Source organism: Heptranchias perlo, chromosome 3 (genome assembly GCF_035084215.1).
Source record: "Heptranchias perlo isolate sHepPer1 chromosome 3, sHepPer1.hap1, whole genome shotgun sequence".
Lineage (NCBI taxonomy): Eukaryota > Metazoa > Chordata > Chondrichthyes > Hexanchiformes > Hexanchidae > Heptranchias > Heptranchias perlo.
Genome location: NC_090327.1, coordinates 2,168,282 through 2,233,287, shown reverse-complemented (window position 1 = coordinate 2,233,287; position 65,006 = coordinate 2,168,282). Strand labels below are relative to the sequence as shown.

Below are 65,006 nucleotides of genomic sequence, written 5' to 3'. Positions count from 1 at the left end.
TGAGATGGATCATCCACTCGGCACTTCTGGCTGAAGATGGAACTGTATAAAATGCTGGTAAGGCCACAGCTGGAGTATTGTGAGCAGTTCTGGTCACCACATTACGGGAAGGACGTAATTGCTATGGAGAGAGTGCAAAGAAGATTTACAAGAATGTTGCCAGGGCTTGAAAATTGCAGCTACGAGGAGAGATTGGATAGGCTGGGGTTGTTTTCCGTGGAGCAGAGGAGGCTGAGGGGTAACTTGAATGAGGTGTATAAAATTATGAGGGGCGTAGATAGAGTAGACAGGAAGTACCTGTTTCCCCTAGCGGAGAGTTCAAGAACTAGAGGACATAGATTTAAGCTGATTGGAGGAAAAACCTTTTTACCCAGAGGGTGGTGGGTGTATGGAATTTGCTGCCCGAATTGGTGGTAGAGGCAGGGACCCTCAACTCTTTCAAAAGTACCTGGACCTGCACCTAAAGTGCTGTAAGCTGCAGGGCTATGGACCGGGTACTGGAAGGTGGGATTAGAATGAGCACCTGGTTGTTCTTCGAGCCGGCGTGGACACGATGGGCCGAATGGCCCCCTTCTGTGCTGTATCTTTTCTATGGTTCTATGGCCTTGTCTTTTGCACTCACGTGCTGGACTCTGTTATCATTGAGGATGGGGATGTTCACGGAGCCTCCTCCTCCTCCTCCCATTACTTGTTTAATTGTCCACCACCATTCACGACTGGATGTGGCGACTGCAGAGCTTTGATCTGATCTGTTGGTTGTGGAATCGCTTAGCTCTGTCTATAGCATGTTGCTTCCACTGTTTAGCATGCATGTAGTCCTGAGTTGTAGCTTCACCAGGTTGGCACCTCATTTTTAGGTACGCCTGGTGCTACTCCTGGTATGCTGTTCTACACTCCTCATTGAACCATGGTTGATCCCCTGACTTGTTGGTAATGGGAGAGTGAGGAATATGCCGGGCCATGAGGTTACAGATTGTGCTGGAATACAATTCTGCTGCTGCTGATGGCCCACAGCGCCTCATGGATGCTAGATCTGTTCTGAATCGATCCCATTTGGCACGGTGATACAGTTGTACAATTTAGAGTCATTGAGTCATCGAGTTATACAGCACGGATAGAGGCCCTTCGGCCCATCGTGTCCGCGCTGGCCATCAAGCCCAGTCTAATCTAATCCCATATTCCAGCATTTGGTCCGTAGCCTTGTATGCTATGGCATTTCAAGTGCTCATCCAAATGCTTCTTGAATGTTGTGAGGGTTCCTGCCTCCACAACCCTCTCAGGCAGTGAGTTCCAGACTCCAACCACCCTCTGGGTGAAAAAGTTCTTTCTCAAATCCCCTCTAAACCTCCCACCTTTTACCTTGAATCTATGTCCCCTTGTTATAGAACCCTCAACGAAGGGAAAAAGCTCCTTAGTATCCATCCTATCTGTGCCCCTCATAATTTTGTACACCTCAATCATGTCCCCCCTCAGCCTCCTCTGCTCCAAGGAAAACAAACCCAATCTTCCCAGTCTCTCTTCATAGCTGAAGCGCTCCAGCCCTGGTAACATCCTGGTGAATCTCCTCTGCACCCTCTCCAAAGCGATCACATCCTTCCTGTAGTGCGGCGACCAGAACTGCACACAGTACTCCAGCTGTGGCCTAACCAGTGTTTTATACAGCTCCATCATAACCTCCTTGCTCTTATATTCTATGCCTCGGCTAATAAAGGCAAGTATCCCATATGCCTTCTTTACCACCTTACCTACCTGTTCCGCCGCCTTCAGGGATCTGTGAACTTGCACACCAAGATCCCTCTGACCCTCTGTCTTGCCTAGGGTCTTCCCATTCATTGTGTATTCCCTTGCCTTGTTAGTCCCTCCAAAGTGCATCACCTCGCACTTTTCCGGGTTAAATTCCATTTGCCACTGTTCCGCCCATCTGACCAACCCATCTATATCGTCCTGCAGACTGAGGCTATCCTCCTCGCTATTTACCACCCTACCAATTTTTGTATCATCAGCGAACTTACTGATCATACCTTTTACATTCATATCCAAGTTGTTAATGTAGACCACAAACATCAAGGGCCCCAGCACAGATCCCTGTGGTACCCCACTGGCCACAGGCTTCCAGTCACAAAAACAACCTTCGACCATCACCCTCTGTCTTCTGCCACTAAGCCAGTTTTGTATCCAAAGTGCCAAGGCACCCTGGACTCCATGGGCTCGTACCTTCTTGACCAGTCTCCTGTGCGGGACTTTATCGAAGGCCTTACTGAAATCCATGTATACCACATCCACTGCGTTACCCTCATCCACACGCCTAGTCACCCCCTCGAAAAATTCAATCAAATTAGTCAGACATGATCTTCCCTTGACAAAGCCATGTTGACTATCCCTGATTAATCCTTGCTTCTCCAAGTGGAGACTAATTTTGTCCTTCAGAATTTTTTCCAATAATTTTCCTACCACTGATGTTAGGCTCACTGGCCTGTAGTTCCCTGGTTTTTCCCTACTCCCCTTCTTGAATAATGGTATTACATTAGCGGTTCTCCAGTCCTCTGGCACATCCCCTGTGGCCAGAGAGGTTCTGAATATATGTGTCAGAGCCCCCGCAATCTCCTCCTTTGCCTCACACAGTAGCCTGGGATACATTTCGTCCGGGCCCGGGGATTTATCCATTTTTAGGCCTGCTAAAACCGCCAATACCTCCTCCCGCTCGATGTTAATATGTTCGAGTATATCACAGTCCCCCTGTCGTATTTCTATGTCTACGTCATCCTTCTCCATAGTGAAAACAGATGCAAAAAATTTATTTAGAACCCCTCCTACATCTGCCGGCTCCACACACAGATTGCCATTTTTGTCCCTAATGGGCCCTATTTTTTCCCTAGTCATCCTCTTACCCTTAATATACTTATAAAACATCTTAGGATTTTCCTTTATTTTGCTCGCCAGTGTTTTCTCATGGCCCCTCCTTGATCTCCTAATTTCCTTTTTAAGTATCCCCCTGCACTTTTTGTACTCCTCTAGGGCTTCCTCCGTCTTTAGCCTTTTGTATCTGCCAAAAGCCCTCCTTTTTTTCCTAATCCATTCTCGTATATCCCCTGACATCCAAGGTTCCCTGGAGTTCTTGGAACCACCCTTGACCTTTACGGGAACATGTTGCCATTGTATGGTCTCAATCTCCCTTCTGAAAGACTCCCATTGCTCCGATGCGGATTTTCCTACAAGCAGCTGATCCCAGTCCATTTTGGCCAGATCCTGCCTTATCCTATTAAAATCGGCCTTTCCCCAATTTAGAACCTTTATTTCCGGCCCCTCCCTGTCCTTTTCCATGACCACCTTAAATCTCACCGAATTATGGTCACTGTCACCAAAGTGCTCACCTACTAGCACTTCTTCCACTTGGCCGGCCACATTCCCTAGAATTAGGTCCAGTACCGCCCCCTCTCTTGTAGGACTTTCGACATGCTGGCTCAAAAAGCTCTCCTGGATGCACGTTAAGAATTTTGTACCCTCTAAGCCTTTTACACTCTGAGTATCCCAGTTAATATTGGGGAAGTTGAAATCCCCCACTATTATTACCCTATTATTTGCACAATTTTCTGAGATTTGCCTACATATCTGTTCCTCTATCTCCCCCTGATTGTTTGGGGGCCTATAGTACACTCCCATCAAAGTGCTTGCCCCCTTTTTGTTTTTAAGCTCCACCCATATGGCCTCATTTGAGGAACCTGCTAATATATCATCCCTCCTTATGGCAGTAATTGATTCTTTAATTAATATTGCGACCCCCCCTCCTCTTATACCTCCCCCTCTGTCTCGCCTGAAGATTCTGTACCCCGGAATATTGAGCTGCCAGTCTTGCCCCTCCCTCAACCATGTCTCTGTGACAGCAACAATATCATACTCCCATGTGTTTATCAACACCTTCAGTTCATCCACCTTATTCGCAAGACTCCTTGCATTAAAATAGATGCCATCCAGCCTTGCTCTTACATATTTGCCCTGTCTTCCAAGCTGACTTGTTTTTTTCTCAATATTTGGCTGCACATCACCCCCTATTGTAGCTCCACTCTGTATCCCATCCCCCTGCCAAATTAGTTTAAACCCCCTCCAACAGTGCTAGCAAACCTCCCCGCAAGGATGGTTCAGATGCAACCCGTCCGACTTGTGCAAGTCCCACCTTCCCCAGAAGCAGGCCCAGTGATCCAGGAAACTGAAACCCTCCCTCCTGCACCAACTCTTTAGCCACGCATTCATCTGTTCTATCCTCCTATTTCTATACTCACTAGCCCGTGGCACTGGGAGTAATCCAGAGATTACAACCTTTGAGGTCCTGCTCTTTAATCTGCTACCTAGCTCCCTAAATTCTTGATGCAGGACCTCATCTCCCTTCCTACCTATGTCGTTGGTCCCAATGTGGACCACGACCTCTGCCTGCTCACCCTCCCCCTTGAGAATGCCCTGAAGCTGCTCAGTGACATCCATGACCCTGGCACCAGGGAGGCAACAAACCATCCTGGAGTCACGTTTACGGCCACAGAAACGCCTGTCTGTTCCCCTTACGATAGAATCCCCTACCACTATAGCTCTTCCACTCTTTTTCCTCCCAGCCTGTGCAGCAGAGCTACCCCTGGTGCCAGGAAGTTGGCTGCTGCTGCCTTCCCCTGATAAGTCATCCCCCTCAACAATATCCAAAGCGGTATATTTGTTTGAGAGGGGGACGGCCACAGAGGACCCCTGCACTGCCTGCCTGCTCTTCTTACTCTGCCTGGTGGTCACCCAATTACTTCCTGCCTGTACAACCTTTACCTGCGGTGTGACCATCTCACTAAACGTGCTATCCACGACGTTCTCAGCATCGCGAATGCTCCTTAATGAATCCATCCGCAGCTCCAGTGCCGCAATGCGGTTTGTCAGTAGCTGCAGCTGGATACATTTCCCGCACACCTGGTCGTCAGGGACACCGGAAGGGTCCCTGATTTCCCACATAGAGCAGGAAGAGCATAACACGGGGCTGGGCTGTCCTGACATGACTTACCCTTTAACTAATTAATTCCAATTAAATGAATCCCACCAATTTCACTTCAATTAAAAGTGCATTAGGGTTAGGGTTAGGGTTAGGGTTGCAGTCCCCCACTACACAACAGAGACCAGAGAATCCACAAACTCTAACCTTAGACAAATTCAGCAGGAAAATACTCACCAGCCAATCACTTACCTCTTCCTTGGTGACGTCCCACTTTGGATTACTTTTTGCTTCTTATTTATCTTAGGTCCAGGAGTTAAGTCCCTGAAAAACAAAATATAAAAACGAACCTACCCTTTAAATTCCCTCTACCCCCCAAAAGGTTAGAGGAGGTGGGAGGGTGGGAGTCACTACTCGTGTAGTGTCTCGGGTTTAGCAACCGCTCCACCTATATACGGGTACCAATTAATTGGCCCCGCCCCCTGCCTTTGAAAAAGCCGCGAAGCTCCTTCCCCGCTGGGGAAAAAGACTCACGTCGGTGAGTTTAATCACTCACCTCAGGCCTCCGCTGCTCCCTTTATCGACTCGCCAATCACCTACCCGCTGTCCTGTGACGTCAATCCTTGTTTTTTTCACCGATTGCCTCTCTGCGGGTAGGCCCTCGAGCCTGGGCCTTTAGTAGTCTCCGAGTCCCGCGCTCTCTCCTAGGTCCGCTCCCGCCTGTAGCTCCGCTCCGAGTGCGGGTAGGCCCTCGAGCCTGGGCCTTTAGTAGTCTCCGAGTCCCGCGCTCTCTCCTAGGTCCGCTCCCGCCTGTAGCTCCGCTCCGAGTGCGGGTAGGCCCTCGAGCCTGGGCCTTTAGTAGTCTCCGAGTCCCGCGCTCTCTCCTAGGTCCGCTCCCGCCTGTAGCTCCGCTCCGAGCACGGTGGTATCCCATTTAGCACGGTGGTACAATTGTACAACAGTTGTACAATACAGTGGTACAATTTAGCACATGTTGGATGGTGTCCTCAGTGTGAAGACGGGACCTCGTCTCCACAAGGACTGTGTGGTGGTCACTCCTACCAATACTGTCATGGACAGATGCATTTGCGATAGGTAGATTGGTGAGGACGAGGTAAAGTAGGATTTACATAAGAACATAACAACATAAGAAATAGGAGCAGGAGTAGGCCAATCGGCCCCTCGAGCCTGCTCCGCCATTCAATAAGATCATGGCTGATCTGATCCGAACCTCAAATCTAAAATCATGTCCAATTTCCTGCCCCCTCCCCGTAACCTCTAATTCCCTTTACTTCTAGGAAACTGTCTATTTCTGTTTTAAATTTATCTAATGATGTAGCTTCCACAGCTTCCTGGGGCAGCAAATTCCACAGACCTACTACTCTCTGAGTGAAGAAGTTTCTCCTCATCTCAGTTTTGAAAGAGCAGCCCCTTATTCTAAGATTATGCCCCCTAGTTCTAGTTTCACCCATCTTTGGGAACATCCTTACCGCCTCCACCCGATCAAGCCCCTTCACAATCTTATATGTTTCAATAAGATCGCCTCTCATTCTTCTGAACTCCAATGAGTAGAGTCCCAATCTACTCAATCTCTCCTCATATGTCCACCCCCTCATCCCCGGGATTAACGGAGTGAACCTTCTTTGTACTGCCTCGAGAGCAAGTATGTCTTTTCTTAAGTATGGAGACCAAAACTGTATGCAGTATTCCAGGTGCGGTCTCACCAATACCTTATATAACTGCAGCAATACCTCCCTGTTTTTATATTCTATCCCGCGAGCAATAAAAGCCAACATTCCGTTGGCCTTCTTGATCACCTGCTGCACCTGCAAACTAACTTTTTGATCTTCTTGCACTAGGACCCCCAGATCCCTTTGTACTGCAGTACTTTCCAGTTTCTCGCCTTTAAGATAATAACTTGCTCTCTGATTTTTCCTGCCAAAGTGCATAACCTCACATTTTCCAATATTGTATTGCATCTGCCAAATCTCCGCCCACTCACCCAGCCTGTCTATATCCCCCTGCAGGTTTTTTATGTCCTCCTCACTCTCCACTTTCCGTCCCATCTTTGTATCATCTGCAAACTTTGATATGTTACACTCGGTCCCCTCCTCCAAATCGTTAATATAGATTGTAAAGAGTTGGGGACCCAGCACCGACCCCTGCGGAACACCACTGGCTACTGGTTGCCAGTCCGAGAATGAACCGTTTATCCCAACTCTCTGCTTCCTGTTAGATAACCAATCCTCCACCCATGCCAGAATATTACCCCCAATCCAGTGATTCTTTATCTTGAGCAATAATCTTTTATGTGGCACCTTGTCGAATGCCTTCTGGAAGTCTAAATACACTATGTCCACTGGTTCCCCTTTATCCACCCTGCGCGTTATGTCCTCAAAGAACTCAAGCAAATTTGTCAGACATGACTTCCCCTTCGTAAAGCCATGCTGACTTTGTCCTATTAAATTATGTTTATCCAAATGTTCCGCTACTGTCTCCTTGATAATAGATTCCAAAATTTTACCCACCACAGATGTTAGGCTAACTGGTCTATAATTTCCAGCCTTCTGCCCACTACCCTTTTTAAATAAGGGTGCTACATTAGCAGTTTTCCAATCTGCCGGGACCTTTGCCGAGTCGAGAGAATTTTGGAAAATTATTACCAAAGCATCCACAATCCCTACTGCCACTTCCCTCAAGACCCTCGGATGTAAGCCATCCGGTCCAGGGGATTTATCCGCCTTGAGTCCCATTATTTTACTGAGTACCAATTCCTTAGTGATTTTAATCGTATTTAGCTCCCCCCCCAGAGCCCCGTTTGTCCAGTGTTGGGATATTCTTAGTGTCCTCTACTGTAAAGACTGAAACAAAATATTTGTTCAGCATTTTTGCCATTTCCATGTTTCCCACCATTAATTTCCCGGTCTCATCCTCGAAGGGACCTACGTTTGCCTTAGCCACCCTTTTTCTTTTTATATAACTATAGAAACTCTTGCTATCTGTTTTTATATTTTTTGCTAATTTATTTTCATAATCTATCTTCCCTTTCTTAATCAATCCTTTCGTTACTTTTTGCTGTCTTTACCCTCGTGTTGGTTCGCTCACCACCTACTGCAAGCCCAGTCTGGCAGCTATCTCCTTCAGGACTAGCTGGATTGCTCTTGCAGAGAGCTGGCACAGTCTCGATGGGCTGAGAGGCCTCCTTCCTTGATGAAACCTTTCTATGATTCTATGTAAAACAGGCCTGAACCCGAGTCAGTGAGACGGGAAGGGCAAATTGTTGCACTGAGTGCGCCCCGGGGGATAGGAACTTGTCCCAATGTAAGCAGCAGGTAGACTGAGCATTCCATACCATAAAAGTGCAGGAGAGTACTGGGTGTGGGAGAGGCAGACGGAGGGAAATTAGTGAAGGGGGAGGGGACCGCTCAGGGTGAGAGATTTCATTCTGGGAGGCGGGGGGGGGGGTGGAAGGAGTGGGGGCCAATGTTCCTTCCAGAGGATGGGTCCAGTCGATTAGTGGTTTATGGTACTGGACTGGCAATCCTGAGGCAGTGGGTTTAAACCCCATCGTGGTGTGTTGGGGAATTGAATTCAATAAGTCTGGTAATCAAATGAAGCGACCATGAAGCTGTTGGATTGTCATAAAAAACCAACTGGTTTCACTAATGTCCTTCAGGGAAGGGACCCTGCCCAGACTGGGCCTGTACCTCATTCCAGATCCACTCTACGTGGTTAACTCTTACGGGCCAATTAGGGTTGGGCAATAAATGCAAAATTGCTCACTTTCTAGTTTCTTCAGGACCTAAGAACCCAGCCATTGTCATCTTTGCTTGACAGAAACTTGTAAAGGAATAAAGATTGCATTTGCTTGCAGTGGTAAAAATCAAGAGAAAGAAGGAAAGGAAGATTTGCATTTATATAGCGCCTTTCACGACCTCAGGACGTCCCAAAGGTTAAAAGAAAAAGCATACAACATGGCAAAGGTTACTGGTAAGCCCGAAGATTGGGAAAACTTTAAAAACCAGCAAAGGATGACTAAAGGAATAATAAAGAGGGAGAAAATAAATTATGAGAGTAAACTAGCAAGAAATATAAAAACTGACAGTAAAAGCTTCTACAAGTATATAAAAAGGAAGAGGGTAGCTAAAGTAAACATCGGTCCCTTAGAGGATGAGACTGAGGAAATAATAATGGAAAACAAGGAAATGACAGAGGAATTGAACAGATATTTTGTATCTGTCTTCACAGTAGGAGACACTAATAATATACCAATAATAGTAGAAAATCAAGGGGCAAAGGAGGAATGAACTAAAAACAATGACTCGAGAAAAAGTACTAGATAAATTAATGGGTCAAGTCCCCTGGACCTGATGGCTTGCCTCCGATGGTCTTAAAAGAAGTGGCTACAGAGATAGTGGATGCATTGGTTGTAATCTTCCAGAATTCACTAGATTCTGGAAAGGTCCCAGAGGATTGGAAAACCGCAAATGTAACGCCCCTATTCAAGAAGGGAGTGAGACAGAAAGCAGGTAACTCTAGACCAGTTAGCCTAACATCTGTCATTGGGAAAATGCTAGAATCCATAGTTAAGGAAGTAGTCGCAGGACATTTGGAGACTCATAATACAATCAAGGAGAGTCAACATGGTTTTATAAAGGGGAAATCATGTCTGACCAATTTATTAGAGTTCTTTGAGGAAATAACGGGCAGGGTGGATAAAGGGGAACCAATGGATGCGGTATATTTGGAGTGTAACATATCAAAGTTTGCAGATGATACAAAGATGGGAGGGAAAGTAGAGAGTGAGGAGGACATAAAAAACCTGCAGGGGGATATAGACAGGGTGGGTGAGAGGACAGAAATTTGGCAGATGCAATACAATATTGGAAAATGTGAGGTTATGCACTTTGGCAGGAAAAATCAGAGAGCAAGTTATTATCTTAAAGGCGAGAAACTGGAAAGTACTGCAGTACAAAGGGATCTGAGGGTCCTAGTGCAAGAAAATCAAAAAGTTAGCATGCAGGTGCAGCAGGTGATCAAGAAGGCCAACGGAATGTTGGCTTTTATTGCTAGGGGGATAGAATATAAAAACAGGGAGGTATTGCTGCAGTTATATAGGGTATTGGTGAGACCGCACCTGGAATACTGCATACAGTTTTGGTATCCATACTTAAGAAAAGACAAACTTGCTCTTGAGGCAGTACAAAGAAGGTGCACTCGGTTAATCCCGGGGATGAGGGGGCGGACATATGAGGAGAGATTGAGTAGATTGGGACTCTACTCATTGGAGTTCAGAAGAATGAGAGGCGATCTTATTGAAACATATAAGATTGTGAAGGGGCTTGATCGGGTGGATGCGGTAAGGATGTTCCCAAGGATGGGTGAAACTAGAACTAGGGGGCACAATCTTAGAATAAGGGGCTGCTCTTTCAAAACTGAGATGATGAGAAACTTCTTCACTCAGAGGGTGGTAGGTCTGTGGAATTTGCTGCCCCAGGAAGCTGTGGAAGCTACATCATTAAATAAATTTAGAACAGAAATAGACAGTTTCCTAGAAGTAAAGGGAATTAGGGGTTACGGGGAGCGGGGAGGAAATTGGACATGAATTTAAATTTGAGGTTCGGATCAGATCAGCCATGATCTTATTGAATGGCGGAGCAGGCTCGAGGGGCCGATTGGCCTACTCCTGCTCCTATTTCTTATGTTCTTATGTTCTTATAGAGGGTCTACAGTGTAGAGCCACCAGGATGACACCAGAGATGGAAAACTATGGTTTTGAGGAGAGACTTGAGATACTGGAACTGTTTCCACTGGAGCAGAGATGGCTGAGAAGAGTTTCAATAGAGGGTTTTGAAATAGTGAAGGGTTTTGATCGGGTGAAGAGGGAAAGACTGTCTCCCCTTGTCGGGAAGTCAGTGGCGATGACAATCTGGATTCTTTCCCCTCAGTCTGGTTCAGTAAAAACTGAAGTCGAATACATTTTAAAGTTCTTCACAACTTTAATAGCAGGTCTTAGTCTGTAGCTTCAATTCAGATTCCTGAGAGAATCCGAACGATTCTAACAGAATAAGGAGACAAAGACAAAGACAAAAACTCATACCTTTATACAGATCGATAGGGGTTGGAACATCATTAACACAAGAGTCAACACCAATCATAAGCCGGGCACAGGTTGCCATGCGAGGTTACATTATTTCCGGCCAATCATAGATCGTCCATGTGCTGATCATGCTGCTGTTAGACATCAAAGGGGATACTTCCTCACCTTCCAACTTGGAATGTTCTTCCCTGTTCCTTCTGTTCCTTATCTCCCAACCTGGAATGTCTTTCAACTTTGACTAAGCTTGTTACCTATATTGATCTGCCATAAACATGGAGACATTCAGACCAGTCCTTGAATCACATCAAAGACTCTACATTGCTAAGACCATGCAAACCTGCTGACTACGCAAACATATGGCCCAGCAGGAGGCCAGGCCACCTGTACCAATCTCAGTTACTAACTAATTAACCCTTTCTAACCATTTTGCATTCTGCTTCTTTGCCACGTAGGCATCTTAATATTTTACCGAAAACTGACCACGTAGGGATTCTCAGCGAGAGGTCATCAATTTAAAATTGTCCCTGAGAGTGAGGAGAGAGATTGGAAGAAATTTCTTTCCAGAGGGCTGTTGGAGCTCAGAAGGATTTACCACGGGGAGTGGTTGAGGGAAAATTGGATAAATATTTGAAGCAGAGGAAGATACAGGACTATGGGGAGAGAGCGGGGCAGTGGGATTAGTTTGAGGATTGATACAGGGCTATGGGGAGAGAGCGGGGCAGTGGGATTAGTTTGAGATTGATACAGGGCTATGGGGACAGAGCGGGGCAGTGGGATTAGTTTGGGATTGATACGGGGCTATGGGGAGAGAGTGGGGCAGTGGGATTAGTTTGAGATTGATTCAGGGCTATGGGGAGAGAGCGGGGCAGTGGGATTAGTTTGGGATTGATTCAGGGCTATGGGGAGAGAGCGGGGCAGTGGGATTAGTTTGAGATTGATTCAGGGCTATGGGGAGAGAGCGGGGCAGTGGGATTAGTTTGGGATTGATACAGGGCTATGGGGAGAGAGCGGGGCAGTGGGATTAGTTTGGGATTGATACAGGGCTATGGGGAGAGAGCGGGGCAGTGGGATTAGTTTGGGGATTGATACAGGGCTATGGGGAGAGAGTGGGGCAGTGGGATTAGTTTTAGATTGATTCAGGGCTATGGGGAGAGAGTGGGGCAGTGGGATTAGTTTGTGATTGATACAGGGCTATGGGGAGAGAGCGGGGCAGTGGGAATTGTTTGGGATTGATACAGGGCTATGGGGAGAGAGCGGGGCAGTGGGATTAGTTTGGGATTGATACGGGACTATGGGGAGAGAGTGGGGCAGTGGGATTAGTTTGGGATTGATACAGGGCTATGGGGAGAGAGTGGGGCAGTGGGATTAGTTTGGGATTGATACAGGGCTATGGGGAGAGAGTGGGGCAGTGGGATTAGTTTGGGATTGATACAGGACTATGGGGAGAGAGCGGGGCAGTGGGATTAGTTTGGGATTGATGCAGGGCTATGGGGAGAGAGTGGGGCAGTGGGAATTGTTTGGGATTGATACAGGGCCATGGGGAGAGAGCGGGGCAGTGGGAATAGTTTGGGATTGATACAGGGCTATGGGGAGAGAGCGGGGCAGTGGGAATAGTTTGGGATTGATACAGGGCTATGGGGAGAGAGCGGGGCAGTGGGAATAGTTTGGGATTGATACAGGGCCATGGGGAGAGCGCGGGGCAGTGGGATTAGTTTGGGATTGATACAGGGCTATGGGGAGAGAGTGGGGTAGTGGGATTAGTTTGGGATTGATCTTGCACAAAGCAGGGAACGGCTATGATGGGCCGAATAGCCTCCTGTGTTGTAAACTTCTATGGTTCTATGTAAAGCCAGGAACAAATGACTGAAAACTTGTTTGAAGACAAGGTGAGAGAGAGGTCGAGAGATATATTGGCCTTGGAGGGGGTGCAGTGCAGATTCACCAGAATGATACCGGGGCTAAAAGGGTTAAATTATGTGGACAGGTTGCACAGACTAGGCTTGAATTCCCTCGAGTATAGAAGATTAAGGGGTGATCTAATTGAGGTGTTTAAGATGATTGAAGGGTTTGATGGGGTAAAACAAGAGAAACTATTCCCTCTGGTGGGAGAGTCCAGAACAAGGGGGCATAACCTTAAAATTCGAGCCAGGCCGTTCAGGGTGATGTCAGGAAGCATTTCTTCACACAAAGGGGAGTGGGAATCTGGAACTCTCTCCCCCAAAAGCTGTTGAGGCCGGGGGTTGATTGATAATGCGGGCGGGGAGATGCCATTTGTGGAGATGCTCTGGCTGTGTTCAGGTGGGTTTGAATGGAACGATGTACAGAGGCACCTTCAGCTGGTTGTGAAGTGGTTATGTTACTGGACCAGTAATCCAGAAAACGTGAGTTCAAATCCCAATATGCCAGTTTGAGAATTTGAATTCAGTTTAAATAAAAAGCTGGTATTTTAAAAGTGACCATGAAACTGTCGGATTGTTGTAAAAACCCAACTGATTCACTAATGGACGGAAACCTGCCGTCCTTACCCGGTCTGGGCCTATAGGTGACTCCAGTCCCCACACCAACGTGGTTGACTCTCAACTGCCCTCTGAAGCAGCCGAGCAAGTCACTCATTTGTATCAAACCCGCTACCAGCGGTTCATGAAGGCGGCTCACCACCACCATCTCGGGGCAACTAGGGATGGGCAATAAAGGCCGGCCTGGCCAGCGACGCCCACATCCCGAAAAGAAAACCATACTGTAATGGCATGTTACACGTGGGCATAGCCGGCAAAAGGCAGTTTCTGCTGCATTTTAACATTACATGAGGTCATCCAAGGTTATTCCATTGGCAAGTTGGCCCACTCTGCTATCGTCTCAGAGGAGACTTAGTCTGCATTTGGATATGTCTTTTTGCTTTGGGAGAGGACCCAAACTGTACAATTCTGGTCTCCATATTATAAAAAGGATATAGAGGCATTGGAGAAGGTGCAAAAAAGATTTACAAGGATGATACCAGAACTGAGAAGTGATATCCATCAGGAGAGATTGAGCAGACTGGGGCTCTTTTCTCTGGAAAAGGGAAGACTGAGGGGTGACCTGATAGAGGTCTTTAAGATTATGAACGGGTTTGTTAGGGTAGACGTAGAGAAGATGTTTCCACTTGCGGAGGAGACCAGAACGAGAGGCCATAAATATAAGATCGTCACTGATAAATCCAATAGGGAATTCAGGAGAAACTTCTTTACCCAGAGAGTGGTGAGAATGTGGAACTCGCTCCCACAAGGAGTAGTTGAGGCGAATAGTGTAGATGGATTTAAGGGGAAGCTGGATAAACACATGAGGCTCGATTTTCAAAGTGAAAAACGGGTGGGTTGGGGGCTGGGGGGGCATTGAAAATTGCCACCATTTCAGACCCACCTCCAAACCTCCCATTTCCGGTTTTCATGGGGGGTGGGACGAGGGGCGGGCGACCAACCCGCTCCCAGGAGGCGGGTCGGGCCTTAAATCCTTTCAAGGAGGATTCAGGCCTCCATTTTTCACTAATTCCCGATTTCAACCCCGGGGGGCCGGGATTCCCGGGCCTTCTGTTTTATGCCTTGTGAAAGGAGGCGAGAGGCCCGAGACTAACAGAAAGGTTCCTAGAAAGGCACAGCTCGTGGGCCCGGAGGAGCAGGAGTGTTTCCCCCAGGCCCAACAAGCCCAGAGGACCCCCAACGATCGCGGACCCCCGACCCACGAGCCCGATCCTCCCCCTCTGACCCCGACCCCCGACCCACGAGCCCGATCCTCCCCCTCTGACCCCGACCCCCGACCCACGAGCCCGATCCTCCCCCTCTGACCCCCATCCCCCGACCCCATCCCCATCCACCGACCCCGATCCTTGCCCTATGACCCCATCCCCCGACGCCAATCCTCCAATCCCGATCCTCCGACCCCCATCCTCCGACCCTGACCCCTCCGACCCCGATCTGCGACCCTCCCCCTCAACGATCACAAACCCCCACGATGACCCCCAATTCCACCTCCCCGTGTCTGACCCCCGATCCCGTCCCCTCTGACTCACGACCCCCACCCGTGCCCCTTGCCCACCCGTGCTCCTCCCCCATTCCAGGCAAACAAAGATTTACCGGCCGACGTCCTCTCCCTGACTGGTCTCCCGTCCGACCGAGACCAGCCTGTCAATCAGCTGTGTGATTGACGGGCGGTGGGCGGGGTCCGTGTGATTGACGGGCGGTGGGCGGGGTCTGTGTGATTGACGGGCGGTGGGCGGGGTCCGTGTGATTGACGGGCGGTGGGCGGGGTCCGTGTGATTGACGGGCGGTGGGCGGGGTCCGTGTGATTGACGGGCGGTGGGCGGAGTCTGTGTGATTGACGGGCGGTGGGCGGGATCTGTGTGATTGACGGGAGGTGGGCGGGGTCTATGTGATTGACGGGCGGTGGGCGGGGTCTGTGTGATTGACGGGCGGTGGGCGGGGTCCGTGTGATTGACGGGCGGTGGGCGGGGTCTGTGTGATTGACGGGCGGTGGGCGGGGTCTGTGTGATTGACGGGCGGTGGGCGGGGACGGAGGGCCGCGGGCCTCGGATTCCAGGACCGAGCGGCGGCGATAGAGGATCGGCGCGATGGAGAGCGGCCCAGCGGTGAGTGTGTGAGGAGCCGCGGCTCTCGGGCTCGGAGGGTGGGCGGCGCGGAGTAGGCCGCAGGCGGATGGGGAATCCCCGTCAGAGGGGCAGGAACTGCCGGACAACCCGCTCACCCCGGGCCCGGGCCCCCCCCCACAGGCCGAACCCCGGGCCCGGGCCCCCCCCACAGGCCGAACCCCGGGCCCCGGCCCCGGCCCCCCCCACAGGCCGAACCCCGGGCCCCGGCCCCGGCCCCCCCCACAGGCCGAACCCCGGGCCCCGGCCCCGGCCCCCCCCACAGGCCGAACCCCGGGCCCCGGCCCCGGCCCCCCCCACAGGCCGAACCCCGGGCCCCGGCCCCGGCCCCCCCCACAGGCCGAACCCCGGGCCCGGGCCCCCCCCACAGGCCGAACCCCCGGCCCCGGGCCCCCCCCCCCACAGGCCGAACCCCGGGACAGGGCCCCCCCCACAGGCCGAACCCCGGGCCCCGGCCCCGGCCCCCCCCACAGGCCGAACCCCGGGCCCGGGCCCCCCCCACAGGCCGAACCCCCGGCCCCGGGCCCGGACCCCCCCACAGGCCGAACCCCGGGCCCGGGCCCCCCCCACAGGCCGAACCCCGGGCCCGGGCCCCCCCCACAGGCCGAACCCCGGCCCCCCCCTCACAGGCCGAACCCCGGGCCCGGGCCCCCTCACAGGCCGAACCCCGGGCCCGGGCCCCCTCACAGGCCGAACCCCGGCCCCGGCCCCGGGCCCCCCCCACAGGCCGAACCCCGGGCCCGAAACCTCTAAAATCTGACCCTTGCTGATTGGGAACCCCAGGGTTAGATACAGAGTAAAGCTCCCTCTACACTGTCCCATCAAACACTCCCAGGGCAGGTACAGGGTTAGATACAGAGTAAAGCTCCCTCTACACTGTCCCATCAAACACTCCCAGGACAGGTACAGGGTTAGATACAGAGTAAAGCTCCCTCTACACTGTCCCATCAAACACTCCCAGGGCAGGTACAGGGTTAGATACAGAGTAAAGTTCCCTCTACACTGTCCCATCAAACACTCCCAGGGCAGGTACAGCACGGGTTAGATACAGAGTAAAGCTCCCTCCACACTGTCCCATCAAACACTCCCAGGGCAGGTACAGGATTAGATACAGAGTAAAGCTCCCTCTACACTGTCCCATCAAACACTCCCAGGGCAGGTACAGGGTTAGATACAGAGTAAAGCTCCCTCTACACTGTCCCATCAAACACTCCCAGGGCAGGTACAGGGTTAGATACAGAGTAAAGCTCACTCTACACTGGCCCATCAAACACTCCCAGGGCAGGTACAGGGTTAGATACAGAGTAAAGCTCCCTCTACACTGTCCCATCAAACACTCCCAGGGCAGGTACAGGATTAGATACAGAGTAAAGCTCACTCTACACTGTCCCATCAAACACTCCCAGGGCAGGTACAGGATTAGATACAGAGTAAAGCTCACTCTACACTGGCCCATCAATCACTCCCAGGGCAGGTACAGACCGGGTTCGGAGAGTGTCGCGAGAACCTGGACAATAGTCAGTCGGTGAAACTTCGTTAATCAAAGTTTAAACCTTCAAAACCAGGGAATTGAGCAGCAAAGCAGGAGATTGACCAACTCTCTCGTGAAGTTTCTTCATAGAATCATAGAAAGGCTACAGCACGGAGAGAGGCCATTCAGCCCATCGAGTCCGTGCCGGCTCTCTGCAAGAGCAATCCAGCGAGTCCCACTCCCCCACCCTGTCCCCTTAGCCCTGCAAATGTTTTCCTTTCAAGTATTTATCCAGTTCCCTTTTGAAGGCCATGATTGAATCTGCCTCCACCACCCCCTCGGGCAGTGCATCCCAGATCCTAACCATTCACTGTGTACATACTTATATAAAACAAACACACTGACAAATAAAACAAGACAGACTGGTATAACCTTGGTTAATCTACACTGTGGAGCTACGCTTGGAGTAAGGATACACCCAGCAATTATGGCCCAGTCAGTTTAATCTCAGTTGTGGGGAAACTTTTTAGAAACGAAAATCCGGGTCAGAATTAACAGTCACTTGGACAAGTGTGGATTATCGTTTCTAAAAGCTTCCCCAACACTGAGGTTAAACTGATTTTTTTATTCGTTCAGGGGAATGTGGGCATCGCTGGCAAGGCCGGCATTTATTGCCCATCCCTAATTGCCCTTGAGAAGGTGGTGGTGAGTCGCCTTCTTGAACCGCTGCAGTCCGTGTGGTGAAGGTTCTCCCACAGTGCTGTTAGGAAGGGAGTTCCAGGATTTTGACCCAGGGACAATGAAGGAACGGCGATATATTTCCAAGTCGGGATGGTGTGTGACTTGGAGGGGAACGTGCAGGTGGTGTTGTTCCCATGTGCCTGCTGCTCTTGTCCTTCTAGGTGGGAGAGGTCGCGGGTTTGGGAAGTGCTGTCGAAGAAGCCTTGGCGAGTTGCTGCAGTGCATCCTATGGATGGTACACACTGCAGCCACAGTGCGCCGGTGGTGAAGGGAGTGAATGTTTAGGGTGGTGGATGGGGTGCAAATCAAGCGGGCTGCTTTATCTTGGATGGTGTCGAACTCCTTGAGTGTTGTTGGAGCTGCACTCGTCCAGGCAAGTGGAGAGTATTCCATCACACTCCTGACTTGTGCCTTGTAAATGGTGGAAAGGCTTTGGGGAGTCAGGAGGTGAGTCACTCGCCGCAGAATACCCAGCCTCTGACCTGCTCTCGTAGCCACAATATTTATATGGCTGGTCCAGTTAAGTTTCTGGTCAATGGTGACCCCCAGGATGTTGATAGTGGGGGATTCGGCGATGGTAATGCTGTTGAATGTCAAGGGGAGGTGGTTAGACTCTCTCTTGTTGGAGATGGTCATTGCCTGGCTCTTGTCTGACGCAAGTGTTACTTGCCAGTTATCAGCCCAAGCCTGGATGTTGTCCAGGTCTTGCTGCATGCGGGCACGGACTGCTTCATTATCTGAGGGGTTGTGAATGGAACTGAACACTGTGCAATCATCAGCGAACATCCCCCTTTCTGACCTTATGATGGAGGGAAGGTCATTGATGAAGCAGCTGAAGATGGTTGGGCCGAGGACACTGCCCTGAGGAACTCCTGCAGCAATGTCCTGGGGCTGAGATGATTGGCCTCCAACAACCACTACCATCTTCCTTTGTGCTAGGTATGACTCCAGCCAATGGAGAGTTTTCCCCCTGATTCCCATTGACTTCAATCTTACTCGGGCTCCTTGGTGCCACACTCGGTCAAATGCTGCCTTGATGTTAAGGGCAGTCACTCTCACCTCACCTCTGGAATTCAGCTTTTTTGTCCATGTTTGGACCAAGGCTGTAATGAAGTCTGGAGCCGAGTGGTCCTGGCGGAACCCAAACTGAGCATTGGTGAGCAGGTTATTGGTGAGTAAGTGCCGCTTGATAGTGCTGTCGACGACACCTTCCATCACTTTGTTGATGATTGAGAGTAGTCTGATGGGGCGGTAATTGGCCAGATTGGATTTATCCTGCTTTTTGTGGACAGGACATACCTGGGCAATTTTCCACATTGTCGGGTACATGTCAGTGTTGTAGCTGTACTGGAACAGCTTGGCGAGAGGCTCGGCTAGTTCTGGAACAGACACTTCCGTGATGGTGGGGATATCGGAAGGAGGCCGAGATGAATCATCCACTCGGCACTTCTGACTGAAGATGGTTGCAAACGCTTCAGCCTTGTCTTTTGCACTCACGTGCTGGACTCTGCCATCATTGAGGATGGGGATGTTTACAAAGCCTCCTCCTACCGTTAGTTGTTATAATTGTCCACCACCATTCACGACTGGATGTGGCAGGACTGCAGCGCTTTGATCTGATCCGTTGGTTGTGGAATCGCTTAGCTCTGTCTATAGCATGTTGCTTCCGCTGTTTAGCATGCATGTAGTCCTGAGTTGTAGCTTCACCAGGTTGGCACCTCATTTTTAGGTACGCCTGGTGCTGCTCATGGCATGCTCTTCTACACTCCTCATTGAACCAGGTTTGATCCCCTGGTTTGTTGGTAATGGTAGAGTGAGGAATATGCCGGGCCATGAGGTTACAGATTGTGCAGGAATACAATTCTGTTGCTGCTGATGGCCCACAGCGCCTCATGGATGCCCAGTTTTGAGCTGCTAGATCTGTTCTGAATCTATCCCATTTAGCACGGTGGTAGTGCCACACAACATGTTGGATGGTGTCCTCAGTGTGAAGACGGGACTTCGTCTCCACAAGGACTGTGCAGTGGTCACTCCAACCAATACTGTTGCGGACAGATGCATTTGCGACAGGCAGATTGACGAGGACGAGGTCAAGTAGGTTTTTCCCTCGTGTTGGTTCGTTTACCACCTGCCGCAGGCCCAGTCTGGCAGCTATGTCCTTCAGGACTCGGCCAGCTCAGTCAGTTGTGGTGCTACCGAGCCACTCTTGGTGATGGACATTGAAGTCCCCCACCCAGAGTATATTCTGTGCCCTTGCTGCCCTCAGTGCTTCCTCCAAGTGGTGTTCAACATGGAGGAGGACTGATTCATCAGCTGAGGGAGGACGGTTGGTGGTAATCAGCAGGAGGTTTCCTTGCCCGTGTTTGACCTGATTTCATGGGGTCCGGAGTCAATGTTAAGGACTCCCAGGGCCATTCCCTCCTGACTGTATATCACTGTACCGCCACCTCTGGTGGGTCTGTCCTGCCGGTGGGACAGGACATACCCAGGGATGGTGATGGAAGAGTCTGGGACATTGGCTGAAAGGTGTGATTCTGTGAGTTTGGCTATGTCAGGCTGTTGCTTGACTAGTCTGTGGGACAGCTGTCAGTGAGGGGGACTTTTCAGGGTCGACTGGGCTTGGTTTGCGACGATCCGGTAGTTTTATGATCACCATTACTGAAACTATTTTTTAAATTCCAGATTTCATTTAATTAATTGAATTTAAATTCCCCAGCTGCCGTGGCAGGATTTGAACTCATGACTCTGGATTATTAGTCCAGTAACATAACCACTATGCTACCGTACCCTGTGTACGGGCCTATAATTGCTGGGTTTATCCTTACACCTTTTTTTGAACAAGTGTGTGAGATTTGCAATTCTCCAGTCCTCTGGCACCACCCCCATATCTAAGGATGTTTGGAAGATTTTTGCCAGCAACTCTGCAATTTCTACCCTTACTTCCCTCAGTAACCTGGGATGCATCCCATCCGGACCGGGTGACTTATCTACTTTCAGTACAGCTAGCTTTTCTCGTACCTCTTTATACATTTTCACCCCATCCACTATCTCAACGACCTCCTCTTTTACTGAGACTTTGGCAGCATCTTCTTCCTTGGTAAAGACAGATGCAAAGTACTCATTTAGTACCTGTGCCCTCTGCCTCCATGAGTCGATCTCCTTTTTAGTCCCTAATCAGCCCCACCCCTCCTCTTATTACCCATTTACTATTTATATGCCTGTAGAAGACTGTTGGATTCCCTTTTATGTTGACCGCTAGTCTATTCTCATATTCTTTCTTTGCCCCTCTTATTTCCTTTTTCACTTCTCTGAACTTTCTATATTCTACCTGGTTCTCACTTGTGTTATCAACCTGACATCTGTCATACACCCCTTTTTTCTGCTTCATCTTACTCACTATCTCTTTTGTCATCCAGGGAGCTCTGGCTTTAGTTGCCCTCCCTTTCCCCCTCGTGGGAATGTACCCAGACTGTACCCGAACCATCTCCTCTTTAAAGGCCGCCCATTGTTCGATTATAGTTTTGCCTGCCAATCTTTGATTCCAATTTACCCAGACCAGATCTGTTCTCATCCCACTGAAATTGGCCCTCCTCCAATTAAGTATTTTTACTCCAGATTGCTCCTTGTCCTTTTCCACAACTAATCTAAACCTTATGATATTATGATCACTGTTCCCAAAATGCTCCCCCACTGCCACTTGCTCCATTTGACCCACCTCATTTCCCAGAACCAAGTCCAGCAATGCCTCCTTCCTCGTTGGGCAGGAACCGTACTGGTCAAGAAAGTTCTCCTGAACACACTTCAAAAATTCCTCCCCCTCTTTGCCCCTTATTATTACTGTCCCAGTCGATATTAGGATAGTTGAAGTCCCCCATTATCACTACTCTATGGCTTTTGCACCTCTCTGTAATTTCCCTGCAAATTTGCTCCTCTATCTCCTTCCCACTGGTTGGTGGTCTATCGAATACCCCCAGGAGTGTAATGGCACCTCGATTGTTTCTTAACTCTAACCAAATACATTCTGTCCTTGACTCCTCCAGGACATCCTCTCTCTCGAGCACTGCAATATTCTCCTTAATCAATACTGCCACCCTCCCCTCCTTTCTTTCCTTCCCTATCTTTCCTGAACACCTTGTATCCAGGAATATTTAGTACCCAATCCTGCCCTTTTTTGAGCCAGGTCTCCGTTATCACCATGACACCATATTCCCATGTGGCTATTTGCGCCTGCAGCTCACCAACCTTATTTACCACACTTTGTGTGTTTACACACATGCACTGTAAACCTATCTCAGACCTTCTCGTATTCTCTCAGTCTGATCCCATCTAATACTGTACTATTAGTTGCTCGAATGCTATCTTTCTCCCCCGATCCTTTGTGCCCCTTGTTACTCCTTTCCAATGCTACATCCTGGTGCCCATCCCCCTGCCAAATTAGTTTAAATCCTCCCCCAAGCACGAGTGAACCTCCACACGAGGACATTGGTCCCAGCTCTGTTGAGGTACAACCCGTCTGTCATGAACAGGTCCCTCCTGCCCCAGAACTGGTCCCAATGCCCCAAGAATCTGAAGCCCTCCCTCTTGCACCATGTCTGTAGCCACGCATAAACCTGCCATATCTTCCTATTCCTGTACTCACTAGCGCGTCGCACTGGGAGTAATCCCGAGGTAACTACCTTTGAGGTCCTGCTTTTTAACTTCCTCCCTCGCTCCTGAAACTCTGACCACAGGACCTCATTGCGAGTTTCTTTTCATGCTCTCTTTTTGTAGCTCTTACTATCTGTTTTGTGACCCTTTCTTGATCTTTGTATCTTTCCCATTCGTCAGGATCTGTGCCCTTTCCTTATGTCTTGTACTCTCCCTTACCTCTTTAGTTGTCCATGGCTGTTTTTGGCAAGTAGAGTTCTTGCCCCTCAGGGGTATAAACCGATTCTGTATCACGTTAAATGTTTCTTTAAACATTTCCCACTGATTATCAGTCATTTTACCCATTAACAGATTTGCCCAGTTTACTGTGGACAGTCTCTGTCTCATCCCATTGAAGTCGGCCTTGCCCAAGTCTAGAATCTTAGCAGCTGATTCACTTTTTTCCCTTTCAAACACTACATTGAACTCGATCGTTTTATGATCACTATTGGATAGATGTTCACGCACAGTTAAACTGTTAACTAAATCTGGTTCATTACTCATTACTAAATCTAGTATTGCTTGCCCCCTTGTTGCCTCTAGGACATACTGCTGTCGAAAACTATCCCGGACACACTCAAGAAATTCACTACCTTTCTGACAGTTGCTAGTCTGCTTTTCCCAATCTATGTGAAGGTTAAAGTCCCCCATTAAGACCACTATTACTTTCTTACACACTTGTCTAATCTCTGCATTTATACAATCTAGCACTTCAGAGCTGCTGCCAGGGCTCCTATATACAACTCCCACTATAGTCTTAGATCCTTTCCTATTTCTCAATTCAACCCATAAGGTCTCTGTTGGCTGCTTACCTCTCGTTATATCCCCCTTTATCATTGAAGTGATTTCATCTCTAATCATTAAGGCTACTCCTTCCCCTCTTCCATTTTCCCTATCTCTCCTGTAGACCTTATAACCCGGTATATTTAGTTCCCAATCCTGACCATCCTGCAGCCATGTCTCAGTAATAGCTATCATGTCATACCCTCCAATTTGAATTTGAACCTGTAATTCATTTAATTTATTCCTTATATTCCGTGCATTTGTATATAGAACTCTTAGTTGGGCCACACACCCTAGCCTGATCTTCAGCTTTGATGCTGGGTTAATCGCCTTACGCCTTCTAGTTTTCACTTTATCTGTCATGCCTAAAGTACACTTTCTTTCCGCTGCTCTACGCTTTTCCCTTTCACTTGTTCTTGAACAAATGTTTATACTATTTGTATTGTAACTTTCCTCTGGGTCTTCCCCTCTCTTGCTGCTCTCAACTTTACTCCCTTCTGACTCCTCGCTCAGGTTCCCATCCCCCTGCCACTCTAGTTTAAACCTTCCCCAACAGCACTAGCAAACACCCCCACGAGGACATTGGTCCCGGTCCTGCTCGGGTGTAACCCGTCCCGCTTGTACAGGCCCCACCTTCCTCAGAACCAGTCCCAATGTCCCAGGAATCTAAATCCCTCCCTCCGACACCATCCCTGCAGCCACGCATTCATCCGGTCTATTCTCCTGTTCCTATACTCACTAGCACGTGGCACTGGTCGTAATCCTGAGATCACTACCTTTGAAGTCCTGCATTTTAATTTATCATTCCTTTCCTTTCCCATGTCATTCGTTCCCACATGGACCATGACTTCTGGCTGTTCCCCTTCCCCCCCTCAGAATGTTCTGCACCCTCTCCCTGACGTTCTTTACCCTGGCACCAGGGAGGCAACACACCATGTGGGACTCAGGTCGACGGTCACAGAAACGCCTGTCTGCCCCCCTGACTATCGAATCCCCTTTAACGACTGCATTTCATCACTTCACTGTGCCCCCCTGTGCAGTCCTTTGCTCCACGGTGCCATGCTCAGGACTGCACTCCTTCGAGGTGTCGTCACCCTCACTGGTATTGAATACCGGTTTGAGAGTGCGACACACCCAGGAGATTCCTGCACTGCCTGCCTCTTCCTACCCTTTCCAATGGCCACCCACTTGTTATCCTGAACTCTGAGGCTGTGGGGTGACCACCTCCTGGAACGTATGATCCAGGAAACCTTCATCCCTCCCTTATGCTCTGCAGTGACTCCAGCCGCCCCTCAAGCTCAGAAACCCTCAGCTTGAGCTCGAGGAACTGGAGGCATTTCCTGCACATGTGGCCCTCCCGGACACATGAAACGTCCTGAAGTTCCCACATGGCGCAGGAATTGCAGGCAATGGGTATCAGCTGTCAGTCCATGAGAGTTAGAAACCTTTCTTTTTTCTAAGCTCCCTTTGGATACTCTGATTATTAATACTCTTCTCCTGCTTGTCGGGTGCCTTACCCTCGGTGTAGCCTGGTCATCTCTGACTGCACTAAAGAATCTTCACTGCAGTAACAATGTCCCATTTTGATATGATTTTTGCCAATCGGGATGTGAGAGAAAGTGAAGTCCCATTTTGGCCACTCACCCATTGCGCTACGATGGTCAGTTAGCTGGAACACTCAAAACCACGAGTGATCAGGTGCAGCCCTCCCACCGTGTGAGAGTTGCTGTAGTTTTTAGTCCGTGTGAACCCAGTTATCTTTCCCAAGGATTCCACTGGCTCAGCACTGTTTTTCCAAGTCAGTTGTTTTGAACCTGTTCGTGCCTCCTGATGCTTCTGTATATTGTTCCTTCGTTCTTATCAGTTGTTGAAAACCGAAGCTTGTTGAAGATTCTGCACATTGCTGCTTTTGCAGTTTCAAATTTCTAATGTCCGAATGTAATGTCGAAAGGGGCAAGTTAACCCTTTCCTTCATATGTAATGTCCAAAGGTTCAAAAGGTTTTAAATTCACAATGTTCAAGTGGTTTTAACCCCTGCCCTTAAATACAGAGTAAAGCTCCCTCTACACTGCCCCATCAAACACTCCCAGGGCAGGTACAGCACGGGTTAGATACAGAGTAAAGCTCCCTCTACACTGTCCCATCAAACACTCCCAGGCCAGGTACAGCACGGGTTAGATACAGAGTAAAGCTCCCTCTACACTGTCCCATCAAACACTCCCAGGGCAGGTACATCATGGGTTAGATACAGAGTAAAGCTCCCTCCCTGGTGACTGGTTACAAAGTGAGCCAGTGCATTCCTTGTTCATTCAGTATCTGGTGGATGTGGAGAAAGATGATCAATGTGAAAAATTACCAGCATTGCAATTTTAAAATGTGCTATTGTGGGATGTGTTTTGACAGACTCTCAGTGACCTTTTCCTTGCTCTGTATGAGATGGGCTTTGAGGAGAGACAGGTGCAGGCTGCACTTCAGGCTGGAATCTTCAATGTCCAGGAGGCCACAGAGTGGTAAGTAACCAGGCTCGGAAGCTGCCATGACGAGCTTGCTTCGCATTTATTGCAGTTCAGGTCATAAGACAGCATGAAATAAGAACAGGCCAGTGAGAAGAATAGTTTGCATTTATTTAGCACCTTCAACATTCAGAAATGTCCCAAGACATTATAATTAGCGAAATATGGACACTGAAACGGAGAAGGAGCGGTTCGGAGGAGTGAACACAGCTTGGACAGACAGGAGGGTTTTAAGGAGGTCTTTGCAGGTTGGAAGGGTTCAGTTCTACTCCTCCCACAGACCCTGTACACTCTCCCCTATCGTGGACACTCCCCACCCATTTAATCACCTCCCACAGACCCTGTACACTCTCCCCTATCATGGACTCTCCCCACCCATTTAATCTCCCCCCACAGACCCTGTACGCTCTCCCCTATCATGGACTCTCCCCACCCATTTAATCACCTCCCACAGACCCTGTACACTCTCCCCTATCATGGACTCCACCCACCCATTTAATCTCCCCCCACAGACCCTGTACACTCTCCCCTATCATGGACTCTCCCCACCCATTTAATCTCCCCCCACAGACCCTGTACGCTCTCCCCTATCATGGACTCTCCCCACCCATTTAATCTCCTCCCACAGACCCTGTACACTCTCCCCTATCATGGACTCCACCCACCCATTTAATCTCCCCCCACAGACCCTGTACACTCTCCCCTATCATGGACTCTCCCCACCCATTTAATCTCCTCCCACAGACCCTGTACGCTCTCCCCTATCATGGACTCTCCCCACCCAATTAATCTCCTCCCACAGACCCTGTACACTGTCCCCTATCATGGACTCCACCCACCCATTTAATCTCCCCCCACAGACCCTGTGCACTCTCCCCTATCATGAACTCCACCCACCCATTTAATCACCTCCCAGTAGACCAGGTATACACTCTCCTATCATGGATTCTTGCTCCCTCTGATTCCCACTCATTTAATCACCTGAGAATATTTGCAAAATTTCTTCCTCACTTTGAAAACCAGGCCGATGAAAACAGCCTCACCTTAGTGTTCAGGAGGATGGAGAGTTAAATGCACCGTGGCACTCTTTGAAGAAGAGTAGTGGAGTTCTCTCGTTGTCCCGGCCAACGTTTCTTCCTTAACCAACAGATCAACTTGCCATCCATCTCATTGCTGTTCATGGGATCTTGCTGTGTGCAAAATGGCTGCAGTGTTTGTCTACATAACAATTGTTGCACTTCAGAAATAGTTCATTGCAGGAAGCACTTTGAGATGTTTCTGGGAGAGGTGATGAGGTGCTGTATAAATACCAGTCTTTGAGTTCTTCACCTGAAACCCCCCCAATTACCAGACATTGTACAGTATGCTGCCTAGAAAGGTCAATGTGTTTTGCATTCCAAAGAAGCCTGTAATCTTTCTTTATCTGGTGGAGATAGAATTCATTCCTGGGTACGTGGAAATACTCATCTTCCAACCAATCAGTACACAAAACTGTGGGGGTGCGGTTCATATATATAGTTCTCAAAGAACGATATTACACCGAATTACATAGAATGTACAGCACAGAAACAGGCCATTCGGCCCAACAGGTCCATGCTGGTGTTTATGCTCCACACGAGCCTCCTCCCTCCCTACCTCATCTAACCCCCATATCCTTTTTCTTTCTCCCTCATGTGTTTATCCAGCTTCCCTTAAATGTATCTATTCTATTCACCTCATCTACTCCTTGTGGTAGTGAGTTCTGCATTCTCACCACTCTCTGGGTAAAGAAGTTTCTCCTGAATTCCCTATTGGATTTATTAGTGACTATCTTATATTTATGGACCCTAGTTCTGGCCTCCCCCACAAGAGGAAACATCTTCTGTACATCTACCCTGTCTCTACTGTAGGGGGGTGGTGGTGTGTGTCAGCTTCACCTCTGACTACTGAGCGGTCCGAATCGCTCCCACTCCCTGGGTTCTAGACCTTCTACTCCCTTCCTAACAGCACTGTGGGAGAACCGTCACCACACGGACTGCAGCGGTTCAAGAAGGCGGCTCACCACCACCTTCTCGAGGGCAATTAGGGATGGGCAATAAATGCTGGCCTCGCCAGCGACGCCCACATCCCGTGAACGAATAAAAAAAAAAACTTATTTGGGGGTTGTGACAAAAAAAATACAGCAGACAACTGGTTTTGGTACAAGAAAAGAAACTGGGTTTATTGAAGTCACAAATGAACTTATAACATTAGGATAATACTGAGATACAAAGTACACTTAGTTAAGAATGGGGAACACACGGCATAACGAGGGAAAATCACCCTCCTAATCCCCTTACCCTTGTCCCACCCCCAAAACCTAACTAAATTGAACTAGGAGAGGTCAGGAATCATGCTCACCAAACCAGGGTTCCTTGACAGTTCGAAATCCAGCCAGGTGAGCCAGTTGCAGTTTTGGGGTACGCTCTTTGTGTCCTCTGGGCCCTGCCGTCCCCACGTGGTCATGGTCTGTGGAATCAGCAAAGGTTCTTCAGTTGGATAGAGTCTGTTGGTACGGTGAGGCGCAGTTGTGGGTGGATGATCTTCGTGTAGGGCTGCGGCTGCCTTCTTGTTGCTTCAAAACTGCTGTTTAAAGCTGAACTGCTTAGAACCTGCTCCAAAACCAATCTTCCTGCTTCATAACTGGTCCCCCCCAGTTATACTGTTTTTCGAATTTCTTATCTGATTCCCAAAACAAGGTTAGTTCTTTGTCTGATTATGGTGGGCTTCTTCCGGTGATTGTTGGTTTCCTGTCCCCATAACTAGGCTTGAACTGAAAGCCATTGTATTGATGGGTTTGCATAATTGCATTGATTGATTTATGCAAGGTTTTGATGGGCTTTAGTTTCGTGTAAGCTGAAGTCTTTCTCTGGGTTGATTGTTTTAAAGGGAAGAATGCGTATTCTGTCTACTCTCATTGTCTGGTTTTCAGGAACAATCCACTCTGTCCCAACAAGCCCGGGCATGTCTTGCAGGGATCCATGTTTAAACCTAGCAGTTGGTTCGTCTTCAAATAAAATTCCAAAAGTCATATCCTCGTTGATGATATGAAAAATGTGGGAATTTTGAGAACCCTTCACTACAAGACCTCTATCAGGTCACCCCTCAGTCTTTTTTCTCACTGTTAGATGTCCTACCAATATTAAGTGTCTTGGGGTTTGTATTACCAGCGCCCTTAGGACTGGCCCCCGACATGGATCATTGGGAGAGACCACGGCTCTTGGAGAAATGACCGTCTGTGCCTTCCGTATTGGTGAATGAACCTTTAACAGTGATGGGGAACATAGGAGGAGGGAACAGCAGCTAGCCCTGTCCCTTCTTCACGGATCATCCCTCAATCTAGTCCCTCTGCAGAGACACATCCAATTATCTCTTGACCCCATTTGCACATTCCCCATCAATGTCCCTTGCTGGTGAACTTATTAAACAACTCGATTGCCCTCTGGGTGAAGAAGTTCCATTTCCCTCCCTCCCTTACCGTCGCTCAATGGGCCCCACTCTCGCCTCTGAGTCAGAAGGTCGTGGGTTCAAGTCCCACTCCAGGGATTGGAGCCCATAATCCAGGCCGACACTCCTGGTGCAGTACTGAGGGAGCGCTGCACTGTCGGAGGGTCAGTACTGAGGGAGTGCTGCACTGTCGGAGGGTCAGTACTGAGGGAGTGCTGCACTGTCGGAGGGTCAGTACTGAGGGAGTGCTGCACTGTCGGAGGGTCAGTACTGAGGGAGTGCTGCACTGTCGGAGGGTCAGTACTGAGGGAGTGCTGCACTGTCGGAGGGTCAGTACTGAGGGAGCGCTGCACTGTCGGAGGGTCAGTACTGAGGGAGTGCTGCACTGTCGGAGGTGCCGTCTTTCCGATGAGACTTTAAACCGAGGCCCTGCCTTCCCTCTCAGGTGGATGTAAAAAATCCCACGGCCACTATTTTGAAGAAGAGCAGGGGAGTTCTCCCCGGTGTCCTGGCCAATATTTATCCCTCAACCAATATCACTTTACATTAAAAAAAATGACCCGGTCATTACCTCATTGCTGTTCGTGGGATCTTGCTGTGCACAAATTGGCTGCCGTATTTCCTACATGACAACAGTGACTACACGTCAAAAGTATTTAATTGGCTGCAAAGCACTTTGGGTCGTCCTGAGGTCGTGTAAGGTGCTATAGAGATGCAAGTCTTTCTTTCCTCTTACAGTAGGAGCTTTTCCCATGTGTGGCTTCTGATCATTAAGAGACCGGTGAACATAAGAACATAAGAAATACGAGCAGGAGTAGGCCAATCGGCCCCTCGAGCCTGCTCCGCCATTCAATAAGATCATCGCTGATCTGATCCTAACCTCAAATCTAAATTCATGTCCAATTTCCTGCCCGCTCCCCGTAACCCCTAATTCCCTTTACTTCTAGGAAACTGTCTATTTCTGTTTTAAATTTATTTAATGATGTAGCTTCCTGGGGCAGCAAATTCCACAGATCTACTACCCTCTGAGTGAAGAAGTTTCTCCTCATCTCAGTTTTGAAAGAGCAGCCCCTTATTCTAAGATTATGCCCCCTAGTTCTAGTTTCACCCATCCTTGGGAACATCCTTACCACATCCACCCGATCAAGCCCCTTCACAATCTTATATGTTTCAATAAGATCGCCTCTCATTCTTCTGAACTCCAATGAGTAGAGTCCCAATCTACTCAACCTCTCCTCATATGTCCACCCCCTCATCTCCGGGATTAACCGAGTGAACGTTCTTTGTACTGCCTCGAGAGCAAGTATGTCTTTTCTTAAGTATGGAGACCAAAACTGTATGCAGTATTCCAGGTGCGGTCTCACCAATACCTTATATAACTGCGATGTGGAGATGCCGGTGATGGACTGGGGTTGACAATTGTAAACAATTTTACAACACCAAGTTATAGTCCAGCAATTTTATTTTAAATTCACAAGCTTTCGGAGGCTTCCTCCTTCCTCAGGTAAATGTTCAGGAGCTCCTCGAAGCCTACGCATTTATACATATAGAACAATACATGGTGTTTACAGAATGCCCCTGCAACTGCCCGTTGCCAAGGCAATCACCGTGTTCAGACAGAGAGGTGTCACCTGCAGAACCCCCGAATACACATTCAACAAAAAAACAAACAGGAAAAAAAAACAGAGAGGCAGAAACATCCGGAAGGCAGAGAAAGCCAGCAAATGACCCATTATATTAAAAACAGATAACATTTGTTCGCTGGTGGGGTAACGTGTAGCGTGACATGAACCCAAGATCCCGGTTGAGGCCGTCCTCATGGGTGCGGAACTTGGCTATCAATTTCTGCTCGACGATTTTGCGTTGTCGTGTGTCTCGAAGGCCGCCTTGGAGTACGCTTACCCGAAGGTCGGTGGATCAATGTCCATGACTGCTGAAGTGTTCCCCGACTGGGAGGGAACCCTCCTGTTTGGCGATTGTTGCGCGGTGTCCGTTCATCCGTTGTCGCAGCGTCTGCATGGTCTCGCCAATGTACCATGCTCTGGGGCATCCTTTCCTGCAACGTATGAGGTAGACAACGTTGGCCGAGTCACAGGAGTATGAACCATGCACCTGGTGGGTGGTGTCCTCTCGTGTGATGGTGGTATCTGTGTCGATGATCTGGCATGTCTTGCAGAGGTTACCGTGGCAGGGTTGTGTGGTGTCGTGGACGCTGTTCTCTTGAAAGCTAGGTAATTTGCTGCGAACGATGGTCTGTTTGAGGTTGGGTGGCTGTTTAAAGGCGAGTAGTGGAGGTGTGGGGATGGCCATAGTGAGGTGTTTGTCCTCATTGATGACATGTTGAAGGCTGCGGAGAACATGGCGTAGTTTCTCCGCTCCGGGGAAGTACTGGACGACAAAGGGTACTCTGTTGGTTGCGTCCCGTGTTAGTCTCCTGAGGAGGTCTATGCGATTTTTTGCTGTGGCCCGTCGGAACTGTCGATCGATGAGTCAAGCGTCATATCCCGTTCTTACTAGGGCGTCTTTCAGCGTCTGTAGGTGTCCATCGCGTTCCTCCTCGTCTGAGCAGACCCTGTGTATTCGCAGGGCCTGTCCATAGGGGATGGCCTCTTTGACGTGGTTAGGGTGGAAGCTGGAAAAGTGGAGCATCGTGAGGTTGTCCGTGGGCTTGCGGTAGAGTGAGGTGCTGAGGTGCCCGTCTTTGATGGAGATTCGTGTGTCCAAGAAAGAAACTGATTCTGAGGAGTAGTCCATGGTGAGCTTGATGGTGGGATGGAACTTGTTGATGTTATCGTGTAGTCTCTTCAGTGATTCCTTGCCGTGGGTCCATAGAAAGAAAATGTCGTCGATGTATCTGGTGTATAGTGTTGGTTGGAGGTCTTGTGCAGTGAAGAAGTCCTGCTCGCACTTGTGCATGAAAATGTTGGCGTATTGGGGTGCGAATTTGGTCCCCATGGCTGTTCCGTGTGTTTGGGTAAAGAACTGGTTATCGAAGGTGAAGACATTGTGATCCAGGATGAAGCGGATGAGTTGTAGGATGGCTTCCGGAGATTGGCTGTTGTTGGTGTTGAGTATTGATGCTGTCGCAGCGATGCCGTCATCGTGGGGGATACTGGTGTATAGTGCCGAGACATCCATCGTGGTGAGAAGTGTTCCTGGTTCAACTGGTCCGTGGGTACTGAGTTTTTGTAGGAAGTCTGTAGTGTCGCGACAGAAGCTGGGGGTTCCCTGTACGATGGGTTTCAGGATGCCCTCGATGTATCCAGAGAGGTTCTCACACAGGGTTCCGTTGCCTGATACGATGGGACGTCCGGGTGTGTTGGCTTTGTGTATCTTTGGGAGGCAGTAGAAGTCTCCCACGCGGGGAGTACGTGGGATGAGAGTGCGCAGGATGCTTTGAAGGTCTGGATCGAAGGTCTTGATCAGTTTGTTGAGCTGGTGGGTGTGTTCTTTGGTCGGATCTGCGGGTAACCGTCTGTAGTGTTCCTGGTTGTCCAGTTGTCGGTATGCTTCTTTGCAATAGTCTGTTCTGTTCTGTATGACTATGGCTCCTCCTTTGTCCGCTGGTTTGATGACGATGTTGCGGTTGGTCTTGAGAGCGTTGATGGCGTTGCGTTGTGCTCGGGTGACATTCTGGACTGTCTTCTGAGTGCGGCTGATGAATCTGGCATTAACGCATTTCCTGACAGCTTGAGCATACATTTCCAGCTGAGGGCAGCGACCCTCCGGAGGAGTCCAGTTTGACTCTTTCCTCTTCGGTTGCTGTACCGCGGATCCCTCTGTCTGCTGTTCCGGATCGTCGATTGTCTCATTGGGTTCGCTGCTGAAATCTTGGGGTTTGTGGTAGAATTCCCGGAGCCTCATTCTCCTGATGAATTCCTCTGTGTCCGCCGCGAGACTAGTGGGGTCCATTTTGGTGGTGGGGCAGAAATTGAGCCCTCGGCTGAGAACTTCGATTTCGTCTGGTTGAAGGGTGTGTTAGGATAAATTGACAATAGACTTCCCTGTGGTTGCAACCGTGGTTCCAGGGGAAGCTTGGTCGTTGCTGGTGGTGATGCCGAGTTTCTCAAGCTTCCTGCTCTTGGTTTTCATGTAGGCAGCGTAGTTCCGTTGCCTCGTCTGTTTGGCGGTATATCGTAGCTGGTCTGCTGTGTCCTGAGTACAGGTTGAGAGAATGGACTCTATCTTGGTTTCGAGGTTGTGGCGTCTGCTGTAGAGTTGGTGTATGAGATGGTTGCGGAGTGTGCGAGAGGTACGGCGGCAGAGTGTCTCAGCGTAATCCGAGTTGTATGTGGACTTGAGTGGGTTCGTGATCTGGAGTCCTTTTGGGAGGCAGTAGAAGTCTCCCACGTACTCCCCGCGTGGGAGACTTCTACTGCCTCCCAAAGATACACAAAGCCAACACACCCGGACGTCCCATCGTATCAGGCAACGGAACCCTGTGTGAGAACCTCTCTGGATACGTCGAGGGCATCCTGAAACCCATCGTACAGGGAACCCCCAGCTTCTGTCACGACACTACAGACTTCCTACAAAAACTCAGTACCCACGGACCAGTTGAACCAGGAACACTTCTCACCACGATGGACGTCTCGGCACTATACACCAGTATCCCCCACGATGACGGCATCGCTGCGACAGCATCAATACTCAACACCAACAACAGCCAATCTCCAGACGCCATCCTACAACTCATCCGCTTCATCCTGGATCACAATGTCTTCACCTTCGATAACCAGTTCTTTACCCAAACACACGGAACAGCCATGGGGACCAAATTCGCACCCCAATACGCCAACATTTTCATGCACAAGTGCGAGCAGGACTTCTTCACTGCACAAGACCTCCAACCAACACTATACACCAGATACATCGACGACATTTTCTTTCTATGGACCCACGGCAAGGAATCACTGAAGAGACTACACGATAACATCAACAAGTTCCATCCCACCATCAAGCTCACCATGGACTACTCCTCAGAATCAGTTTCTTTCTTGGACACACGAATCTCCATCAAAGACGGGCACCTCAGCACCTCACTCTACCGCAAGCCCACGGACAACCTCACGATGCTCCACTTTTCCAGCTTCCACCCTAATCACGTCAAAGAGGCCATCCCCTATGGACAGGCCCTGCGAATACACAGGGTCTGCTCAGACGAGGAGGAACGCGATGGACACCTACAGACGCTGAAAGACGCCCTAGTAAGAACGGGATATGACGCTTGACTCATCGATCGACAGTTCCGACGGGCCACAGCAAAAAATCGCATAGACCTCCTCAGGAGACGAACACGGGACGCAACCAACAGAGTACCCTTTGTCGTCCAGTACTTCCCCGGAGCGGAGAAACTACGCCATGTTCTCCGCAGCCTTCAACATGTCATCAATGAGGACAAACACCTCGCTATGGCCATCCCCACACCTCCACTACTCGCCTTTAAACAGCCACCCAACCTCAAACAGACCATCGTTCGCAGCAAATTACCTAGCTTTCAAGAGAACAGCGTCCACGACACCACACAACCCTGCCACGGTAACCTCTGCAAGACATGCCAGATCATCGACACAGATACCACCATCACACGAGAGGACACCACCCACCAGGTGCATGGTTCATACTCCTGTGACTCGGCCAACGTTGTCTACCTCATACGTTGCAGGAGAGGATCCCCCAGAGCATGGTACATTGGCGAGACCATGCAGACGCTGCGACAACGGATGAACGGACACCGCGCAACAATCGCCAAACAGGAGGGTTCCCTCCCAGTCGGGGAACACTTCAGCAGTCATGGACATTCATCCACCGACCTTCAGGTAAGCGTACTCCAAGGCGGCCTTCGAGACACACGACAACGCAAAATCGTCGAGCAGAAATTGATAGCCAAGTTCCGCACCCATGAGGACGGCCTCAACCGGGATCTTGGGTTCATGTCACGCTACACGTTACCCCACCAGCGAACAAATGTTATCTGTTTTTAATATAATGGGTCATTTGCTGGCTTTCTCTGCCTTCCGGATGTTTCTGCCTCTCTCTGTTTTTTTTTCCTGTTTGTTTTTTTGTTGAATGTGTATTCGGGGGTTCTGCAGGTGACACCTCTCTGTCTGAACACGGTGATTGCCTTGGCAACGGGCAGTTGCAGGGGCATTCTGTAAACACCATGTATTGTTCTATATGTATGAATGCGTAGGCTTCGAGGAGCTCCTGAACATTTACCTGAGGAAGGAGGAAGCCTCCGAAAGCTTGTGAATTTAAAATAAAATTGCTGGACTATAACTTGGTGTTGTAAAATTGTTTACAATTATATAACTGCAGCAATACCTCCCTGTTTTTATATTCTATCCCCCGAGCAATAAAAGCCAACATTCCATTGGCCTTCTTGATCACCTGCTGCACCTGCATACTAACTTTTTGATCTTCTTGCACTAGGACCCCCAGATCCCTTTGTACTGCAGTACTTTCCAGTTTCTCGCCATTAAGATAATAACTTGCTCTCCGATTTTTCCTGCCAAAGTGCATAACCTCACATTTTCCAACATTGTATTGCATCTGCCAAATCTCCGCCCACTCACCCAGCCTGTCTATATCCCATTGTAGGTTTTTTATGTCCTCCCCACTCTCTACTTTCCCTCCCATCTTTGTATCATCCGCAAACTTTGATATGTTACACTCGGTCCCCTCCTCCAAATCATTAATATAGATTGTAAAGAGTTGGGGACCCAGCACCGACCCCTGCGGAACACCACTGGCTACAGGTTGCCAGTCCGAGAATGTACCATTTATCCCAACTCTCTGCTTCCTGTTAGATAACCAATCCTCCACCCATGCCAGAATATTACCCCCAATCCAGTGATTCTTTATCTTGAGCATAATCTTTTATGTGGCACCTTGTCGAATGCCTTCTGGAAGTCCAAATACACTACGTCCACTGGTTCCCCTTTATCCACCCTGTATGTTATATCCTCAAAGAACTCAAGCAAATTTGTCAGACATGACTTCCCCTTTGTAAAGCCATGCTGACTTTGTCCTCGAACATAAGAAATTGGAGCAGGAGTAGGCCAATCGGCCCCTCGAGCCTGCTCCGCCATTCAATAAGATCATGGCTGATCTGATCCCAACCACAAATCTAAAGAACACAAGAAGTAGGAGCAGGACCCGGCCACACAGCCCCTGGGCCCTCTCCGCCACCCACAGGGCATTGACCGATCCGAACTGAGCTTCATGTCCAATTTCCTGCCCGCTCCCCATAACCCCTAATTCCCTTTACTTCTAGGAAACTGTCTATTTCTGTTTTAAATTTATTTAATGATGTAGCTTCCACAGCTTCCTGGGGCAGCAAATTCCACAGACCTACCACCCTCTGAGTGAAGAAGTTTCTCCTCATCTCAGTTTTGAAAGAGCAGCCCCTTATTCTAAGATTATGCCCCCTAGTTCTAGTTTCACCCATCTTTGGGAACATCCTTACTGCATCCACCCGATCAAGCCCCTTCACAATCTTATATGTTTCAATAAGATCGCCTCTCATTCTTCTGAACTCCAATGAGTAGAGTCCCAATCGACTCAACCTCTCCTCATATGTCCGCCCCCTCATCCCCGGGATTAGCCGAGTGAACCTTCTTCGTACTGCCTCGAGAGCAAGTATGTCTTTTCTTAAGTATGGAGACCAAAACTGTATGCAGTATTCCAGGTGCGGTCTCACCAATACCCTATATAACTGCAGCAATACCTCCCTGTTTTTATATTCTATCCCCCGAGCAATAAAAGCCAACATTCCGTTGGCCTTCTTGATCACCTGCTGCACCTGCATACCAACTTTTTGATTTTCTTGCACTAGGACCCCCAGATCCCTTTGTACTGCAGTACTTTCCAGTCTCTCGCCATTAAGAAAATAACTTGCTCCCTGATTTTTCCTGCCAAAGTGCATAACCTCACATTTTCCAATATTATATTGCATCTGCCAAATCTCCGCCCACTCACCCAGCTTGTCTATATCCCCCTGCAGGTTTTTTATGTCCTCCTCACTCTCTACTTTCCCTCCCATCTTTGTATCATCTGCAAATTTTGATATGTTGCACTCGGTCCCCTCCTCCAAATCGTTAATATAGATTGTAAAGAGTTGGGGACCCAGCACCGACCCCTGTGGAACACCACTGGTTACTGGTTGCCAGTCCGAAAATGAACCATTTATCCCAACTCTCTGCTTCCTGTTCGATAACCAATCCTCCACCCATGCCAGAATGTTACCCCCAATCCCGTGATTTTTTATCTTAAGTAATAATCTTTTATGTGGCACCTTGTCGAATGCCTTCTGGAAGTCTAAATACACTATGTCCACTGGTTCCCCTTTATCCACCCTGTACGTTATGTCCTCAAAGAACTCAAGCAAATTTGTCAGACATGACTTCCCCTTCATAAAGCCATGCTGACTTTGTCCTATTAAATTATGCTTATCTAAATGTTCCGTTACTGTCTCCTTAATAATAGACTCCAAAATTTTACCCACCACAGATGTTAAGCTAACTGGCCTATAATTTCCAGCCTTCTGCCTACTACCCTTTTTAAATAACGGTGTTACATTAGCAGTTTTCCAATCTGCCGGGACCTCTCCTGAGTCCAGGGAATTTTGGAAAACTATCACCAAAGCATCCACAATCCCTACTGCCACTTCCCTCAAGACCCTAGGATGGAAGCCATCAGGTCCAGGGGATTTATCCGCTTTGAGTCCCATTATTTTACTGAGTACCATCTCCTGAGTGATTTTAATCGTATTTAGCTCCTCCCCCCGTAGAGTCCCTTGTTTGTCCAGTGTTGAGATATTCTTAGTGTCCTCCACTGTAAAGACTGAAACAAAATATTTGTTCAGCATTTTTGCCATCTCCATGTTTCCCACCATTAATTTCCCGGTCTCATCCTCTAAGGGACCTATGTTTGCCTTAGCCACCCTTTTTCTTTTTATATAACTGTAGAAACTCTTGCTATCTGTTTTTATATTTTTTGCTAATTTCTTTTCATAATCTAACTTCCCTTTCTTAATCAATCCTTTCGTTACTTTTTGCTGTCTTTTGAAGAATTCCCAATCTTCTATCCTCCCACTAAGTTTGGCTACCTTATATGTCCTTGTTTTTAGTCGGATACTATCCTTGATTTCTTTACTTAGCCACGGATGGCTGTCATTTCTTTTACACCCTTTTTTCCTCAGTGGAATATATTTATTTTGAAAGTTGTAAAATAACTCCCTAAATGAACACCACTGCTCATGTACCGTCTTACCCTTTAATCTATTTTCCCAGTCCACTTTAATCAATTCCGCTCTCATACCATCATAGTCTCCTTTATTCAAGCTCAGTACGCTTGTTTGAGAATCAACCTTCTCACCCTCTAATTGGATATGGAATTCAACCATGTTGTGGTCGCTCGTTCCAAGGGGATCCTTAACTAGGACATTATTAATTAATCCTGACTCATTACACAGGACCAGGTCCAAGGTTGCCTGCCCCCTTGTTGGATCAGTTACATACTGCTCAAGAAATCCATCCCTGATGCACTCAATGAACTCGTCCTCAAGGCTGCTCTGCCCAATTTGATTTGTCCAGTTAATATGATAATTAAAATCCCCCATAATTATAGCTGTTCCCTTATTACATGCCCCGACTATTTCCTGATTAATACTTCTTCCAGCAGAGTTGCAACTATTAGGAGGCCTATATACTACGCCCACTAATGTTTTTTTCCCCTTATTATTCCTTATCTCCACCCAAACTGTTTCATTATCTTGATGCTTTGTCCCAATATCATTTCTCTGTATTACAGTGATTCCTTCCTTTATTATCATAGCCACCCCACCTCCCCTTCCTTCCTGCCTGTCCTTCCTGATTGTTAAATACCCTGGCATATTTAATTCCCAGTCGTTGTCACCCTGCAGCCATGTTTCTGTAATGGCCACAAGATCATACCCATACGTCGTTATTTGTGCCGTTAACTCGTCCATTTTGTTACGAATGCTACGTGCATTCAGATAAAGAACTTTCAAATCTGTTTTGTGACGCTTAGTTCCTGCTTTTTCCTTTTTTAACACTTTACCTATTACTCCATACCTTCTGTCCCTTCCTGTTACGCTTTCCTCTCTCTCCCTGCTCAGGTTCCCAACCCCCTGCCACTTTAGTTTAAACCCTCCCCAACAGCACTAGCAAACACTCCTCCTAGGACAGCGGTCCCGGCCCTGCCCAGGTGCAGACCGTCCGGTTTGTACTGGTCCCACCTCCCCCAGAACCGTTTCCAGTGTCCCAGGAATTTGAATCCCTCCCCCTTGCACCATTCCTCTAGCCACGTATTCATTTGAAATATCCTCCTATTTCTACTCTGACTAGCACGTGGCACTGGCAGCAATCCTGAGATTACTACCTTTGAGGTCCTATTTTTTAATTTACCTCCTAACTCCCTATATTCTGCTTTTAGGACCTCATCCCCTTTTTTACCTATATCGTTGGTGCCTATGTGCACCACGACAGCTGGCTGTTCGCCCTCCCCCTCCAAAATGTTCTGTAGCCGCTCTGAGACGTCCTTGATCCTTGCACCAGGGAGGCAACACACCATCCTTGAGTCTCGGTTGCGGCCGCAGAAACGCCTGTCTATTCCCCTTACAATTGAGTCCACTATCACTATAGCTCTTTCACTCTTTTACCTCCCAGCCTGTGCAGCAGAGCTACCCGTGGTGCCAGGAAGTTGGCTGCTGCTGCCTTCCCCTGATAAGTCATCCCCCACAACAGCATCCAAAGTGGCATATCTGTTTGAGAGGGGGATGGCCACAGGGGACCCCTGCACTACCTGCCTGCACCTCTTACTCTTCCTGGTGGTCACCCATTCACTTCCTGCCTGTATACCCTTTACCTGCGGTGTGACCAACTCGCTAAACGTGCTATCCACGAGTTTCTCTGCATCGCGGATGCTCCACAGTGAGTCCACCCGCAGCTCCAGCTCCGAGATACGATTGGTCAGTAGCTGCAGGTGGACACACTTCCCGCACACATGGTCGGCAGGGACACTGGTAGTGTCCATGACTTCCCACATCTTGCAGGAGGGGCATATCACGGGTGCGAGGTCTGCTGCCATGTCCTATTAAATTATGTTTATCCAAATGTTCTGCTACTGTCTCCTTAATAATAGACTCCAAAATTTTACCCACCACAGATGTTAGGCTAACTGGTCTATAATTTCCAGCCTTCTGCCTACTACCCTTTTTAAATAAGGGTGTTACTTTGGCAGTTTTCCAATCTGCCGGGACCTTTGCCGAGTCCAGAGAATTTTGGAAAATTATTACCAAAGCATCCACAATCCCTACTGCCACTTCCCTCAAGACCCTAGGATGTAAGCCATCAGGTTTAGGGGATTTATCCGCCTTGAGTCCCATTAATTTACTGAGTACCAATTCCTTAGTGATTTTAATCGTATTTAGCTCCTCCCCCCCAGAGCCCCCCGTTTGTCCAGTGTTGGGATATTCTTAGTGTCCTCTACCGTAAAGACTGAAACAAAATATTTGTTCAGCATTTTTGCCATCTCCATGTTTCCCACCATTAATTTCCCGGTCTCATCCTCTAAGGGACCTACGTTTGCCTTAGCCACCCTTTTTCTTTTTATATAACTGTAGAAACTCTTGCTATCTTTTTATATTTTTTGCTAATTTATTTTCATAATCTATCTTCCCTTTCTTAATCAATCCTTTCATTACTTTTTGCTGTCTTTTGAAGACTTCCCAATCTTCTATCCTCCCACTAAGTTTGGCTACCTTATATGTCCTTGTTTTTAGTCAGATACTGTCCTTAATTTCTTTACTTAGCCACGGATGGCTGTCATTTCTTTTACACCCTTTTTTCCTCAGTGGAATATATATTTTTTGAAAGTTGTAAAATAACACCTTAAATGAACACCACTGCTCATGTACCGTCTTACCCTTTAATCTATTTTCCCAGTCCACTTTGATCAATTCCGCTCTCATACCATCATAGTCTCCTTTATTCAAGCTCAGTACGCTTGTTTGAGAACTAACCTTCTCACCCTCTAATTGGATATGGAATGTAACCAGGTCCAAGGTTGCTTGCCCCCTTGTAGGTTCAGTTACATACTGCTCAAGAAATCCATCCCTAATACACTCAATAAACTCTTCCTCAAGGCTACCCTGCCCAATTTGATTTGTCCAGTTAATATGATAGTTAAAATCCCCCATAATTATAGCTGTTCCCTTATTACATGCCCCGACTATTTCCTGATTAATACTTCTTCCAGCAGAGTTGCAACTATTAGGAGGCCTATATACTACGCCCACTAGTGTTTTTTGTCCCTTATTATTCCTTATCTCTACCCAAACTGTTTCATTATCCTGATCCTTTGTCCCAATATCTTTTCTCTATTACATTGATTCCTTCCCTTATTAACATAGCCACCCCACCTCCCCTTCCTTCCTGCCTGTCCTTCCTGATTGTTAAATACCCTAGCATATTTAATTCCCAGTCGTTGTCACCCTGCAGCCATGTTTCTGTAATGGCCACAAGATCATACCCATACGTCGTTATTTGTGCCGTTAACTCGTCCATTTTGTTACGAATGCTACGTGCATTCAGATAAAGAACTTTCAAATATGTTTTGTGACACTTAGTTCCTGCTTTTTCCTTTTTTAACACTTTACCTTTTACTCCATACCTTCTGTCCCTTCCTGATACGCTTTCCTCTGTCTCCCTGCTCAGGTTCCCAACCCCCTGCCACAGCTTTGATGCTGGGTTAATCGCCTTACGCCTTCTAGTTTTCATTTTATCTGTCGTACCTAAAGTGCACTTTCTTTCCGCTGCTCTACGCTTTTCCCTTTCACTTGTTCTTGAACAACTGTGCGTACTATTTGTATTGTAGATTTCCCCTGGGTCTTCCCCTCTCTTGCTGCTCTCAACTTTATTCCCTTCTGACTCCCCGCTCAGGTTCCCATCCCTCTGCCACTCTAGTTTAAACCTTCCCCAACAGCACGAGCAAACACCCCCACGAGGACATTGGTCCCGGTCCTGCTCGGGTGTAAACCGTCCCGCTTGTACAGGTCCCACCTTCCCCAGAACCGGTCCCAATGTCCCAGGAATCTAAATCCCTCCCTCCTACACCATCCCTGCAGCCACGCATTCATCCGGTCTATTCTCCTGTTCCTATACTCACTAGCATGTGGCACCGGTAGTAATCCTGAGATCACTACCTTTGAAGTCCTGCTTTTTAATTTATCTCCTAACTCCTTAAATTCACCTTGCAGGACCTCATCCCTTTTTTTTACCTATGTCGTTGGTACCAATATGGACCACGACTACTGGCTGTTCACCCTCCCCCTCCAGAATGCCCTGCAGCCGCTCCGTGACATCCTTGACCCTAGCACCAGGGAGGCAACATACCATCCTGGAGTCACGTTTGCGGCCGCAGAAACGCCTATCTGTTCCCCTTACAATTGAATCCCCTATCACTATAGCCCTGCCACTTCTTCCTCCCCTCCTGTGCAGCAGAGCCACCCATGGTGCCCCGAACCTGGCTCTTGCTGCTTTCCCCTGATAAGCCATCTCCCCCAACAGTATCCAAAGCAGAATATCTGTTTGAGAGGGAGATGGCCCCAGGGGTCTCCTGCTGTACCTGCCTAGTCCTTTTACTCTGCCTGGCGGTCACCCATTTCCTTTCTGCCTGCGTATTCTTTACCTGCGGTGTGACCACCTCACTGAACGTGCTATCCACGATAGTCTCAGCATCGCGGATGCTCCACAGTGAATCCACCCGCAGCTCCAGCTCCGAAAGACGGTTAGCCAGGGGTGTTAGCGTGTTAGTGAGGGATTATAGATTGAAGAAATCATTTCATCCACTGCTCTTTACCAGGAGTGTTGTTTTGTTTCTCTCTAACCTGCTGCTCTGCAGGTTGCTTCAAGGGGGAGACCGAGCCAAGCGAGCGCAGGAGACGAGGAGGTCGGCAGACGGGGCAATGTCAGCTTTTAACCCACCCCTTACCCAGGGGCTGGCTCCACCGCGGAATACAACAGGCTCCCAGAGTGACGATCCGGCTCACACAGGGAATCCACTGCGAGGTAAAGGGGCATGGAGATTACAACCGAACCGGGGGGAGAGTAACTGGGGGTTAGAAGGGGAGGGTATCGGAGGGTTTGACATGGGGAGGGTAACTGGGGGTTACCCAGGAGGAGGGTAATGGGGGGGGGGGGTAAACTGGGGGTTACCCAGGAGTAGGGTAATGGGGGGGGGGGTTAGATAGCAGGGGGGTTACCCAGGAGGAGGGTAACGGGGGGTAGGGTGGGTAACTGGAGGTTACCCAGGGGGAGGGTAACGGGAGTTTGGGTGGGTTAACTGGGGGTCACCCAGGAGAGGGGTTAACGGGGGGTCACCCAGGAGAGGGGTTAACGGGGGGTCACCCAGGAGAGGGGTTAACTGGGGGTCACCCAGGAGAGGGGTTAACTGGGGGTCACCCAGAGGGGGGGTAGGGAGGAGGGTAACTGGGGGTCACCCGGGTGGAGTGGAGTGGAGTGGAGTGGGGTGGGTAATTGGGGGTTAGACAGGGGAGGGCATAACTGGTGCCAATATATAGAATTTACAGAAACAGGCCATTTGGCCCAACAGGTCAATGTCTGTGTTTATGCTCCACACGAGCCTCCTCCCTCCCCACTTCATCTCACCCGATCAACATATCCTTCTATTCCTTTCTCCCTCATGTACTTATCCATCTGCCCCAGTGCTGGCACCCATTACCCCTCTCTCAAACTGAGAGGGGTAGGTGGCGCCAGTATGGGGGAGGGGGAGGGGCTGGCTGGCGCCAGTACAGGGAGGGGGAGGGGCTGGCTGGCGCCAGTATGGGGGAGGGGGAGGGGGTAGCTGGTGCCAGTACGGGGGAGGGGGTAGCTGGTGCCAGTACGGGGGAGGGGGAGGGGGTAGCTGGTGCCAGTACGGGGGAGGGGGAGGGGGTAGCTGGTGCCAGTACGGGGGAGGGGGAGGGGGTAGCTGGTGCCAGTTCTGGGGAGGGGGGTAGCTGGTGCCAGTACGGGGGAGGGGGAGGGGGTAGCTGGCGCCAGTACGGGGCAGGGGGAGGGGGTAGCTGGTGCCAGTACGGGGGAGGGGGAGGGGGTAGCTGGCGCCAGTACGGGGCAGGGGGAGGGGGTAGCTGGTGCCAGTACGGGGGAGGGGGAGGGGGTAGCTGGTGCCAGTACGGGGGAGGGGGAGGGGGAGGGGGTAGCTGGCGCCAGTACGGGGAGGGGGAGGGGGGTAGCTGGCGCCAGTACGGGGCAGGGGGAGGGGGTAGCTGGTGCCAGTACGGGGGAGGGGGAGGGGGTAGCTGGTGCCAGTACGGGGGAGGGGGAGGGGGAGGGGGTAGCTGGTGCCAGTACGGGGAGGGGGAGGGGGAGGGGGTAGCTGGTGCCAGTACGGGGAGGGGGGTAGCTGGTGCCAGTACGGGGGAGGGGGAGGGAGGTAGCTGGCGCCAGTACGGGGAGGGGGAGGGGGTAGCTGGTGCCAGTACGGGGAGGGGGAGGGGGGTAGCTGGCGCCAGTACGGGGGAGGGGGAGGGGGTAGCTGGTGCCAGTACGGGGAGGGGGAGGGGGGTAGCTGGTGCCAGTACGGGGGAGGGGGAGGGGGTAGCTGGTGCCAGTACGGGGGAGGGGGAGGGGGAGGGGGTAGCTGGTGCCAGTACGGGGGAGGGGGAGGGGGTAGCTGGTGCCAGTACGGGGAGGGGGTGGGGGGTAGCTGGTGCCAGTACAGGGAGGGGGAGGGGGTAGCTGGTGCCAGTACGGGGAGGGGGAGGGGGTAGCTGGTGCCAGTACGGGGAGGGGGTGGGGGGGTAGCTGGTGCCAGTACGGGGAGGGGGAGGGGGGTAGCTGGTGCCAGTACAGGGAGGGGGAGGGGGTAGCTGGTGCCAGTACGGGGAGGGGGGTGGGGGGTAGCTGGTGCCAGTACGGGGAGGGGGAGGGGGGTAGCTGGTGCCAGTACGGGGGAGGGGGAGGGGGAGGGGGTAGCTGGTGCCAGTACGGGGAGGGGGTGGGGGGTAGCTGGTGCCAGTACGGGGAGGGGGAGGGGGGTAGCTGGTGCCAGTACGGGGGAGGGGGAGGGGGAGGGGGTAGCTGGTGCCAGTACGGGGGAGGGGGAGGGGGAGGGGGGTAGCTGGTGCCAGTACGGGGAGGGGGAGGGGGAGGGGGGTAGCTGGTGCCAGTACGGGGGAGGGGGAGGGGGAGGGGGGTAGCTGGTGCCAGTACGGGGGAGGGGGAGGGGGTAGCTGGTGCCAGTACGGGGGAGGGGGAGGGGGAGGGGGTAGCTGGTGCCAGTACGGGGGAGGGGGAGGGGGTAGCTGGTGCCAGTACGGGGGAGGGGGAGGGGGAGGGGGTAGCTGGTGCCAGTACGGGGGAGGGAGAGGGGGAGGGGGTAGCTGGTGCCAGTACGGGGGAGGGAGAGGGGGAGGGGGTAGCTGGTGCCAGTACGGGGGAGGGGGAGGGGGAGGGGGGTAGCTGGTGCCAGTACGGGGGAGGGGGAAGCTGGTGCCAGTACGGGGGAGGGGGAGGGGGAGGGGGTAGCTGGTGCCAGTACGGGGGAGGGGGAGGGGGAGGGGGGTAGCTGGTGCCAGTACGGGGGAGGGGGAGGGGGAGGGGGTAGCTGGTGCCAGTACGGGGGAGGGGGAGGGGGAGGGGGTAGCTGGTGCCAGTACGGGGGAGGGGGAGGGGGGTAGCTGGTGCCAGTACGGGGGAGGGGGAGGGGGAGGGGGTAGCTGGTGCCAGTACGGGGGAGGGGGAGGGGGGTAGCTGGTGCCAGTACGGGGAGGGGGAGGGGGAGGGGGGTAGCTGGTGCCAGTACGGGGGAGGGGGAGGGGGTAGCTGGTGCCAGTACGGGGGAGGGGGAGGGGGAGGGGGGTAGCTGGTGCCAGTACGGGGAGGGGGAGGGGGAGGGGGGTAGCTGGTGCCAGTACGGGGGAGGGGGAGGGGGTAGCTGGTGCCAGTACGGGGGAGGGGGAGGGGGTAGCTGGTGCCAGTACGGGGGAGGGGGAGGGGGTAGCTGGTGCCAGTACGGGGGAGGGGGAGGGGGTAGCTGGTGCCAGTACGGGGAGGGGGAGGGGGAGGGGGAGGGGGTAGCTGGTGCCAGTACGGGGAGGGGGAGGGGGAGGGGGGTAGCTGGTGCCAGTACGGGGAGGGGGAGGGGGAGGGGGTAGCTGGTGCCAGTACGGGGGAGGGGGAGGGGGAGGGGGTAGCTGGTGCCAGTACGGGGAGGGGGAGGGGGAGGGGGTAGCTGGTGCCAGTACGGGGGAGGGGGAGGGGGAGGGGGTAGCTGGTGCCAGTACGGGGAGGGGGAGGGGGAGGGGGTAGCTGGTGCCAGTACGGGGAGGGGGAGGGGGAGGGGGTAGCTGGTGCCAGTACGGGGGAGGGGGAGGGGGAGGGGGTAGCTGGTGCCAGTACGGGGAGGGGGAGGGGGAGGGGGTAGCTGGTGCCAGTACGGGGGAGGGGGAGGGGGGTAGCTGGTGCCAGTACGGGGGAGGGGGAGGGGGAGGGGGTAGCTGGTGCCAGTACGGGGGAGGGGGAGGGGGGTAGCTGGTGCCAGTACGGGGAGGGGGAGGGGGAGGGGGTAGCTGGTGCCAGTACGGGGGAGGGGGAGGGGGGTAGCTGGTGCCAGTACGGGGAGGGGGAGGGGGAGGGGGTAGCTGGTGCCAGTACGGGGGAGGGGGAGGGGGAGGGGGTAGCTGGTGCCAGTACGGGGAGGGGGAGGGGGTAGCTGGTGCCAGTACGGGGAGTAAGCCGTTACCCTCTAATCGCTCCTGTCCCATTTTTAAAACACTGTTATATCTTAGAAAGTGCACTGTAATAATATTATTTGAACACTCAATGTTCTTGTATCTGATTCCTCTCCCGTTATTTTACTGCAGCCTTTAACCCGTTTATTTTATCATGAATAAAGTAATTGAGTAACAATAATTCAGAGTTTGTGCAGTTATATTACTCGGTGGGGTGAGGAATGCAATATCGTTCCACTTTACGCACCCAGTTTAGAATCAATTATCCCAGATCAGGGTAGATGCAGCTTAGAACCTCCCTCGAAAGTGCCCCAATAATGTGCCTCAACTGAAGATCTCGATGATGATCGGCACTACACCAGTGTGATATTTATTTTTCTCCCCTCCACCCATGCTTATGCCCTCTCTCTCTGGCCGATTGCCGCTCTGGACTGTAGTGCCAGCAGTTTTGTGCTTTCAGAGTATCCCAAACTCAATTTGTTGCTGCCTGTTCCAGATTGAGATGTGCCGCAGGTGTTTACTCGAGTTCAGTGGTGTCAGTCGCTCAGACGTAGGCTCTCACTGCCCTGTATCCGCTACGGGGAATGTAACAATGAAAGCCCCTCGCAATCTGGATCAGATCCCTGTGTCTTGCGTGTGCCTGTACTCCTCCGATCGCTCCAAGGGAGGGCCGAGTTATCGCTGGGCGAGGCCTCGTTTGGTTTAGTTTGGAAACTGCTTTCTTCTGCGTGCAGGATACTGAACATGATGAAAGTTGCAGGCAGTTCACTCCACAGAAATTCACATAAGGTACAACATGGAAACAGGCCATTTGTCCCAACTGGTCTGTAGGAACAGGAGGAGGCCATTCAGCCCCTCGAGCTTGTTCCGCCATTCAGTGCAATCATGGCTGATCTGTATCTTAACTCAATTTACCCGCCTCGGGTCAGTAACCCTTAATACCCTTACCCAACAAAAATCGATCAACCTCAGTTTTGAAATTTTCAATCGAGCCCCGGCCTCAACAGCTTTTTGGGGAGAGAGTTCCAGATTCCCACTCCCCTTTGCGTGAAGACATAGGAACAGGAGTAGGCCATTCAGCCCCTCGTGCCTGCTCCGCCATTTGATAAGATCATGGCTGATCTGTGATCTAACTCCATATACCTGCCTTTGGCCCATATCCCTTAATACCTTTGGTTGCCAAAAATCTATCTATCTCAGATTTAAATTTAGCAATTGAGCTAGTATCAATTGCTTCCTGACATTACCCCTGAACGGCCCAGCTCAAATTTTAAGGTTATGCCCCCTTGTTCTGGACTCTCCCCCACCAGAGGAAATAGTTTCTCTCTATCAACCCCATCAAATCCTTTAATCATCTTAAACCCCTCGATTAGATCACCCCTTAATCTTCTATACTCGAGGGAATACAAGCCCAGTCTATGCAACCTCATAATTTAACCCTTTTCATCTCAGTATCATCCATATCAGTGCAAGCAAATAGTCCTAATCACATTTGCCCTGTTCCGATATCACAGTAGGTACGGCACAGGAGGAGGCCATTCGACCCATCGCGCCTGTGCTGGCTGTTTGAAAGAGCTGTCCAATTAATCCCATTCCCCTGCTCTTTCCCCATAGCTCTGTAAATTGTTTCCCTTCAAGTATTTATCCAATTCCCTTTTGAAAGTTATTATTGAATCTGCTTCTGGCAGCGCATTCCAGATCAGAACAACTCGCTGTGTAAAAAAAAATGTTTTTCCTTATGTCTCCTCTGCCTCTTTTGCCGATCACTTTAAATCTGTGTCCTCTGGTTACTGATCCTTTCAATCCCTTTTCCTTCATCCACCTCTCCAATCTAATCTTGAATGTTAGAAACATAGAAAATAGGAGCAGGAGTAGGCCATTCGGCCCTTCGAGCCTGCTCCGCCATTCAATATGATCATGGCTGATCCTCTATCTCAATACCATATTCCCGCTCTCTCCCCATACCCCTTGTTGCCTTTTGTGTCCAGAAAACTATTTCGCTCCTTCTTAAATATATTCAGTGACTTGGCCTCCACAGTCTTCTGTGGTAGAGAATTCCACAGGTTCACCACCCTCTGAGTGAAGAAATTTCTCCTCATCTCAGTCCTAAATGTCCTACCCCGTATCCTGAGACTGTGACCCCTCGTTCTGGACCCTCCCCAGCCAGGTGAAATGTCCTCCCTGCATCCAGTCTGTCTCGCCCTGTCAGAATTTTATATGTTTCAACTAAATCCCCTCTCATTCTTCTAAACTCGAGTGAATACAGGCCGAGTCGACCCAATCTCTCCTCATACGACAGTCCTGCCATCCCAGGAATCAGTCTGGTGAACCTTCGCTGCACTCCCTCTATGGCAAGTATATCCTTTCTTAGGTAAGGAGACCAAAACTGCACACAATACTCCAGATGTGGTCTCACCAAGGCCCTGTATAACTGCAGTAAGACATCCTTGTTCTTATACTCACATCCTCTTGCAATGAAGGCCAACATACCATTTGCCTTCCTAACTGCTTGCTGCACCTGCATATTTGCTTTCAGTGACTGGTGTACAAGGACACCCAGGTCCCTTTGTACATCAACATTCCCCAATCTATCACCATTTAAATAATACTCTGCCTTTCTGTTTTTCCTTCCGAAGTGGATAACTTCACATTTATCCACATTATACTGCATCTGCCATGTATTTGCCCACTCACTCAACTTGTCTAAATCGCCTTGAAATGGGAGTCTTTCAAGTCTTTCTTTTTATTTGGGCATTCGAACCCTAGCAGGACTCTGGGATGAGTTATCGTTGCTTCCATGAGAGCCGAGACAGCGAGTATTGACCGGCTATTCGACTGCAGAGGGGGAACACTTTCCAGCAGGGTTCCCCGCGTTCTCTATCCCCCCTCTCTAGCTCAAGGGCGCTGTGGCCAAGTTCAGCCCCTCTGCTGTCGCCTTGGCTGAATTAACTCAACACAAAACAGGGATCAAGGCTCAGTCCTGCCAGCCTGTGTGAGTCAGCTCCATGCCTGGTGTGTCTTTTAGCGATTAGACCAGCATGGTGGGGCCTGGTTTCCTGTTTCAAGTCCCATTCACCCATCAGCCCCTGTGCTCACTGACCTACATTGGCTCCTGGTCCATCAACGCCTGGAATTTAAAATTCTCATCCTTGTGTTCAAATCCCTCCATGGCCTCCCCCCTCCCTATCTCTCTAACCTCCTCCAGCCCTACAACCGTCCGAGATCTCTGCGCTCCTCCAATTCTGGCCTCTTGCGCATCCCCCGATTTTAATCGCTCCACCATTGGCGGCCGTGCCTTCAGCTGCCGAGGCCCTAAGCTCTGGAATTCCCTCCCTAAACCTCTCTGCCTCTCTCTCCTCCTTTAAGACTCTCCTTAAAACCTCTCTCTTTGACTAAGCTTTTGGTCACCTGTCCTAATATCTCCTTATGTGGCTCGGTGTCAAATTTTGTTTGACAATCGCTTCTGTGAAGCGCCTTGGGATGTTTTACTGTGTTAAAGGTTCTATATAAATGCAGGTTGTTGTGGTTGTCGCACTGAATTAATTATAATTGCCCTCAGACTACGATGGATGTTGAGGGGGGATTGATGGGTCGGCCCCACAGTGAGGCGGTAATTTTAACTTTGGGTGGAAGTGTAAAACGGGGGATATCCGTGGGGGATGGCGGACGGTGAGAGGTGCCCGCCTTCGCCCGTGTGACCTCACAGTGACGGCCAGTGTCGTCCAACAATTCCCCAGAAACAGTCCAGACCGACGGGCCCCACACGAGAGGGGGGTGAAACCCCGACTGAGGATTGGAATTGGAGTGGCTGTGAATCTCCTGGGGGATTTGAGTTGGGAGCGAGTGGCCGCTCTTGTTAAACGTGTCTCCTGCACTGTGTGGATGGGAGGGAGGAACGTGGAGTTCCTCAGGCCCATCGACCAATCCTAATTACTGCTCCGTGCAAGGCCGGAAGCTGCCTGTATCCTACGGGTCAGTTACCCATTCCCGAGTCACCACCTGACAGGGATGGAAATTGGTGAAAAGAGCGTCCAGCAGTTAAATGGTTAAATCCAACAGCAAATATTAATTAATACTGAAAATAAATAACAAAGCAGGGGCGGGGAAAGTTTATGTTTCAAAGTAGGAATAATGCCAATAAGTTAAATTATTGGGTTCACTCCCTGATCCTCATTGGCTGTTTCTGGCTCCGTCCCCTCACTCTCAGTGGTTGGCTGCCTCGTGGTCGGAATGGCGGGGGGGGGGGTTGGAGCCTTGTCCTCTATAAAGGAAGAGGGGTGAGGAGGAGATAGTGTCTGTGGGGAGAGTCTGGGAACAGGAGCAGGAGCAGAATTCTCTGCAAAGAGGTAGTGGGATACTGGCTTTAATGTAATGACTAGTTGGTGTAAACCGTGTTGGTTTTGGGGTCTTGTAACTCGATTAATGGGGTTCCTTTTTTTCTCTGTTTCAGCCCCTTCCTTTAGTTTGTAAACCATGGCTGATGATGAAATTGCTGCTCTGGTGGTGGATAGTGGATCTGGGATATGTAAGGTTGGGTTTGCGGGGGACAACGCTCCCAGGGCCGTGTTCCCCTCCATCGTGGGCCGGCCTCGACACCAGGTGAGTCCTTCGACTGAGAAGTATGAACTTGTTCAGTGTAAAGTGGTGCGGGCAACATTCTTGTTTTGGAATAGTTCTTTTGTTTCCTTGTATTAAGATTTGAATGCAGGCTTTATTTTAAGTGTCTCCTTGAGAGGATTGTGATTGTCTGGAACTGTTCTGAGGGGCCTTCTGTCAGTGAAGAGTCATCCTGGTGGATGATTGATGCGATCTTTAGTGGCTAACATTCCCTGGCCAGCCCAGCTTGCTCCATTGGTGATCGGAGACCCCTGTTCTTGCGGACTTTGGATCCAATTGGTCTGTGTTTCAAGTGTAAACACGGGAGTATTTCCACGATCATATTCTGGTCTTGCTGTGGCAGGAGTTTGACTGAATCTAGCTGCAATGTAAAAGTATGTTTTCAAGGAGTTGTATGAGGACCAAATTGGCCTGTAGCCAAGTCTTCAAATACTGACTGACCAATTGATGAGATGACTTGGTCTGACTCACCTTGTCACCTCCAGGTTTCCATCCCTGACCCTCCACCTCCTCCAAATCCAGATGCTAACCCTTCACCAAAACATGGGGTTAGCTTCCACATGTCTACTGGTGATGTCCAGCTCTACCTCTGGACTCCTGTGCTGTTAGACTGCTTTTTCCAACCTCCATTGCCTTGGACTCATTGCAGAAAGACTGAAGGCAGCCTCTCTGTGCCTCTGCTATTAACCCTGCTCCCTCGCCACTGACTCTGTCCCTCCCCTATCACTTGCTTTTAGTTTTTGCCATTCTTGGGGTGTGGCTGGTATTTATTGCTCCCCCGCCCAGTTGCCCTGAGACGATGGGAGGCGATCTAACTACATTGCATCCGTGAGGTTGAGCTGCGTGGCTAGCATGTTTCAGGAGGTGGTCACCTCACAGCTTGAGAATGCAGGCAGAGAGGGACTGGGTGATTGCTAGGCAGACAAGGAGGACCAGGCAGGAAGTGCAGGAGTCCCCTGAGGGCATCGCACACTCTCTCCAATATTCAGTTCTGAAGACTGGTGAGGGAGAGGGCTTCCCTGTGGAGTGCAGCCAGAGCCAAGACCATAGCACCATGGGTGGCTCAGCTGTATGGAAGGGGGGTGAACTAATTTGGTAGGGGGATGGGCACCAGGATTTAGCAATGAAAAGGGGAAACAAGGGGTATAAGAGATAGGAGTAGGCCATTTGGCCCCTCGAGCCTGCCCCGCCACCCAATGAGACCATGGCTGATCTGATTCTGGCCTCAACTCCACTTTCCCGCCCTTTCCCCATATCCTTTGACTCCCTTGCTGATCAAAAATTTGTCGAACTCGGTCTTGAATATATTCAATGACTCGTCCTCCACTGCTCTTTGGGGCAAAGAATTCCAAAGGTTCACAACCCTCAGAAGAAATTTCTCCTCATCTGTCTTAAATGGGCAACCCCTTATTCTGAGACTAGTTCTAGATTCCCCCATGTGGGAATCCTCTCAGCATTTACCCTGTCAAGCCCCCTCAGAATCTACTGTTTCAATAAGATCTCTTTGTTCGCAACTCCAATGAGTATAGGCCCAACCTGTTCAATCTTTCCTCATGAGACAACCCTTCCGTACCCGGAATCAACCTAGTGAACCTGCTCTGAACTTCCTCCAATGCAAGTATGTCCTTCCTTTAAATAAGGTGACCAAAGTTGTACACAGTACTCCAGGTGTGGTCTCACCAGCACCCTGTACTGTTGTAGCAGGACTTCCCTGCTTTTATACTCCATCCCCCTAGAAATATGGCAATAAATGCTGGCCTTGCCAGCGACGCCCACATCCCATGAACGAATTAAAAAAAGGCCAGTATTCCGTTTGCCTTCCAGATTACCTGCTGCACCTGTATATTGACTTTGTGTTTCATGTACGAGGACACCCAAATCTGTACCATAGTGTTTCTCCATTTATATAACATTTTGCTTTTTATTTATTCCTCCCAAAATGGATGACTTCACATTTTCCCACATTATACTCAATCTACCAAATTTTTGCCCATTCGCTTAACCTGTCAATATCCCTTTGCAGACACTTTGTGTCCTCCTCACAACTTGCTTTTCCACCTATCTTTGTATCATCAGCAAATTTGGCCACAAGACACTCTGTTCCTTCATCCAAGTCATTGATATATATTGTAAATAGTTGAGGCCCCAGTACTGAGCCCTGCGACACCCCACTAGTTACAGATTGCCATTTTGAAAATGACCCTTTTATCCCGACTCTTTGTTTTCTGTTAGTCAATCCTCTATCTGTGCCAGTATATTACCCCCAACACCATGAGCTCTTATCTTGTGCAGTAATCTTTTATGTGGCACCTTATTGAATGCCTTTTGGAAATCCAAATATACTACATCCATTGGTTCCCCTTTATCCATCCTGCCTGTTACTTCCTCAAAGAACTCTCTAATAAATTTGTCAGACATGATTTCCCTTTCATAAAACCATGTTGACTCTCCTTGATTGTATTAGGAGTCTCCAAATGTCCTGCTACTACTTCCTTAATAATGGATTCTAGCATTTTCCCAATGACAGATGTTAGGCTAACTGGTCTATAGTTACCTGCTTTCTGCCTCTCTCCCTTCTTGTATAGGGGTGTTACGTTTGTGGTTTTCCAATCCGCTGAGACCTTTCCAGAATCTGGTGAATTCTGGAAGATTACAACCAATGCATTCACTATCTCTGTCGCCACTTCCTTTAAGCCCCTCGGATGCAAGCCATCAGGTCCAGGGGACTTGTCAGCCTTTAGACCCATTAGTTTACCTAGTACTTTTTCTCTAGTGACAGTGATTGTTTTTAGTTCCTCCCTCCTGGGTGTCTTGCTAGGCCACTTCAGAGGGCAGTTAGAGACAACCACATTGGAGTGGGTCTGGCCTCACATAGGCCCAGATCCAAGTAAGATGCCTGAGTGTTAAGCTGGGACCTGCCTTCTCTGATCAGGTTGATGATAAAAGATCCTGGATGTACTCTTTGGAGCAGTGTGCAGAGCTCTCCCGGTGGTCCTGGTCAAATGTTCCCCTCAACCAATGCCACCTCAAAGGATTAGCACGTCATCAAATTCACTTTGTTTGTGGGATCTTGCTGTGTGCAAATTGGCCACTGTTTTTTGTAACTACAAAAGAAAGTGACTTGTGCTTCTAAAATATTCCATCAGGTGGCAGGGTGCTTTGGGATGTCTTGAGGGTGTGATTGGGTACAATATATAAGTGGAAGTTCTCTAAATACAAGGGTGGCTTTTGTTTTTGTTTTGTCATTTCATGAGTTCAAATCCCACCCTGGCAGTTTGAGAACTTAAATTCAGGTGTTTTTTATTTTAAAATCTGGACATAAAGATCAGTAAAAGTGACCATGAAGCTGTCAGATTGTAGTTTTAAAACAAACCATAACTAGTTTCGCTGATGCCCTTTTTTAAATTTTATATCAGCCGTGATCTTACTGAATGGCGGAGTGGGCCCGAGGGGCCGTGTGGCCGACTCCTGGTCCTATTTATGGAATCTGCCATCCTTACCCAGTCTGGGTCTGTGTGTCTCCGGTCCCCACACACCCCAAATAGAGATGGGAAATAAATGCTGGCCCTGCCAGTGACATCCCAATCCCTGAGAGTGAATACAAGCGAGTGAATTTTCTTCCTTCATGGTGTTGTTCAGCATGTAGACAGATGACCAGACCGGCTGGGTGTGATTTTCTTTTATTGAACAATTTAAAGTGAACGGTGCATTTGGTAAGAATGAGGCGGCCACACACTGCTTGGATAATAAGAATCCAAATGGGGTAGAGGAGCAGAGGGATCGGGGTACAGATACACAAATCACTAAAAGTAGTGACGCAGGTTAAGGCCACCTTTACACAAACCAAGCACTGGGGTTCATTTCTAGAGGGAGAGAATTGGAGAGAAGGTTAAACTTGTATAGAACCTTGGTTAGACCACACTTGGAGCATTGTGAACAGTTCCGGTCTCCCTATTATAGAGGGTACAAAAAAGATTCACAAGGATGATACCAGGAGTGAGAGGATACCCTTATCAGGAAAGGCTGAACAGGCTGGGACTCTTTCTTTCCTCTGGATATGAGAAAACTGAGGGGTGACCTGATAGAGGCCTTTAAAATAATGGAGTTTGATGGGGTAGATGTAGAGAATGTTTCTACTTGTGGGGGAGAGGTCATAAATATAAAATGGTTGCTAATAAATCCAATAGGGAATTCAGGAGAAACTTTTCTTTCCCCCAGAGTGGTTAGAATGTGGAACTCACTACCACAACGAGTAGTTGAGGCAAATAGCACAGATACATTTTAAGGGGAAGCGAGATAAACACTGAGGGAGAAAGGAATAGAAGGATATGGTGATGGGGTTAGATGAAATACTGTGGGAGGCTCATGTGGAGCATAAACACCGGCATAGACCAGTTGGGCCGAATGGCCTGTTTCTCTACTGTAGTTTTGATGTAACTCGGTGAATCCTTTTTTAAAGGGTGGGTGGAAATTGGGAGGTCTGTTTAGTGTGCACCCACTTTGTGTAACACTAAACTGTGGCAATTTGATGCCCAGGTCTGTATTACTTACAGTCTATTAGACATTTTGGGAGTTATAATTAGATTCCCCCCGTTGTAAGAGGGGGAGGGAAATTCCGCCATCTTCCATCTCCTGAGCAGTATCCTGTTGGGTGTGTACTGTTCCAAGGATTGGGTTGTGGCTAAATATTTTATTACTGATTGTGTAAACTTGCCTACTAATGACCTGAGTGAGGTACACCCACCCATGGAACTAATCCCAGTGCTGTCAGTGGGAAAGGAAACATTTTTAATTTATCTATACTGTCTTATCCACTGGACATCCCAAAGCATTTCGCAGCCTTGTCACAGGTGCAAGTGGCAGCCAATTTGTGCACAGCAAGGTCCCACAAACAGCAAATGAGAAGATTAACCAGTTTTGTTGTGAATGTTGGCCAGGACACTGGGAAAACACCCGACGACTCTTCAAATAGTGCCATGGGATTGTTGCTTAGTGTGGGAGTGGTTTAATTGTCTCTTGGCTGACACTTTATAACCTGTCTTTCTTGCCCTATATATTTAGTGTGCAAGGCTGGGTGCTACAAACCTTGCTCATCTCTTCGAAACCTATCCTGCCCTGGTGCCTCTTTTTCGTGCCTGATCTTCCAGTAAGCTCAGTGGGAGAGACTGCCTCCTTATTCCTGTTGTAATGGAATTTGAACCAATGCCCAAATCTGGGCAGTCACCGTTCATAGCAAGGGCAGAGAACTTAGTCTCATCATCTGATTGCCATAAGTGGTCCTAATCTTGTACTGTCGTTTCCAGCATTCTTCTGACATAAAACACATCTTAGCTTGTGGCTGGTGCAACACAGTCCTTCCGTTCCCCTCTCCTCTTGCCCATCCAATTGTGAATAACTAGCAGACGGGGTGGGGGTGAGAAACGAGGGACTTCAGTTATGTGGAGAAGCTGAGGTTGCTCTCCTGAGAGCAGAGGAAGTTAAGGAGACTTAATGTTCCAACTCATGAGTGGTTTTGGTAGAGTAAATAAAGAGAAACTGTTTCCAGTGGCAGGAGGGTTGGTAACCAGAGGACACAGATTGAAGGTAATTGGCAAAAGAACCAGAGGGGAGAATTTTTTTTTCCTCCTTAGAATGCCAGCAATATTAAATTCAGGACGGTTGAGATAACTTAAGGCCAGTATTTCCAACCAGCACAATAAAGATGAGAAAATGAATTAAGCTGAATGCTTTCAACAGAAGGTCGTAAAAGCCCCACTGGTTCACTAATGTCTCCAGGGGAAAGAAACCTGCCATCTTTCCCAGTCTGGGCTTATGTGACTCCAGTCCCCACACCAACATGGTTGACCCTTAACTGCCCTCTGCAGCAGCCTAGCAAGACACTCTCTGTTATCAGGGAAACTAGGGATGGACACTTAATCCGGCCTTGCCAGCAATGCCGAAGCAGTTGATTTGTCAACCTGCTATAATGGCTTCCTCTCCAGCAGAAAGCCCTCAGTTAAGCTTCTTCTGGCTTCTGATAGGATATAACATCCTTTGTTTCATTTTCTTGTCTCCCATTCTAGGGCGTGATGGTAGGAATGGGTCAGAAAGACAGTTATGTTGGTGGCGAAGCCCAGAGCAAGAGAGGGATTCTGACCCTGAAATACCCAATCGAGCATGGGATTGTGACCAACTGGGATGACATGGAGAAGATCTGGCACCACACCTTCTACAATGAGCTGCGAGTGGCCCCAGAGGAACATCCTGTTCTCCTCACACAGGCACCTCTGAACCCCAAAGCCAACCGGGAGAAGATGACCCAGATCATGTTTGAAACCTTCAACACACCGGCCATGTATGTTGCCATTCAAGCCGTGCTGTCCTTGTACGCCTCCGGTCGCACAACTGGCATCGTACTAGATTCTGGTGATGGTGTGTCCCACACTGTGCCAATCTATGAAGGGTACGCCTTACCTCATGCCATCCTGCGACTAGACCTGGCTGGCCAGGATCTGACTGACTACTTGACGAAGATCCTGGCTGAACGTGGCTACTCCTTCACAACCACAGCCGAGAGGGAGATTGTGCGTGACATTAAGGAGAAACTTTCCTACGTGGCCCTGGATTTTGAACAGGAGATGCAGACGGCCAGCTCTTCTTCATCCTTGGAGAAAAGTTACAAGCTCCCTGATGGCCAAGTCATCACCATCGGCAATGAGCGTTTCCGCTGCCCAGAAACCCTCTTCCAACCCTCCTTCATTGGGATGGAATGTGATGCGATCCATGAGACCACTTTCAGCAGCATCATGAAATGTGACTTAGACATCAGGCAGGATCTGTTTGCCAACACTGTCTTGTCTGGTGGAACAACCATGTTCCCAGGTATTGCTGATCGGATGCAGAAGGAAATCACTGCCTTGGCTCCGAGCACAATGAAGATCAAGATCATTGCTCCACCCGAAAGGAAGTATTCAGTGTGGATCGGAGGCTCCATCTTGGCTTCTCTCTCCACCTTCCAGCAAATGCGGATCAGTAAGCAGGAGTACGATGAGTCTGGGCCCTCCATAGTCCATCGCAAGTGCTTCTAACATGCAGTAAGGATCGGAACTGATCCAGGCCTGACCAAGAGTTGTACCTGAAATTACACCTTTTTTCATTTCTCCCCACATGCTGCCTGACCTGATTTCTGTTTCCAGCATTTTCAGCTTTTGTTTCAGGCCCTTTGCATGGTACATGTCAGTCTTAACTCTTTCTACACAGCTTCAAAAAAAAAACCCCACTTCCACATTGGCTTGGGTACAGGGAGAGGTAAAGGATGAAACTCTTCATCTTGATCCTGGGAAGTTTTATCTGGAGGGGGCAAATTGTTGAGATCAGTCTGGGTTTCCTGGGAGAAATTTCAGCTCACCCCTTTCCATATTGTAGAAAGGAATTGCTGGATTGAAAAAGGACAAAGGTCCATTGAGTTTTCCTTCTACCACCCTCCCATGGTACAACGATGATGGGAGTTTGAGAAAGTCAGGGGCTTTCAAGATCTGATTTCATCTGTATTCAATTCTACAAATTCCCAATGGGTTTGTGGCCTTCAGATCCCAAATCTGCCCTCCAGCAGGTCCACCAATCCTGGGTGGTTTCCAGTCTGAATCTTTTTATTGTACTTGAGTATTTTTTGTCTCTCCCTTCTGATGTCGTTGGTGGGACGGTGCAATTGCTTGTAATGGGAAGATTGGGGCTTTTGAAAGGGTCTCTCCTTTGAGGAATGGCTGTGACGACTCACAGGGTATCACCTGGATCCATTTGCTCCCAATCTCTGCTGAAAGCCCTGAGTGTTGTTAATTTGAAATGTGTTGTGATGGTGTACTGTATTTTCCACCTGCACTGATTATTGCAGAACATTCTGGAATATTCAATAAAGGATTTGACAAGTAACATCTTCACTTGTGTCTCTGAACGTCACTGTTGGATGGAAGTCCCTTCATTGAATGCACCACTTTCTTTACATAGAATCATCCAGCACAGGAGGCCATTCAGCCCAGTATAATCTTTCAATGCTCCAATGATTTTTCTCCCTGCAGTATCCAGGAGGTTAATCAGTCCTGGAGAATCCAGGGCAATCTTGCTACAGTACCATCATGGTTATGTTACCAGACTAGTAATCCAGAGGCCTGGACTAATAATCCAGAGTGATGAGTTCAAATCCTGCCACGGCAGCTGGGGAATTAAAATTTTTAATTAAACACAAAGCTGGGATCAGTAATGGTGGCCATGAAACTACCAGATTGTCATTAAAAACCCACCTGGTTCACTAATGTCCTTCAGGGAAGGAAACCCGCCTTCCTTACCCGGTCTAGTCTGTGACTCCAGACCCACAGCAATGTGGTTGATTTTTAATCACCCTCTGAAATGGCCGAGCAAGCCACTCGGTTCTATAATTTCACTACAAAAATGCAAAAGAAAACCGGACAGACCACACTGCATCAAACCACGAGGCACCAGACAAGACAAAGGCAAACTAAGCCCAGTCAACCCTGCAAAGTCCTCCTCACTAACATCTGGGGACTTGCGCCAAAATTGGGCGAGCTGTCCAACAGACTAGTCAAGCAACAGCCTGATAGAGCCATACTCACAGAATCATACCTTTCAACCAATGTCCCAGACACTTCCATCACCATCCTTGGGTATGTCCTGTCCCACCGACAGGACAGACCGACCAGAGTTGGCGGTACAATGATAGTCAGGAGGGAGTGGCCCTGGGAGTCCTCAACATTGACTCCAGGTCCCATGAAATCTCATGGCATCAGATCAAACATGGGCAAGGAAACCTCCTGCTGATGACCACCTACTGCTCTCCCACAGCTGAAGAATCAGTCCTCCTCCATGTTGAGCACCACTTGGAGGAAGCACTGAGGGCAGCAAGGGCACAGAATCCACTCTGGATGGGGGACTTCAATGTCCATCACAAAGAGTGGCTCGGTACCACCACTACTGACCAAGCTGGCCGAGTCCTGGAGGTCATAGCTGCCAGACTGGACCTGCGGCAGGTGGTGACCAAACCAACACGAAGGGGAAAAAACCCACTTGACCTCGTCCTCACCAATCTACCTGTCACAGATGCACCTGTCCATGACCGTATTGGTGGGAGTGACCACTGCACAGTCCTTGTGGAGATGTAGTCCCATCTTCACAGTGAGGACACCATCCAATGTGTTGTGTGCGACGACCACCGTGCTAAATGGGATAGATTCAGAACAGATCCAGCAGCTCAAAACTGGGCATCCATGAGGCACCGTGGGCCATCAACAGCAGAATTGTCAAGCACCTCAATCTGTAACCTCTTGGCCTGGCATGTTCCTCACTCTACCATTACAAACAAGCCAGGGGATCAACCCTGGTTCAATGAGGAGTGTAGAAGAGCATGCCAGGAGCAGCACTGGGCATACATAAAAATGAGGTGCCAACCTGGTGAAACTACAACACAGGACTACATGCATGCTAAACAGCAGAAGCAACATGCTATAGACAGAGCTGAGCGATTCCACAATCAACAGATCAGATCAAAGCTCTGCAGTCCTGCCACATCCAGTCGTGAATGGTGGTGGACAATTAAATAACTAACGGGAGGAGGAGGCTCTGTCAACATCCCCATCCTCAATGATAGCAGAGTCCAGCATATGAGTGCAAAAGACAAAGCTGAAGCGTTTGCAACCGTCTTCAGCCAGAAGTGCTGAGTGGATGATCCATCTCTGCCTCCTCCTGATATCCCCACCATCACGGAAGCCAGTCTTCGGCCAATTCAATTCACTCCAGAACGAGCTGCACCTCGAGCCAAGCTGTTCCAGTACAGCAACAACACTGGCATCTACCCGACAATGTGGAAAATTGCCCAGGTATGTCCTGTCCACAAAAAGCAGGACAAATCCAATCCAGCCAATTACCGCCCCATCAGTCTACTCTCAATCATCAGCAAAGTGATGGAAGGTGTCGTCGACAGCACTATCAAGCGGCACTTACTCACCAATCACCTGCTCACCGATGCTCAGTTTGGGTTCCGCCAGGACCACTCGGCTCCAGACCTAATTACAGTCTTGGTCCAAACATGGACAAAAGAGCTGAATTCCAGAGGTGAGGTGAGAGTGACTGCTCTTGACATCAAGGCAGCATTTGACCGAGTGTGGCACCAAGGAACCCTAGTAAAATTGAAGCCAATGTGAATCGGAGAAAACTCTCCAGTGGCTGGAGTCATACCGAGCACAAAGGAAGATGGTAGTGGTTGTTGGAGGTCAATCATCTCAGCCCCAGGACATGGCAGCAGGAGTTCCTCAGGGCAGTGTCCGAGGCCCAACCATTTTCAACTGCTTCATCAATGAGTAAGTGCCGCTTGATAGCACTGTCGACGACACCTTCCATCACTTTGCTGATGATTGAGAGTAGACTGATGGGGTGGTAATTGGCTGGATTGGATTTGTCCTGCTTTTTGTGGACAGGACATACCTGGGCAATTTTCCACATTGTCGGGAAGATGCCAGTGTTGGAGCTGTACTGGAACAGCTTGGCTGGAGGCCCGGCTCGTTCTGGAGCACAAGTTTTCAGCACTATAGCCGGGATGTTGTCAGGGCCCATAGCCTTTGCTGTATCCAGTGCACTCAGCCGTTTCTCGATATCACATGGAGTGAATTGGCTGAAGACTGGCTTCTGTGATGGTGGGGATATCGGGAGGCGGCCGAGATGCATCATTCACTCGGCACTTCTGGCTGAAGATGGAACTGTATAAAATGCTGGTAAGGCCACAGCTGGAGTATTGTGAGCAGTTCTGGTCACCACATTACGGGAAGGACGTAATTGCTCTGGAGAGAGTGCAGAGAAGATTTACAAGAATGTTGCCAGGGCTTGAAAATTGCAGCTACGAGGAGAGATTGGATAGGCTGGGGTTGTTTTCTGTGAAGCAGAGGAGGCTGAGGGGTGACTTGATTGAGGTGTACAAAATTGTGAGGGGCCCAGATAGAGTAGACAGGAAGTACCTCTTTCCCCTAGCGGAGAGTTCAAGAACTAGAGGACCGAGATTTAAGCTGATTGGTGGAAGGATTAGAGGGGACATGAGGAAAAACCCAGAGGGTGGTGGGTGTATGGAATTTGCTGCCCGAATTGGTGGTCGAGGCAGGGACCCTCAACTCTTTCAAAAGTACCTGGACCTGCACCTAAAGTGCTGTAAGCTGCAGGGCTACGGACCGGGTACTGGAAGGTGGGATTAGAATGAGCACCTGGTTGTTCTTCGAGCCAGCGTGGACACGATGGGCCGAATGGCCCCCTTCTGTGCTGTATCTTTTCTATGGTTCTATGGCCTTATCTTTTGCACTCACGTGCTGGACTCTGTTATCATTGAGGATGGGGATGTTCACGGAGCCTCCTCCTCCTCCTCCCATTAGTTGTTTAATTGTCCACCACCATTCACGACTGGATGTGGCAGGACTGCAGAGCTTTGATCTGATCCGTTGGTTGTGGAATCGCTTAGCTCTGTCTATAGCATGTTGCTTCTGCTGTTTAGCATGCATGTAGTCCTGAGTTGTAGCTTCATCAGGTTGGCACCTCATTTTTATGTACGCCTGGTGCTGCTCATGGCATGCTCTTCTGCAGTCCTCATTGAGCCATGTTTGATCCCCTGGTTTGTTGGTAATGGGAGAGTGAGGAATATGTCAGGCCATGAGGTTACAGATTGTGCTGGAATACAATTCTGCTGCTGCTGATGGCCCACAGCGCCTCATGGATGCCTAGTTTTGAGCTGCTAGATCTGTTCTGAATCTATCCCATTTAGCACGGTGGTAGTGCCACACAACACATTGGATGGTGTCCTCAGTGTGAAGACGGGACTTCGTCTCCACAAGGACCGTGCGGTGGTCACTCCTACCAATACTGTCGCGGACAGATGCATCTGTGACAGGTACATTGGTGAGGACGAGGTAAAGTAGGATTTACCCTCGTGTTGGTTCGCTCACCACCTACTGCAAGCCCAGTCTGGCAGCTATCTCCTTCAGGACTAGCTGGATTGCTCTTGCAGAGAGCTGGCACGGTCTCGATGGGCTGAGAGGCCTCCTTCCTTGATGAAACCTTTCTGTGAACCAGAGTCAGTGAGACGGGAAGGGCAAATTGTTGCACTGAGTGCGCCCCGGGGGATAGGAACTTGTCCCAATGTAAGCAGCAGGTAGACTGAGCATTCCATACCATAAAAGTGCAGGAGAGTACTGGGTGTGGGAGAGGCAGACGGAGGGAAATTAGTGAAGGGGGAGGGGACCGCTCAGGGTGAGAGATTTCATTCTGGGAGGCGGGGAGGGTGAAGGAGTGGGGGCCAATGTTCCTTCCAGAGGATGGGTCCAGTCGATTAGTGGTTTATGGTACTGGACTGGCAATCCTGAGGCAGTGGGTTTAAACCCCATCGTGGTGTGTTGGGGAATTGAAATCAATAAGTCTGGTAATCAAATGAAGCGACCATGAAGCTGTTGGATTGTCATAAAAAAACAACTGGTTTCACTAATGTCCTTCAGGGAAGGGACCCTGCCCAGACTGGGCCTATACCTCATTCCAGATCCACTCTCCGTGGTTAACTCTTACGGGCCAATTAGGGTTGGGCAATAAATGCAAAATTGCTCACTTTCTAGTTTCTTCAGGACCTATGAACCCAGCCATTGTCATCTTTGCCTGACAGAAATTTATAAAGGAATAAAGATTGCATTTGCTTGCAGTGGTAAAAATCAAGAGAAAGAAGGAAAGGAAGATTTGCATTTATATAGCGCCTTTCACGACCTCAGGACGTCCCAAAGGTTAAAAGAAAAAGCATACAACATGGCAAAGGTTACTGGTAAGCCCGAAGATTGGGAAAACTTTAAAAACCAGCAAAGGATGACTAAAGGAATAATAAAGAGGGAGAAAATAAATTATGAGAGTAAACTAGCAAGAAATATAAAAACTGACAGTAAAATTTTCTACAAGTATATAAAAAGGAAGAGGGTAGCTAAAGTAAACATTGGTCCCTTAGAGGATGAGACTGAGGAAATAATAATGGAAAACAAGGAAATGGCAGAGGAATTGAACAGATATTTTGTATCTGTCTTCACAGTAGGAGACACTAATAATATACCAATAATAGTAGAAAATCAAGGGGCAAAGGAGGAATGAACTAAAAAAAATGACTCGAGAAAAAGTACTAGGTAAACTAATGGGTCTAAAGGCTGACAAGTCCCCTGGACCTGATGGCTTGCATCCGAGGGTCTTAAAGGAAGTGGCT

General features: G+C 49.5%; 1 protein-coding gene across 2 annotated transcripts; it reads left to right on the top strand.

Annotated features, from left to right (window-relative positions):
* The first annotated feature begins 15,596 nt into the window (after positions 1 to 15,596).
* On the top strand, positions 15,597 to 59,659 carry LOC137309342 (actin, non-muscle 6.2-like). 2 transcript variants are annotated; one of them, XM_067977606.1, is made up of 6 exons: positions 15,597 to 15,678; positions 25,781 to 25,887; positions 43,282 to 43,448; positions 49,392 to 49,485; positions 51,585 to 51,733; positions 57,814 to 59,659. In XM_067977606.1, exons 5-6 carry the CDS (start codon positions 51,608 to 51,610, stop codon positions 58,816 to 58,818), a joined length of 1,131 nt encoding a protein of 376 aa, XP_067833707.1. In that variant the 5' UTR covers positions 15,597 to 15,678; positions 25,781 to 25,887; positions 43,282 to 43,448; positions 49,392 to 49,485; positions 51,585 to 51,607; the 3' UTR covers positions 58,819 to 59,659. The 2 variants fall into 2 exon arrangements, with proteins under 2 accessions (XP_067833707.1, XP_067833703.1); XM_067977602.1 differs by lacking the exon at positions 49,392 to 49,485.
* The last annotated feature ends 5,347 nt before the right edge of the window (positions 59,660 to 65,006 follow it).

Bases quoted from the DNA above. Each gene is read 5' to 3' on its own strand.
- LOC137309342 (XM_067977602.1), top strand. From the start codon at position 51,608: ATGGCTGATGATGAAATTGCTGCTCTGGTGGTGGATAGTGGATCTGGG. The intron at 51,734-57,813 runs GTGAGTCCTTCG...CTCCCATTCTAG, and splicing joins TGGGCCGGCCTCGACACCAG to GGCGTGATGGTAGGAATGGG.